The 72,089-nt window shown below is 40.6% G+C and overlaps 3 protein-coding genes across 3 annotated transcripts; all 3 read left to right on the forward strand.

Annotated features, from left to right (window-relative positions):
* Positions 1 to 549: 549 nt before the first annotated feature.
* LOC140769899 (senescence-specific cysteine protease SAG39-like) lies at positions 550 to 19,801 on the forward strand. The gene is made up of 4 exons (XM_073110788.1): positions 550 to 580; positions 18,411 to 18,655; positions 18,693 to 18,786; positions 19,222 to 19,801. The coding sequence occupies exons 1-4, from the start codon at positions 550 to 552 to the stop codon at positions 19,782 to 19,784; spliced, it is 933 nt and encodes a 310-aa protein (XP_072966889.1). The 3' UTR covers positions 19,785 to 19,801.
* Positions 19,802 to 34,909: 15,108 nt separating this feature from the next.
* Positions 34,910 to 36,543, forward strand: LOC140771041 (senescence-specific cysteine protease SAG39-like). Its single transcript, XM_073112399.1, has 2 exons — positions 34,910 to 35,349; positions 35,809 to 36,543. Exons 1-2 carry the CDS (start codon positions 34,929 to 34,931, stop codon positions 36,396 to 36,398), a joined length of 1,011 nt encoding a protein of 336 aa, XP_072968500.1. The 5' UTR covers positions 34,910 to 34,928; the 3' UTR covers positions 36,399 to 36,543.
* A 32,109-nt stretch (positions 36,544 to 68,652) lies between these two features.
* Positions 68,653 to 70,307, forward strand: LOC140771061 (senescence-specific cysteine protease SAG39-like). Its single transcript, XM_073112440.1, has 2 exons — positions 68,653 to 69,096; positions 69,555 to 70,307. Exons 1-2 carry the CDS (start codon positions 68,676 to 68,678, stop codon positions 70,142 to 70,144), a joined length of 1,011 nt encoding a protein of 336 aa, XP_072968541.1. The 5' UTR covers positions 68,653 to 68,675; the 3' UTR covers positions 70,145 to 70,307.
* Positions 70,308 to 72,089: the final 1,782 nt, after the last annotated feature.

Genomic DNA, 72,089 nt, shown 5'->3' on the forward strand with positions numbered 1-72,089 from the left:
ATGGGACCAATTTACATATTAAAATATTAGAATGATATACGCACAAACAAAACAAATTTAATGTGGAAAAACCTTTTTCAACTAGGGTGAAAAAATATACCTCTTCTATGAGGTAAAACTAAATACAATAAAATTAGCGGTTACAAGAACACTTATAAATCAATTGCTATTACTTGCAATCGTCACGATAGTGTGTTGCTTTACTCCTCTTAATACATCGCCTAAGGTAGTAGCTCAACCTCAATGACCCTTGAGACAATCTCAAGTATCTTCTTCAATGTTGGACTAAATGAGCATGAGATGACTCCAGTATCTTCAAGCTTCTAGCATTTTCAAAAGCATCTCTCTCTTCTCTCTAGTGTAGTTCAATGTAATTTATTGTAATGTTTACCTTTGTAACCCCACAAAACAACTCTAAATTCAAAGTCAGAACTGGATTCTAACTCGCAAACAGAAACTTAGGGTTATCGTGGATCTCTAAAGTTAATATGTAACTTAAGATCAAACGGTTAGATGGTCGAATACTTTTGAGATTGAGATAGATTCGGGATGGAGGATGAATCTATCAGGGATGGATCAGGTAAAGGGGAGGCCGAAGAGGCGTGGTGGTGAACGGCCTAGGGTTAAGGCAAGGTGGTGGAAATGACAATGGTGGAAGTCGACGTAGTCGGTAGGAAAGGGATAGAGAAGAAGTAAGGATGTTCCTTAGAGTCAAGGGGGTTCAGCTAGACGAAGAGGAAGGCAGCAATAAAGATCCTAGATGAAAGTTAGGGTTCCAAAGCTTAGAGGTAATCGAATAAGAAGGAAGGAGACGATCTTGCAAATTAATTTCAATAATCCAAGAAAAAAATTCACGTGCGTACCACATATATTTATAAGTGGCTCCTCGACTCAGCTAGACTTAGCAATAAGATCAAAAAGGCATGAGTCCTATTGCTCAACATAAGTAAAAATAATAAAATAAAACACCTGATCTAGGAACCTCGTCGTCGAGCATTCGAACGGGCCTTGAGGGCATTCGAACCCTCCATCCCGAGACTTGCTCCTTTGACTGACTGGAACCTTTATTTTTTTTTCTGCAAACAAACTATTAGTAACAGTTATGCCTATAAAAGTGCTTCTCAAGTTGCCATTTTATATTCCTATAAAAATAGCCTCTAGAAAAAAATAATTTGGACTAGTGAGAGCAAACTTAACAAAACTGTTTGAACTAGATCTAGAGCATTTGAACAGCTTAAATTTCCACATCACATTCCAAAAGCTCATATGAATGGGTTTCTAACATTTGAAGGCTTTAGTCATCCGTTCGAATGTCTTTCCCACGTTGGACATAGTTAACTCTCTAGAAAATCTTGTTCGAACGTCTTTCTCACATTTGATAGCCACTAGCTCTCTGCTGATACATTCATCAAGTTGTGCATATCACATTCGAAAGGGTTTAAGGCTTCTAGTGTGGGTGCAAGAGATTCTCGACTCGTGGTGAATCGATTTGCATCAAAGGAAGGTTAAAAGAGGTATTTTGAGAAGTTTTCTATGTGTCTTCAATGTTAACTATCTAGTTTATGTTGTATGGCTATTCTTCAGCTTTTGTCTAAGCTTTCACACTTATTTTGTTATTATCAAATCTTCCACACTTATGTGCATTTGGTATAGTAGTTTAAGTGTTTGTAGGGTTTTTCTACTATCAAAGCATGTGCCTTGGTCTAATGGGATGTTTGTAACCATGGAATCAATGTACTTAGCAGAGTTTTTGGTTTTGTCATAAAATTGCCAAAGGGGGAGTTGTTAGCACTTGTAATTAGCTAATTTATAACAAAACAAAACCCTATAAGTTAACTATGTTAGGTTTTTATTTGTTGGCAATTATGTACAAAATATTCTAAGTGTATTTTTTCATGTATATGAGCTTTTCACAAGTCTAGAATATCTCTGGTGTGAAGAATTGCAAGATCATTGGAGAAAAGCCGTCGCGTTCACACCGCGTTCACAAACGCGTTCGAACGCGAAAACTGCGTTCACACAGACAGAGAGCCGCGTTCACAAGCACGTTCGAACGCGGGCACTGCGTTCACACAGACAGAGAGCCGCGTTCACAAGCGCGTTCGAACGCGGGCACTGCGTTCACACAGACAGAGAGCCACATTCACAAACGCGTTCAAACGCGGGTACTACGTTCACACAGACCGAGAGTAGCGTTCACAAACGCGTTCGAACGCAACCTGAAGAATTCAAGCTGTCGCGTTCGAACGCATTTGGGCCCGTTCGAACGCACTTGAGATTAAGTCAGGCCGTTCGAACGCACCTGGGCCGCGTTCGAACGCACCTATGAAGTTTGCAATTTATTGGATTTTTGTGAGTACGGATAAGACTCAGATTTGGCTCTATCTTGAAGATCATATATATGGATTGTGAAACCCTAACTCTAGGGTGGTTGAAGAAGATTATTCAAGAAGACTTTTTGGAGGCTACATTGTTTCTTCAACAAAACAAGGTCCTTCGCATCTACAAATCTTTATCTTTCGTCTTAAGGGCTATCTAGACGAAAGATCAATCTCGAGGGCTACTAAGATTGAGCTTCAATCACAAGAAGCAGTGAATCGTGGGTTCTAGCGATCAAGACTGAGAGAACAAAGTTGTTTAGATCGACGGGTTGTTTTGTGAGTCAGTCTTGTAACTGCTACTATCATAGTGATTGGTTTTGATCCGAGTTTGGATCCGTGGTTTTTTTCCCGTTTTGGGTTTTTCCACGTTAAAATCTTGGCGTTCATCTCTACTTTCATTCTTAATATTTCTTCGATCTTTTACTTAAGCGAACGAGCGATATTATTGCCTAGTGTTTAGATACATACGTGTGTCTGGGATTTTTTCATATACTAGCCTAGATGAAAAACAAATTCTAATAATAAATAATTCCAAGTTGACTACTTTTTCCATAAACAAGTTCCAATAGTAGATGAAAAACAAGTTCCAAAAATCCTAAACAAATTTTATTATGACTCAATTTATCTGTCGCGCATTCGAATGCCCCTAATTGCGTTCTAGTGCCTAAAAACATGGCTCTAGATGTGCAAATGCGAATCAGACACATGCGTTCGAACGCACCTAGCAAAAGTTATCTTATTTTCCAAAAACATATATAGAAAATGATACAATTTGAAGCAGTTTAAGTATTTTTTTCATACTACTCCAACTGTGTTTGACCATTTTAATGACACTTTGATGTTAAAATCCTTCTTTGTTACGATCACGAATTGGGCGTCCATAGAACGTATCGAATCTAACTGTTAGATCTTGAATATGGTGGATGAGTGGTTAGATTGAGGATGATTATGGAGAATTAGGGATGAATGGTGGAGATGGAATGGTTATGAATGGTAGATGAAATTTGATGGAAGGGGATAGGGAAGATATGAAAGGATAGTTAAGGAAATCTAGAAAAGAATTCGAAATAGATGATGATTGAGATCTTATTTGGATCTAAATATAGCCGTATTTTTCGAGTTGATTTACCGATGATTCGACCGTTAGATACTTATCAGATTTGGACGGAAGATAGATCTCTGAGTCAGCTTTCTGGAATGGGGTTGTGGGATTTGGGGCGATATGTGAATTATCAAGGTTTTATCAAATACTGTGCTGGATCAGAATAGATCTAGAGGTGGATATTTTGAAATAAATTCTGATCGATCTAAACCGTTCAAAAGATCTGATATTCTGAAAAGTTGTTCCCCTAGAAGTCAAGGATCCAACAAAATTGAAATTAGGTTGATCGGATTAGTAGATCAAGAGTTGTTATGCAAATATTGATCGAAGGTCAAATGGTTGTGAGATGGACGTGAAAGGAGGAACCTAAGGATAGACAGGATAGAGGTTGTCCATGGATGGTGGAAGGCCTATGGGCGTGAGGAAGACCTTAGGACGTGGAGGAGGTGAATGAGATAGTGTAGGCTAGATCGGGGTGTTGCGCAAGGCAAAGAAGATGAGGGAGAAGAGGGTCGGCTCTTAGGGTCAAAAGGGAACAACTAGTTGAATATGGGATAGAGGGACATAACCATGATAAATCAAGTTCTAGACTGATAGAAGGGAGAGAAGTGGGCTCAAGCCAAAAGTTTCATAATAATTCATCTATGATCCTCAAGTGAAGACCAGCCCTCCTATTTATAGAAGAGAGATACAAGTGGGCTTAACACATTACCTATTGTAGCACTAAATTAAAATAAATACAATAAGTAAATAAGCAAATAGAGTGGAAAACTGTATGGAGGGCAGTCCAATACCCTTCGAGTGGACCAACTTGGCTTAAGGCCCATCTTCTAGACCGACCCAACTCACTCGGATCATATCAATCTTCCACTTCAGTATTCTTTATCAAATATCTCATAATTTGTCATAACTTGTGCGTATGTCTTTAAATATAATTTACCAATTACATAAGTACTAATAAAACCTAACAAAATCTCTCCCTTTAGTAATTTGTGATAAAACATAATTTTCTAAAATACAAAATATCTACCCATAACAATCTATACATCCTAATAGAGCATAGCACAAATTTTGTTTGCTATTAAATATCCTACACAATTTCAATATTCATACTAAGTAAAATGCATTTGAGGCTATAAAAACAAATTAAGTAATCCATAACAAACTAAATTGAAATTAGAAGCACCATAATATATCACTTTCCCCATTTGTCATTAATTGACAAAAAAGACAATCATGCTCCTGTAAAAATTATAGTCTATTTCACATTATTTTTCATTCAATAAATTTCAAAAATGCACAAAAATATTCTAATGTCAACGTTAGCAAAGATTAGGTATTATAGAAAGTTTGGGGTTGGATGTTTTAGTGAGTTTGGACCTAGTCTCATAACAATTCAGTCTTCCACTTGTTGGAATGCTGAAGTTCCCATATACCACTGTGTCATCTCCTCCTAGCATTACGTTCGTTGTTCCTGCAATTATCGGTCTGGATGTATTTTGGAACTCAAGTATGACCACACATGCCTTTTCCAGTGATTTCTACTGGATATTGAACATGATCTTTTTTTACAATATGAAGCCTAAAGGGGCTATGTTAAATTACTTATTTGAGCTATTTTAGCAATGTTTTCATCTAGCTTAGGTTGTCTTATTTGTCAATTTCAGACAAAAGGAAGTGTGGTCTTTGTGATGACTTTTGGTGTTTTAGTGTGTGATGAATTTTGGTGTGTAATGACTGTGTTATGCTTGACATTGTGTTTTAAATGTTTATGAATATGTTTATGGATGCTTACGAATGATTATATACAATATGCTGTTTTAAATGTTAACTATGTAGTTCATGTTGTATTGCTATTATTCAATGTTTCTCCAAGTTTTCAAACTTATTCTATTATTATCAAATCCTCCACACTTACATGCATTTGGTATAGTAGTTTTAGTGTTTCAGAGTTTTTCTACTATCAAAGCATATGCCTTAGTCTAATAGTATGTTTATATCCAATGAATATACTTAATGGAGTTTTTGGTGTTCTCATGAAATCGTCAAAGAGGGAGTTTGTTAATACTTATAATTGGCTAATTTGTGACAAACAAAACCCTATATGTTATAACTAGTTAGATTTTATTGAAAAGACAAAAGCATAGATTGGATCTAAAAGAACCTCTCTAGTTCAAACGGGATCATTTCATTCGGAAGTATTCATCCCACGAAATTTCATTTCCATAAGTGTTGGAAACCTATTCAAATGGTTTTCTGGAACACTGTTTATTTTGAACGTAATATGCGTGAAACACCCAAACCTCTAAATACACGTGTAAAACGCGTGGGTAAATCCCTCCATGCAGTGCATTACATGACCTATCAGTACGAGAAGTTCACAAGACACACAACAACACAAATTCACAATAAATAAACTCAACTATAAGAGTCTGGATACAAGTTTTTTAGGCCATAACAAGCCTTCTATATACACATCCAAAATACAATACTAAAGTCCAAAATACATCATCAATCATAATGCCTTCGCAGGGACTTAATACAACTAATAGACATACCGAAAAGAAAGACAGCTACTTCTCGCTACTCGCATCTACGTCCTCTAGCTCTGAAATAATGCACCAAGAGGTGGTGAGCTTACAGCCCAGAGAGTAGGATCCATACCATCTAAAATAATGAAATGGCATGTGTATATACATTGTATGCCTATATTTGCTAGCAATAATAATATGCTTGTTGAGATGGCTTAACATGAGTTACTAAATTAATGCAATCGATAAAGATTATCAGTCACTATCCTGGAACATGCTAGTTCCTAACGTATCAAGATAAGTCCACATAGATATAAAGCTTGATACAATCTCTTATTTGTACACATCTCAATAATCGTGTTTACATGCTATGTATAGCAATAAAAGAGTAGTTTAGTCATCTCATGCCTACCAAAGCATTAATCATACTTATCATCGTTCATCGAGCTATTCACCACACTGGGTAAATACTCTCAAGAAACAATCATCCATCACGTAACCATCCATCATCTCATATATCAAGGGGGGCTATATACACATCTAGTGATAATACCACCTACATATGTATGGCGACACTACAAGTTACCGGTTGTCTGTGGTCATCAGACTAAGGACCCCGGTTGTAAGCCCATATCTCACTCTCTCTAAATCATCACCGCCCTCAGCGGGAGAATTGGGAGCCCTCAGCTTATCAATGGACGCCCTAACCCTACGTCGTTCCCGTTTTATAATCATGTTCTTCTATCATCATAATCTAGTCCTGACTATACAGTATAACTACCTGAATGCCAGACAGGCTCCCGACCTCAGGTGTAGGCCTAATAGTATAGTTATATAAAATACACTCTACTCTTAACCCTGGGCTGAGTGAGTAAGGGTACTGCTTAGTCAGAAATCGACTACTAATGATAGGTGAAAGTGGTGTAGTGTCTATGAGTGTATAAAGTATGTCATAGTCATCATGATCGTTGAATTCTATATTCACAACAGATATATATATATATGCAAGGGTATATCATACAGAATACATATAGAGCACTATAACACTAATGCTTATGCTACATTAACATTCTCATAATATCATGATGAGCAAGTTATCAATAACTGCATATGTAAAGATATAACATGGTATACTAAATGCATGTATTAATACCGATATTTCCTACAGTGTCATGACAGGTATAGTGACTGTAATTACATTATTCTATATTTGTATAACTCTACTCGCCTGGGGGGTCTCCATAATATACTAAATCTCATCAGCTAGCCTGCTCCTCTGGAATCCCAAAATCCTCCTCACACGATGTCAATCTTATTATTTCACGCAAGTAACACGTAAGATTAGCAAACCAATAGAATTAATTATCTTATTAGAGTATTTATGTTTAGTCATATACATGAGTCAAGAGTCTCCTAGGGCGAGTCCTATGTTATCATAAAATTCACATGATAATAAATTGTTATTACGGGGGGTTAGGCTAATTAAATCAGGTGGAAATAGATAAATAGGGTTATAGGGTTCAAATGGCCCCAAATGGGCTAGGCTAGAGATATTGGGTTAGGCTCAAACCTAACCCAATAGGCAAGAGGGCAGCCCACCTAAGCCTAAGTTGGTGGGCTGCGTCCTGCAGCCACCAACACCTATCTCCCCCATCTCCTTCGAGGGAGGGAGACAGAGGGGACGAGAAGCGGAGTCTCGGCGCTGTCAGTAGCATGCCCTCAGGTCGGCGCCTCGCGACCTACGCCGGGAAGGAAGGGAAGAAAAGCAAGTGGAGGAAAAGAGGAGGTGGCGGCTCGGCTCGACGGGCGTAACCCACACCCCAGAGGAGTCACCGCTCGTCCTCCCCGCCTATAGGGGAGCGGGAGAAGCTCGCCCCGCGGCTGGGGTGGCCGACGAGGCGATCTCCATGGCCAGCGGCCATGGAGGTCCCTCCTCCCAACCCAAAGGCCCGAAGCCCGTCCAGAGAGCCCCTTCCCCGGAGCTCTCGGACCGACGGCCAGACGTGGGGTTCTTGACCGCCGAGGATGATTAACTATTGAATTTAAACTGGGCTGGGGCTTACTGCGATCTACGCGCTCGGCTTTGTTGGCTTCGGGGCTTCGACAGCTCCGGCGTCGGCAACCCACGAGAGAGGGAGAGAGGTAGCGAGGTGGAGGAAATGGTGCGATCAAGGAGGGGAAGATGGGGATTAATGGAGGTGGGGGGAGGGTAGCGTGCACAGCAAGGGAAGGGGAAGAATAAGGAGAAGAGAGGACGAGGGGGGGGGGGGGGGTAAATTGGGGTGTTACAATGCGTGACTTGATAAAACTTATCAACTGAGAGCAAGTAGCTATCCCAATGTGGGAAAGACATTCAAACAAGATTTTTTCAGAAAACTCATTATGTCCAATGTGGGATAAGCGTTCAAATGAAATTTTTAATAAAGCTCATTATGTCCAACATGGGATAGACGTTTGAATGAGATTTTCAAAGAGTTCACTATGTCTAACGTAGGAAAGGCATTCAAACAAATGGCTAAAGAGATCAAACGTTGAAAACCCGTACAAATGTGTTTTTGGAACGTAATGTGGAACTTCACCCTATTCGAATGCTCTAGATTTGGTTTGAACTATTTTGTTAAGTTCACACTCATTGATCCAAATTAGGTATTTTTGGAAGCTATATTTCTAGCGATATAAAAGGGCAACTTAAAAATGTGAGGAGAAAGAGATGCTCTTGCAGATGCTAGAAGCTTGAAGATATTAGAGTCATGTCCAAGATTAAAGAAGATATTTGATATTGCCTCAATGGTCACCGAGTTTAAGCTACAACCATTAGAGTCAACAAAGTTAGGGACCAAGCATAAGAGACGGTGTATTGAGGGGAGTCAAGCAAAATACTATCATTACGATTGTGGGTAATAGCAATTAATTTGTAAGTATTCTTGTAATCGCTAAATTCATAATAGTTGGTTTTACTTCATAAAAAAGGCAAATGGTTTTCTCACCATTGGATGAAAAGAGTTTACCATGTCAAATTTGACTTGTATGTGAATGTTTCACTCTAATATTTTAATTCGTAAATGGTTCCATTAGTAGTGTTTTTCGTCTAGTTCATTGACAAGAGGCTCCTTAGGAAGATTGGGCTCGAGTCAGAACCCACGGAAGGGTTCGATGTGACAATTGGAGATGGCACCAGATTGGGAGCAGATTTTATTTGTGGAGGTGTGGAATTGAAGGTGCAAGGCCAAATTTTCACATTGGATCTCTATTCGTTGGCCTTGCAAGGTGTCGATATTGTTTTGGGAACCCAATGGCTTCGAAGCTTGGGGCTCGTGACATTTGATTTTACAAGCCTCACATTGACATTTTGGAGAAATAACCAGAGAGTGCTGCTGGATGGAAGTAAACCGCTGCTTGGACATCCAAACGAAAGGGACGCAAGGGAGCTCGCTTCTTTCTCAGCACCCACCTTTCCTTTCTTCTCAGATCTGCGGAGAGCCAGTGCAGAGGATAGTGAGCTAGTCCGACTCATGGAGGAGTAGAGAGAGAACCCCTCAAGCAATCTCGAGCACGAGGAGCGCGATGGGTTAGTACTAAAGCACGGGCAAATCAAGGTACCCCGGAACGAAGAGCTACGGAGACTATTGATGGCACACTTCCATGATACTCCTATAGCAGGTCATGAAGGGGTATTACGTACCTACAAACGGCTGGCCCAAAACTCTACATGGACAGCGATGAAGACGGACGTGAAGAAGTATGTGCGTGAATGTCAAATCTGCCAACGAGTCAAATCGGAGGCACTCAAGCCCAGCGGGCTGCTGCAACCACTGCCTATACCGGAGCGTATTTGGGAGGATGTATCTATGGACTTCATTGAGGGGCTGTCGGAGGTTCGAGGACAATCGGTGGTGTTTGTTGTGGTGGATAGACTGAGCAAGTATGCTCATTTCATAGCATTGTCTCACCCGTTTTCAACGAAAAGGGTTACTGAAATTTTTGTTCGGGAAGTAGCACGCTTGCATGGGATGCCTAGGACGATCGTGTCAGACCGGGATCGCATCTTCATCAGCGAGTTTTAGTCCGAGTTCTTCAGATTGCAAGGGACTCAAATCAACCTTAGTTCAGCTTATCACCCCGAGACGGATGGCCAAACCGAGGTGGTGAATCGTGGACTAGAGCAATACTTGCGATGCTTTGTGGCGGACCGACCAAAGGATTGTGATACGATTCGGACTTCACCGACGTCGTCTCGAGTTTGGATTGAGTTTTAGGATAAGATTGAGTTTTAGGATAAGATTGAGTTTTAGGATAAGATTGTGTTTTAGGATAACATTGTGTTTTAGGATAAGATTGAGTTGTTGGTTAGCCTATAAAAGTATGTGTAGGGCAACCAAAATTATTATTGATTATTGAGAATTGAGTTTGCCTTGCCTCCTTCATCTTCTTCGCTCCCGTTCCCTCAATCTCCCCGGCGACGCCGCTTCTAATCTCCCTCGACAGGCCAATCACCCTAGTCCCTTAGGAGTGGCCCTCTTCTCCCCCTTCTTCCAATTTATCCATCGCTATCCCTAACCTTTCCATCATCCATAACCCTTCCACCATCACTTTTACACCGGTGCCACCCCATCAACACCGGCCCTCCACAATCCACCATTACCTAGGATTTCGTGCCTTCATCCACGGAATCCAAAACAGAGTATCCTGACGTTCGTCCACTAAACGAACGATATTTCGAGATCCCCATCTCCGATTCGCCTGAAACTAGATCCGTTGGAAAGCTCTTTTCCGGGCCTACAACATATCAAAATTTCACAGCGATCCAACGGCGGGATATTTCGGGATCTGATCTCAAAGTTCCATGCAAGATCGTATAAATCTTGAATCAAAGCCATAGCACCAAAAGAGGGTTCGTATCAATCTGGTATCAGAGCCTATAGCCGAGGAAGGATCGTAACAAGCTGGTATCAGAGCCACCGTTCCTCGGACAAGCGCTTCCAATGACGATCACTCGATCTAATAGGAATACGGAAGAACCTAGCGTTCTATCCATGTTGGGGTCTATTTCCAAACAGATTGCCATCAACAAGCAAATAATGATGGAGATGATGCAGGAAATACGGGCATGGACGAAACCTTTTTCAACAAGCAAGGCAATCACAAGACAGCATTGGGAACCCTCCACAACATACCCAACATCCTCCACGGCCTCCCCGTTCATCACAAAAATAGGGGAAAGTTCGGCTATCCGGCAAGATCGAGATTCTACACCTCGACCCATGGTCAGCCGCAACGAACTGCCACCGGCTACAATGAGATCCTCAACCATTGTAGCAGCCCTCGGAACCTCCACATCTTCCCATGCACCGGAGACCTTGTCGACAAATCGCGAAGTGCTGGCTACGCCACACCTGGTCGCTGGATATCCCCCATCAGGAATCCTCATCGGTGGTGAAGGAGATGATCCGAAACCGCGAATTTCGACACTTGGGCTGCCTTTCACCAGCTCCCTTTGCAACCACCGTGAGTCGGCAACTAAGAAGAAATCGCATATGGCCTCCAGCGATCTTCTACCATTCTCCTCGGTCAATCGACAGTCGACCACGACAGCTTCGTCACCGGTGATGACGTTGCAGCTCCCTGCCAAGCTACAACTCAAAGGAAAAGGCCACGATCTTCCACCCATGGCAGCTGAAGGTGCAGATGTGGCTGGACATCGAGGAGAAGAAGTTGAGGAGCAACAACACGTGGAGGACACGAAGGCCGAAATCTCCCTCGACGCCTATTCGGGGACAGCCGCGCCAAAGACCTTGCGGGTGAACGGTGTAATCAAGAAAACCACAGTGAGAATCTTGATTGACACTGGGTCCACCCACAACTTCATTGACATGAGGCTCCTTAGGAAGATTGGGCTCGAGTCGGAACCCACGGAAGGGTTCGATGTGACGATTGGAGATGGCACCACCTTGCGAGCAGATTCTATTTGTGGAGGTGCAGAATTGAAGGTGCAAGGCCAAACTTTCACATTGGATCTTTATCCATTGGCCTTGCAAGGTGCCGATATTGTTTTAGGGACCCAATGGCTTCGGAGCTTGGGGCCCGTGACCTTTGATTTTACAAGCCTCACATTGACTTTTTGGAGAGATGATCAGAGAGTGTTGTTGGATGGAAGTAAACCGCTGCTTGAACTTCCAAAAGAAAGGGGGCTCGCTTCTTTCTCGGCACCCACTTTTCCTTTCTTTTCAGATCTACGGAGAGCCAGTGCAGAGGATAGTGATCTGGTCCGACTCATGGAGGAGTTGAGAGAGAACCCCTCAAGCAACCCCGAGCACGAGGAGCGCAATGGGTTAGTACTAGAGCACGGGCGAATCAAGGTACCCCGAAACGAAGAGCTACGGAGGCTATTGATGGCACACTTCCATGATACTCCTATAGCAGGTCATGAAGGGGTATTACGTACTTACAAGCGGCTGGCCCAAAACTGTACTTGGACTGGGATGAAGACGGACGTGAAGAAGTATGTGCGTGAATGTCAAATCTGCCAACGAGCCAAATCGGAGGCACTCAAGCCTAGCGGGCTACTGCAACCACTACCGATACCAGAGCATATTTGGGAGGATATCTCCATGGACTTCATCGAGGGGCTGCCGGAAGTTCGAGGACAATCGGTGGTGTTTGTTGTGGTGGATAGACTGAGCAAGTACGCACATTTCATAACATTGTCTCACCCGTTTTCAGCAAAAAGGGTTGCTGAAATTTTTGTTCGGGAAGTGGCACGCTTGCATGGGATGCCTAGGACGATCGTGTCAGACCGGGATCGCATCTTCATAAGTGAGTTTTGGTCCGAGTTCTTCAGATTGCAAGGGACTCAAATCAATCTTAGTTCAGCTTATCACCCCGAGACGGATGGCCAAACCGAGGTGGTGAATCGTGGACTAGAGCAATACTTGCGATGCTTTGTGGCGGATCGACCAAAGGATTGGGTCAAATTTCTTCCCTGGGCTGAGTGGTCATACAATACCGCTCATCACTCAAGCATTGGCATGACCCCATTTGAGGCGGTTTATGGGCGCACTCCCCCTGTCTTGCGTGCCTACGATAGACTCGCGGCGACGGATAGGACTGAGCTTGACTTGGAGCTTGCTGATCGAGATGAAACATTGAGACGGCTCAAGACTCACCTAGCCACAGCACAAAACCGCATGAAGCAAACGCATGACAAAGGCAGACGTGAGCGAGAATTTGAGGTGGATCAATTGGTGTTCGTTCGAGCTCAACCGTATCGACAATCCACATTGAGGCCAATTTTGAACCAAAAGTTGGGATACAAGTACTATGGTCCGTACCGAGTGCTACAACGAATCGGTCCAGTAGCTTACCGATTGGACCTACCTGAAGGAACCAGGATACATCCCGTCTTCCATGTCTCGGCATTGAAGGCCCAGATCGGGCCTAACCATGTAGTGGGTTCGACCTTACCCGAACCAATGGAGGAAGATGGCTCCAATGAGCCGGTTCGAGTCCTAAGTCATAGGAGAAGACGCCAAGGATCCAGATTAGGGACTGAAGTGCTGATTGAGTGGCTGGGCAAACCTACTGACGAGTCTACATGGGAGCTAGAGACAGACATCATGGATCGCTTCCCAAATTTCAAACCTTGAGGACAAGGTTGCGGAAGCGTGGTGGATTGATACGATTCGGACTTCACCGACGTCGTCTCGAGTTTGGATTGAGTTTTAGGATAAGATTGAGTTTTAGGATAAGATTGAGTTTTAGGATAAGATTGAGTTGTTGGTTAGCCTATAAAAGTATGTGTAGGGCAACCAAAATTATTATTGATTATTGAGAATTGAGTTTGCCTTGCCTCCTTCATCTTCTTCGCTCCCGTTCCCTCAATCTCCCCGGCGACGCCGCTTCTAATCTCCCTCGACAGGCCAATCACCCTAGTCCCTTAGGAGTGGCCCTCTTCTCCCCCTTCTTCCAATTTATCCATCGCTATCCCTAACCTTTCCATCATCCATAACCCTTCCACCATCACTTTTACACCGGTGCCACCCCATCAACACCGGCCCTCCACAATCCACCATTACCTAGGATTTCGTGCCTTCATCCACGGAATCCAAAACAGAGTATCCTGACGTTCGTCCACTAAACGAACGATATTTCGAGATCCCCATCTCCGATTCGCCTGAAACTAGATCCGTTGGAAAGCTCTTTTCCGGGCCTACAACATATCAAAATTTCACAGCGATCCAACGGCGGGATATTTCGGGATCTGATCTCAAAGTTCCATGCAAGATCGTATAAATCTTGAATCAAAGCCATAGCACCAAAAGAGGGTTCGTATCAATCTGGTATCAGAGCCTATAGCCGAGGAAGGATCGTAACAGATTGGGTCAAATTCCTTCCATGGGCTGAGTTGTCATACAATACTGCTCATCACTCTAGCATCAGCATGACCCCCTTTGAGGCGGTTTATGGGCGCACTCCCCCTGTCTTGCGTGCGTACAATAGACTCGCGGCGGCGGATAGGACTGAGCTTGACTTAGAGCTTACTGATCGAGATGAAACATTGAGATGGCTCAAGACTCACCTAGGCACAGCCCAAAACCGCATGAAGCAAACTCATGATAAAGGCCGACATGAGCGAGAATTTAAGGTGGATCAATTGGTGTTCGTTCAAGCTCAACCGTATCGGCAATCCACATTGAGGCCAATTTTGAACCAAAAGTTGGGTTACAAGTACCACGGTCTGTATCGAGTGCTACAACGAATCGGTCCAATAGTTTACCGGTTGGACTTACCTGAAGGAACCAGGTTACATCCGGTCTTCCATGTATCAGCATTGAAGGCCCAGATCGGGCCTAACCATGTGGTGGGTTCGGCCTTACCCGAACCAATGGAGGAAGATGGCCCCACTGAACCAGTCCGAGTCTTAGGCCGTAGGAGAAGACGCCATGGGTCCTGATTAGAGACTGAAGTGTTGATTGAGTGGCTGGACAAACCTACTGACGAGTCTACATGGGAGCTAGAGTCAGATATCATGGATCGCTTCCCAAATTTCAAACCTTGAGGACAAGGTTGCGGAAGCATGGTGGATTGATACGATTCAGACTTCACCGACGTCGTCTCGAGCATGGATTCACTTTAGGAGTGTTTTTATTTTATGTTTTAGTGTTTAATTTCTATTAAAATAAGTTTTCTATAAGTCGCATTCGAACGCGGGTGGAGTGAGTTTGAACGCGGTTTGTGAACGGGGTTGTGAACGTGGAAGAGAGTGCACTGTGCATTCGAACGCGGTGCGTTCGAACACACTGTGAACGCCTGCATCGCGTTTGCAAATACCGAGAGGGGCGTTCGATCGTGCGTTCGAACGCCTGCATCGCGTTCGCAAATCTAGAGGAGTGAACTCGGTGCGTTCGAACGCGGTCAGGCGAGTTCGAACGCGGTCGGTGAAAATTATATTTTTAGGGTTAATTTTGAGTTGTTGGTTAGCCTTTAAAAGGATGGGGATGGCAACCAAAGTTAGAATTGATTATTGATTATTGAGAATTGAGTTTTGCCTTGCCTCCTTCGTCTTCTTCGCTCCCGTTCTCTTAATCCCCGGCGACGCCGCTTCTAACCTCCTTCGACTGGCCAATTACCCTAGTCCCTAGTGGTGGCCCTCTCCTCCCCCTTCTTCCAATCTATCCAACACTTGCCCTAACCCTTCCATCAACTATAACCCTTCCACCACCACTTTTTACCGGTGCCACCCCATTAACGCCGGTCCACCTTCAACCACCATTACCTAGGATTACGTGCCTCCATTCACGGATCCAAAACAGACCACCCGACCTTCGTCCACTAATCGGGCGATATCTCGTGATCCCCATATCCGATTCACCTAAAACTATATTTGTTGGAAAGCACTTTTCGGGGTCTACAACATATCAAAGTTTCACATCGATCTGACGGCGACATATTTTGGGATCTTATTTCAAAGTTCCGTGCCAGATCTAGTCCAGATCAAGAAATTGGAAGAGATCGAACCTTAGCCTAAGGGGAGATCGTATCAATTTGGTATCAGAGCTCCATAGCCCGAGGCGTGATCGTATCAGCGTGATCGAATTAAAACTGATCAGCTGCATCAACAAAGGGATACTAGAATCAAGAATGGAGTGACTTGGATAGGATCAAGGTTAGACCCTAAAGCCTAGTGGTCTAGTCAAATTGGGGTGAAGTGGCTCAAATATAAGCCCATGATGAATCCAGTAGCATCCTAGTCCAAAGAGGCCCATTGTCGAAGATTTGAGGGTAGTGTGGATATTGAGGAAGCAGATAGTAGCGGTGATTTTGGGAACTAAGTGTTGGAGGTAGTTCAGGGACTACACAAGGCGATGACCTTTTGTTCACGTTACTAGGCTATAAGAAGATATCACCAACACTCCTAGAGCAGTGTAGAAGGTTGAAAGGCTATAGAACGATCCTTTCAAGATCTGAATTGATTGTAGAAAGCAGTTCGTGCAATTGAGAAAAAATATTCACCAAATATTCTCCCGTAGTCAGAAAATTATAATATTAAGTTGGAGTGATACGCAACTTCCTATCTAAGATTTTTGTATTTACGCCCTTTGCAAATTCGAACTGCAGCTAGGACAAAAATACGATAAAGTGGGGGTGAAGGTGGTGATGACGGGTGGAGTGGATGTTAGGGTTATGGATGATAATGGAGATGAGGGTGGATGGTTGATGTAGATTAAGGGATCAAGACGAACGAAAAGAAGTGGCCAAGATTCTAAGGAGGAGGGAGGACTCGACAAACAAGAGAGATTAGAAATTAGATGAGACCTTGCCAACGATAGAGGTGGCTAGTTGGTGAAGGAGGAGGGAGATTAGAGTAGAGGGACTAGAGAGAGGATAGAAGAGGAAAGAAATTAACATTCATTAAGCATAATAATTTTGGCTACCATCCACACCTTTATAGAGGCTAGCCAACAAGCCAAAATAATAATTATTAATCCTAATTCTAGTGTAATTCCTCTGATCGCATTTGAACGCGCCCGACCACATTCGAACACACAAAAGGACTAATACAAGCGTTCAAATACACCCGACTATGTTCGAATGCACATTTCACGTTCTATTTTTTGCGAATTGATGTAGGCGTTCACAAAGGCGTTCAAATGCGACCCCTTCCACGTTCGAACACGACCTATAGAAAATTTATTTTAGTAAAAATAAATAACTTTTATGCAATAAGAAATGACTCTAAAAAGGTGTATCAAAGGCACCCTGATCCAAGCGAGGGAGTATTTTTCACTACTTGCTTTACCAACTTTTGTTCGCAAAATGTTGGTGACTTGTTGTGGTAAAAATGCTGCACTGCTATCTTGAGGAACCATCGGACAGCGATGATCGGAGATAGTGAGGGGTATGAAGTGATTTATGTTCTCATGCTTGGGTGTTTTCCCAATTTGAATTACCAACTAAGCTATTGTAGAGGTTGGTAGTTCAACTTGGGATTAACACTCAACCATCAGAGCTTAAAGAGATGGCAAACTTGGTGACCACCACTAATCGAGGCAGCACCGGACAAACAAACCACAAAGACGGGCAACCGTAGAAGGAGAGCAGGTTGCCATTCGCTATTTGGGCCTACTGTTCACCATTGTCTAGTTTGTCATCTTAAAGAGAGTCAAGGTCCTAAAGGTGAAACCACTGACTTCACACTTTGGGGACAAGGTGATGGAAGAGAGTCAAGGTCCTAAATTTTATGTCTCATTTGTTATTTAGTTGTTTGCTACTTAGAAATTATGTTAGGGAAGTCAGGCTAGTCAAGTCAAGTTAGGATTACTTAATTGTATGAACTAGATTTGAACTTGTTCAAGTCGGCTAGCTGAGTTAGTCTAGGTAGCTAGCCAACAAATCTGATAAGATCAGGAATAATGATGTTACAACAATCTAAAGATCAGTCCAATTCTTCTTAGGGTGGAACTTTCGAAGAGATTTATGGGAGATCTAGCTGTCCAATAAATCTAAAACTTGAGCAAGTTATTCCTCTTGAAGTAAGGAATCCACTGTAGCCATCATCTTCCACAAAACCTAACCATTATTTTCCTATTCTATTAGTTAGTATATTTAATATTTCAAAGGCTGAGTAACTTATTCCATTGCAAGCATCTGTAGGTATAAATTGCTGCCCAGCTACATAGAAGACCGGGCTATATATTGGCTGACAGAATGCATATCGCAAATTAAATATTGATCGTCTATCCTCCAAGCACTATATAAACGCACCTTATCCTAACGAGTCCAATATCGCCAAAAAATTAAGAATTAATCGTTCTACTCTTAATACAGTTGGAGCATCGATCGTGGCTTTTTGGCTCTATTTCTTTTCTCTTTTCCTTGTTATTTGCACGTTATTTGCAGGTCCAGTAGTCTCCGATGGCAGCTATGACGAAACGATGAAGGCGAGTTATGAGCAATGGATGGCTCAATATAAGCGAGTCTACACCAATGCGGAGGAGAAGCAACGTCGTTTCCAGGTGTTTAAGAGGAATGTTGAATACACAGAGTCCTCAAATAATAAACCTGGACAGAGCTACAATCTTACTGTAAACCAGTTTGCGGAATTAACCAATGAGGAATTAATGGTCACTCATGGCGGACTAAAGGTCACAAATGCTTCCAGGCAATCGATGCCGTTTAAAGTACGCAAACTTTTCTGCTTCACCTAGGGTAGATTGGAGGCTCAGAGGTGCAGTGACTGAAGTTAAGAACCAAGGATCATGTGGTAAGGCAATTTGCCGAACAATTCCTTTTCTTTTATTTTTTTCCCCCAGTACTTCAGAGCTAACAAACTGATTTATATATAGAATTGGTTTCCCCTCCAGTATGTACTGCTGGTTTCTTATGAGCTGATCCTTACTCATTACAAATTCTCTGTTCCATTCTTGTTTCAGAAATGTTCCTCAATTCATCCTTTTCTTCCTTTTCATTTGAGAAATATCATTCATTTTTATTCTTTTCCTCCTCTTACTCAGTGCATTTCCTCCTCTTAGTTAAAAACTATACAGTAGTCTCAGATATATCTGTTATAATATATATAACGTTTTAACTTTGTTGACCTTCTTGTAAATTAAATCATGCATGCCATAGAAGAAAGTTTATTGGTTAATTAGTATTTGATTCTATATCTCGTGCTAATGCTAAATGTTGTTTCTCTATAAAATACATATAGCAGCAATTGAAGGAATATTTAAAATCAGGAGAGGAAATCTAATCTCTTTGTCAGAGCAAGAACTAGTGGATTGCGACTTCTTTGATTCTGGTTGTAATGGTGGCTTAATGGACAATGCATTCAACTTCGTCGTACTAAACAGAGGTATCGATTCTGAATCAAACTATCCATATCAAGGATATCAAAGCAATTGCAACGTGAGGAACCTATTGTTGAATCACGTAGCGACCATTAGACGCTATCAAAAGGTGCCTCGCAATAGTGAACCGGCACTCATGAGAGCTGTTGCAAGACAACCAGTGTCAGTTGGAATAGATGCTGGTGGTTCTGATTTCCAATTCTATCATTCTGGTGTCTTCAAAGGTAGTTGTGGGACTAGTCTAAATCATGGAGTTACAGTTGTTGGTTATGGGATAGATAGCGAACGAACAAAGTATTGGATAGTGAAGAACTCATGGGGCAAAGGATGGGGCGACAACGGTTATATTTTGATGCAGAAGGACATAGCTGCACCTGAAGGGTTGTGTGGAATTGCAATGCTGGCCTCATATCCCACGTTGTGAGAAGAAAATGTGTACCAAATACTGGATCCCCATATGTGGTGTGCGAGTTCAACTGTTGTGATTTTAGGAAATATTATTTATTACACATTCATATAGGTAATACTTATATTTATTTATTTATTTATGTTTCTATTAGATTAATAGAGAGATTTGTAAATTATAATCATTATATTTATAGATGTATACTAATATACATATGATATACATTTTAAGCAATTCCAATAATTTATTATATATTATTTTATAATTAATGAAATACTAGGCTTATTTATTTATTTATTATTTTATAAGTAAAGACTACATAGTCCCTAATTATAATTAGATTTTTATAATTATAATTATATTTTTATCTATATTTTATAAAGTGAACTACATTATAATTATAATTAGATTTTTATCTATATTTATATGTTTATTTTTAATTATAATTATATATATATTTATATATTTAGCCTTTTACTTTATTTTATTTTATAATGTCATACTTGGACTATTTTTTATCTAAAGAGTAGCAACCCTTTTATTCTTAGTTCATATTTGACCTTTCATAATAATAGTATATTTTTTAATATTAAAAGTTTATTTATAATGTAAATCTAACTAGTTATAAAGATGAGTAGAAATTCCAAAACTTAATAAATCATCATATTTTGCATGAACACAACATCTAATTTCATGTTACCTAAATATTTTCAGCTCCTGAATCCCTTATTTGAGACCCATGTACCCTACTAGCAATGAGTTAATATTTGGTTAACGGATGGGAGGAATACGTGGGTTCTATCTTCTGATCAGATCTTATCTCCTAGATACCTTTCTCAAATTAGGATATATTATATAATTATGTATATGTATGTTTGACCTCCAATATATATGATTTTTTCTAGAGATGATTTCAGCTAAGCATATTTTATCAGGCATTTGATTAGACTAATCTAGGATATGAGTATACTAGTGATATCTAGAGATGATTGGAGATGACTATATTGTTATGAGTTTATGTCGAGATGATATTTAGCATTAGTATGCAAGTGCTAGACTTGTACGAGATGCATGTGTTAAATACATGATTGGAGACTATTTTATATCATTCTTCTCTTGGCCTCTTTACCATCTAAATTCTTGAGTTAAATAATCTGTTGTAGTACTAGATATATACATATGATCTATTATATATTAGGAAATCATGAAAATATATGTATATATGATGTGATGGCTGGAACGTCTCGTTCGGACTGGTATTGAATATACTCTTAGCATATGATAGAGTATGATAATGGTTAATGGTTGTACTCTTAGTGTATGATAGGGTACAATTATCATTAATATACTTTTAGCGTATAGTAAGGTATGATTATTTACTGAGATATCCTTAGCGTATGGTAGGGTATAATTATTTTCAGAGATACCTTTAGCATATGACAGGGTATGATTTTCTTTAGAGATACCCGTAGCGTATGACAATGTATGCTTTGAGCTTATGGCATGATTTACAGAGTTTAGGGATGGGTATCGTGGTTCAGCATGGTGGATGATGTTCAAAGTTGAGAGGGATGACTAGTAATTGGCATGCATCATGCATCATTACTAATGTGACTAGTATCATTGGATCCTAATTGTTATAGTTCGTATGTTGTTATATTGAGTGATATTATATTATAATTTCATCCTAAGATATATTTTTGGTTGAGGATGTAATATGCCCATTTATGAGATAACATTGATTACATACATATATATATTATTGATGATATATATATGCATGCTTATATATGACATTATGCTTTTTTTTTAATTCATATTATCCAGTACATGATTTACTCTCTATTCAGCTTTAGTGATTCGGGGTAAGGTCTATTCATTGAGCTTTTAGCTCATGACTCTTTTTATTTTTTTTCTAATTACCTCAGATATGTGGTACACGATAGCAATTTGAGATATCTCGAGAAGATATTATAGAGAAATTATAAGGTGAGCTATAGATGTGAGATGATATAGAGTAATTTATCTAGATATTGAATTGTATTATTATTGGATATTTGTACTCCATTATATCAGATGATGATTTGTATAATACAAGTTGAATTATAGTGTACTAATATATTAGTTATTTTAGTTGTATTTTGATGGTTTATTATAATTTGTGTTGGCCCTACTAAATTATATAACTATCTAGTATGGTTATTATGGATTTAAATATGAACATGTTAACAGGTTTTACTTGATGATGTCATAATTTATTTTGTGATAGAGTATGTGAGCACAAGGATGTATCTGTGTGTGACAGGACCCTCCCATCCTATCACGTGCGCCGTGTGTGACGTGTGCGCGCGTCGACGTAAACATGCCCGTGTCGGGCAGGGGCATTTTAGATAGTTTTGAAAGAAGAGGATATTATAGATCATTTCAATCTTCCATGTCCATTTGACGCATTCCATTCCCAAACGAGCATCATTGTAAACCAAATATTCATAATGTTGTGAAAGAGATTATGGGGCGTAATGTTGTGTGGGACAAAAGATACAATCAATCAACTCGTTTCTAATCTAGGGTAGAACTTTTGATGCTACCTGCCACTCGGTCAGCCTAATCCACCTCGTGTGGTTCGACTGCACTAACTAATGACTCATAAGCAAATAACATAAAAAAATACTAGAATATAAATACTTCGTGCAAGTCTTCTTCCTTTGCACGTTTGAACGCCCTCGCGAAGTCATTCGAACCGCTAACATAGGCTCTCAGAATTTGCGTATGCTATGCAGGCATTCAAACGACCTTCTTGGCATTCAAATGCCCCAGCTAGAAATTCTTAGGTTTTGGTAAACAAGCAAAAAAACTACTACAAAACCAAAGCAAGGAAAACAATAAGTGGCTAAGGAACAATATCATATTAGCCCTCCATGCTTCCTCCACGTTGCCCTCAAAGTGTGAAGCTAGAAAATTGTTCCATCATATCGGTCTCTAGTTCCCATGTTTCCTCGTTGAATGGTTTGCCAAGTAATTCCACTAAGACTACAAACTCCAATCTAGTCCCATGTCAACATCATCATCTAGCAAGCACCCACATCGACTCAATAACCTTTATCTCTTCCAAGGGCTTGGGCATGTCTGTCCCTACCATCTAATTAGCTCAAATACGCTCTCTCAATAATGAAACGTGAAATACTGAATAAACCCTTGCTCCCTTGAGCAGCTCCAAGCAATAAGCAACTGAACCAATCCTCTTGAAGACTCGAAATGGCCCAAAATAGCAGTGTGACAACTTTTAGTTTCATACTGCCGCAACATCACCTAACAGTATGGTTGCACCCACACAAACACCCAACTACAGACCACGAACTCCTGCACTCCCTATGGTTGTGATTAAAAACTTGCTTCATGTGATTTTGAGCAAGTTTCAAATGCGCACGCAACCTCCTCAAAGTAGCATCACAATCTATTAGTGCTAACTCCACCTTGGTCCGATCTAACGAAGCTACTTGTTCATAAGTGCTAACTCCCTCATAAAGCATTGAAGGTATTGCTTGATGCCACAATTAACTACCTTGGTTTGGTCATCAGTTTGTAAATGGTAGGCCAAACTGAGGTTTAATCACATTTCCCATAGCTTAAAAAATTGATGCGAACAGAATCAGGTTGGATCACATCATGAAGACATTGTGCTCGATGAATCAAGTTATCTTTTAATTAATTTATGCTAATGTAAACCTTTAAGGTAAGTCTAGTTAAGTCATGTAAGATACTAAGACAACTTCAATTAAGTAATGTAAGACACTAATGCAAGTTCAATCAAGTCATATAAATCTCTAAGGCAAGTCTTAGTTCGAGTCATTTAAGCCTTTAAGGCTAAGTCCAAGTAGGACTGTTTATACCTAACCTCTATATATAGAGGGGTTGGGCTTAATTCATCTAATAATCCTAGTATTCAAACATTGAGAATTAATTGAGTTTACTTATTTTCTTATTATCTCATTTATCATTTTATCGTAGTCGTTATATTATCTTTATCTTTATAGGAATAGATTGTAATCATAGAGCCCTTCCATCTTTCTCTAGTAGCCTCCCAACTATACAGTAGTCCACCACCATCCTCGATCGTTCGCCATGTCGGATATTTATCGTTCTACCCTGCTCTGACCTTTCTCCACTATTTTAATTATATGTTTTCATCCTAACATCCGATTGACATGAAACTATAACAATTAGAACCCAAACTCATGAGGCTACCACCATCTAAATTTTCATAATTTACTTACATCCAGGTTGGTCCAAATCTAGTTCGTAACATTGGTATTAGAGCCGATGATCCTTGGACAATGGTGAAAATGTGATCCAAAGTTAACCCATGGGAGATCATGGCCATGAAGAACTCATCTCCATCCCTATGGAGATTTCCTTAGCACCATCAGCAACTGTTGACGACAAGCCTTCAGCTTGGGTGAAGACAATATTTAAAGAATTTTCAAATAAGTTGAAGGAGATGCAACCCTCCTTCAGGATCTCAATTCAGGCTGTGGCAGAGGCCCTACTATGTGCGCAGAATCGCATAGAATCGCTAACATTGTTGGCCATGGCAGATCAAGCCCTCTCACAATAAGAAAAAATCCAACCCAAGAGGGAGAGGAGGTGCTGGCCCAAACCATGACCACAGCTCCTTCTCTAGCCGCGGTGGAGGCTTCTCCACCACCACAAACCATCCCCACAGTCACTATAGCACTAGAGCAGCCGTCAGTAGTGATTATGGGGTCGTATTCCCCATTCGTAGTGGGAACTAAGGCTAAAAACCCTAGCTTCTCACCAACGATCATCTAAGCGCTCCTAACCCAAGCCCCCATATGTGGCACCTTCCACGAGACACCCGTGCCCGAGCTATGACCTAAACCGCATGCATTAAGACCCTAGCTCGAACTACCCGTCGCTAGGATTTGGCCCGACCACCCGCAATTAGGGCAGACTATGGCTTAAACAAGTGGGCCCTAGATTAAAATCCATCGTGGGGCCCTCCTCCACATGGAAAACAAGACGCAGATAGAGATCGGGGATATGTAGTTTGAGAGTGACAAAAAGAATGAAAACCACTATAGAAATCTTGAGGACAAGGTGGTCAGAAGCATGGTAGATTGATGCGAACTAGACCAGATTGGATCACATCATGAGGATATTGGGCTCGATGAATCGAGTCTATTTATCTTTTAATTAATTCATACTTAGATAAACCCTTAAGGCAAGTCATGTAAGCCACTAAAACAACATCAATTAAGTTATGTAAGCCATTAAGGCAAGTTCAACTAAATCATGTAAGCCTCTAAGATAAGTCCTAATTCAAGTAGTATAAGTCTTTAAGGCTAAGTCCGAGTATGACTCATTATACCAAACCTTTATATATAGAGGTGCTGGGCTTTATTCTTCCAAGTATCCAAGTATCCAAGTATCCAAGTATTAAAAATTAATTGAGTTTAGTTATTTCCTTATTATCATATTTATCATTTTATCGTAGCTATTAGATTGTCTTTATCTTCATAGAAGTTGATTATAACCGTAGAACTCTTCTAAGCACCCAAACCCTAACCACCACCTTCCTCCAGCAGCCACCCTACTATACGGCAAACCACCACTACCCTTGGCCGTCCATCACTCTCCGACGATTGTCGCAACGTCGGGTATTTTATCATTCTACCCTATTCTAACCTTGCTTCATCCAGACATCTGATTTACATGAAACCAAAGCCATTAGAACCCTTACTCAATAGGCTATTACCATCTAACTTTTCATAGTTATATTACGTCTGAATCAGTCCATATCTGGTTCATAACAAACTCTGCCCAAAAATCACTAATAAACACAGTCACACTCGAAGACAATTGGGGGCGTGGCATGCCATAGAGTTTAGCGACATCTCGAACAAAAATTTTAGCCACCAATTTGGCTAAAAATGGGCAAGACAATATTGATAATGCCTGTACTTACATAACCTATCAACCACCACAAAAATAGTAGAATAACCACGTACCAAAGAAGGCCTTCTATGAAATCCATAGAAATATCTTCCCATACACGATTAGGCACATGTAGAGGCTATAATAATCCCAAACTACCGGCTTCAAGGTTGCAGACTTCGTTCATTGATAGGTTTCACATGCTTGGACAAAAGCCCGCACATCATGCCTCAGCCCCGGCCAGTGCAGCTCTGTGATAAGTCCTCAAAACTCCCTGATGGCCCATCTCTAGAATTTGGTGGAAGTGCTCCCACAACTTCTATTAGTCATAGTCGATTCTCCAACTTTGGATGGTGCTTTGAATTATCCAACACTTCCTATAATAACCTCATAACTGATACACTTAGTTATGATCTTTTCTTATTGCATTAGGTGTTTATTTTCATTAAAATAAAATTCCTATAGGTCGCGTTCGAATGCCCTTGTGAACGCTTTGTGAATGCCCGCGTTCAAACGACTTGTGAAGGCCTTTGAGAAGGCCGTGAGGATGGAACAAAAGCATAGGGCTCTAAAGATGACAGCAAAAACCAATTGGGGCAATCGTGATGGGCGGTTTGCACCTAGAACTCAGTTGGAAAATCTACGGTTTCAAAAACAACGGCTGCGAGTACTAGACCACGACCACCTTTGAGACCTTCTTCCGACTTTAGAGGAGGCACTAGAACCCTAGTTTGAACTCTCACACCTGCCCAGGTGGAGGAGTGAAGAGCGAAGGGCCTTTGCTTTCGATATGATAAGCGTTTCACCCTCGATCATCGGTGTTCTAAACCGATCGGGAGTGTGATGCTTATCAATAGTCCTGAGGTGGATGATGAGGTTGTTGATGAGGGAGAGTATCCAGAGGAGACCCATGAGGAGACTATTGAGGAGGGCGTTGAGGAAGATATCCAAGCTGAAATATCAATGCATGCATATTTGGATACATCCGCGTCGAGGACATTACGGGTAGATGGACTCGTTAGAAAGTATTATGTGCACATCCTCATCAATTCGGGGAGTACAAACAACTTTCTAGATGAGAGGCTAGTGAGGAGATTAGATTTGGATGCCGAACCGACTACGGGGTTTGATATTGTTATTGGATATGGTACAAAGCTTAGGGCAAAAAGCTTGTGTCGTCGAGTCGATATACGGGTGCAAGGACAAGACATCATTGTGGACTTTTATCCGTTGGTGCTGTGAGGAGCGAACATTGTTCTTGGTGCTCAGTGGTTACAAAGTTTGGGACCCGTCATATTTGATTTCTGGAGCATGTGGATGAAATATAAACAGAAAAACAAAGATGTGAGGCTTGATGGTGTTCGGTCTTTGCCGATTCCTACGATGCAGCCTATGGTGGGGTTGCTTGGTGCATATAATTTGGCCTATCTTCTTTGGTTAGGACCAGTAGGAGATGAGCCTCAAACGAGTTCAGGTACTATAATTGAATTATCTAATTTATTAAATAACTTTTCTGGATTATTTGAGAAGCCGCAGGAGTTGCCATCGAGGAGAGCGACGGACCATTGTATAGAGATTGTACCCGAGGCTGCACCAGCGAACGTGAGGCCATATCGGTATCCACATGCGTAAAAAAAAGTTATCTCAAAGATGGTAGACGAGATGTTAGAACAAGGCCTCATACAACCAAGTCAGAGTTCATACTCATCCCCCGTGCTATTGGTGCGAAAAAAGGATGGGACATGACGTTTTTGTGTCGATTATTGAGCACTAAACGCTATTACCGTTAAGGACCGGTATCCTATTCCGGTTATCGAGGAGTTGCTGGATGAGCTTGTAGGGGCGACTATATTTAGTAAGTTTGACTTGAGGGCCGGGTATCATAAAATTAGAGTTCATCCGGCGGATGTGCACAAAACTGCATTTCGGACTCCGGACGGGCATTACAAGTTCCGAGTGATGCCTTTTGGTCTCACCAATGCTCCAACTATATTCCAAGGCCTCATAAATGATATGTTTCAGTCTCTCTTGCGAAGGTGTGTCTTGGTATTTTTTAACGATATTTTGGTGTATAGCAGGACTGAATTGGAGCATTGGCGGTATTTGGAGGACGTGCTGAATTTGTTGGAGCAAAACCAATTGAAGATCAAGAAGTCCAAATGCCTATCGAGACTACCAAAGGTGGAGTATTTAGGCCACATTATTTAAGCGGATGGTATAGCGACAGATCCTCAAAAGGTTGCATGTATGACTGCTTGGCTTTTTCCTACTACTACGTTCGGATTGAGAGGATTTTTGGGGCTGACTGATTATTATCGTCGATTCATTGTCGGATATGGCAAGATCGCTGCTCCTCTCACTTTTTTGTTGAAAAAAGACTCTTTTAGATGGATGGATGAAGCCACTTTAGTCTTTGAAAAATTGAAAACAGCAATGACGACGGCACCCGTTCTAGCGCTATCGGACTTCACCAAAGAATTTATTGTGGAATGTGATGCATCGGGTGTTGGCATAGGAGCTGTACTAATGCAAGAAGGACATCCCATTGCCTATTTTAGTAAGGTTTTATCACAAAAATCTCAGCAATTATCGACTTATGAGAAAGAGATGTTGGCAATTCTACAAGCGGTGACAAAGTGGAGGCTTTATTTGATCGGTAGACGATTCATTATCCGAACCGATCAAAGGAGCCTTTTATACTTTATGGGACAACGCATACACACTCTGGAATAGCAGAGATGGATCATAAAATTGCTAGGATATGACTATGAAATCCAATACAAGATGGGAACGGAAAATAGAGCGGTCGATGCACTATCGCGACAACACGATACCGCCAAGCTTGCAGCCTATTCATCTCCTACCTTTCTCTTCCTTGACGAGCTAAGGTATACATGTACATCTGACCCATATATTTTAAGATTATTGCAGGAGGTGATGGATGATCCGGAGCGCCATCCAAAGTTGGAAAATCAAGACGGTTTGCTACTGAACCGCGGATGCATTCAGGTGTTGGAGCATATTCGTCTGGTTGCATATCGTTTGGAGCTACCGGAGAGGTCGAGAGTGCACCCTGTCTTTCAAGTTTCATTGTTGAGAGAGCGTATTAGAGATCATGAGATTATTGGATCGGTTCTACTAGAGCCATTGGAGGAGATAGAGATCGTAGAGCCAGTTCGAGTACTTGCTAGACGCCGATGACAACATGGTACTAGATTGGAGATGGAGATTCTAGTTGAGTGGCTTGGCAAGCCATCTGATGAGGCGACATGGGAGTTGGAGACTGATATCTTGGAGCGTTTCTCTGACTTTTCACCTTGAGGGCAAGGTGGGAGAAGCGTGGTGGGCTGATACACTTAGTTAGGATCTTTTCTTATTGTATTAGGTGTTTATTTTTATTAAAATAAAATTCCTGTAGGTTGCGTTCGAACGCCCTAGTGAACGTCTTGTGAACGCCCATGTTCGAACGCCTTGTGAACACCTTGTAAAACCTTGTGAACACTCGCGTTCGAACGCCTCGTGAACGCCCGCATTTGAATGCTTGTGTCATGTTCACAAATCCAGAGAAAAGGCTTTTTGAGTGCGTTCGAACGCGATCAGGTTTGTTCGAACGCGATTGACGGGAATCCTCTAGAATTAGGGTTTCATATTATTTTAGGATTTGTTGGCTAGCCTCTATAAATATGTGGATAGTAACCAACTTCATTATGCTATTGGATTCTTGATTTCTGACCTCCTATCTTCTCTCTAGACTCCTTCCTTCTCCCTCTTCACCATCTTTCCATATCTACCGTTGGCAAGGTTTCTCCTCGCTTCTAATCTCCCTCGTCTGTCGAGTCACCTCTTTTTTTTGAGATCTTGACCACTTCATTCCCTTTGTCTACTTCCTTTAATCACTTTCACAATTCACCCTCATCTCCATACCCATCCATAACCCTAACGTCCACTCCACCCGTCACCACCACCATCACCCACGTTATTCCATATTTTCGTCCCTCCTACACTTTGAATCTGTGAAGGGAGTAAACATGAAAGTTGTAGATCAGGAAGTTATAGATCCAACCCAATTGGTTTCGTAATTTGCTGACTACCAAAGAATATCTAAAAAATATTTTTCCACAATTGCGCGGACTGCTTCCTACAAAAAATTCAGGTCTTAAGGAATTGTTCCGTAGCCGATCTTTTGGTTCCAAAACCCATCAATTGGTATCAGAGCCTATCAATTGATATCAAAGCCTATCAATAACATCTGGGTCAGATGCACCTGTATGCCTTAGCTCCTGAAGAAATGAAAGAGAAGAGTATGTCATAAGCTTATTGGGTTGGCACAATAGTGAATCCGCCGCTCTATTTCTTGTCCCCTTCTTGTACTGAATTTCATAGTCATACCCTAGCAATTTACTAACTCATCTTTGCTGTGGCAGGGTGTGGATCTGCTGTCCTATGAAGTATAGAAGGTTTCTTTGATTGGTTCTTATGATGAACCGCCTATCGCTCAAATAAGGCCTCCATTTTGTCATCGTATGTAGGATGGCAAGCATCTCACTTTTGTGTTGAGATTTTCTCGACAAGGCCTTGCTTAGAAAGGCTATGGATCTGTCTCCTGCATGAGCACAACTCCTTTGCCAATCCTCGATGCATGGCACTCGACTACGAACTCTTTGGTGAAGTCCGAAAGAGCTAAAATCGGTGCCAATGTATGGTTGTTTTTAACTCCTCGAATGCCATCGTCACCTTCTTCGTCCATCTAAATTAGTCCTTCTTGAGTAGGGAGGTGAGTAGAGTAGTTATTCTACCATAGCTAGCGGTGACACACTGATAATTCTCGGTTAACTCGAAGAACCCGCACAGCCTAGTGGTAGTGATAGGTTGTGGCCAACTTGTCCTATAGGCTATCTTGTTTGGATCTATAGCAACTCCTTTCGCTAATTTGACATGTCCCAGTTATTCTACTTGAGGCACTCCATATAGGCACTTCGACATCTTGACCTTCAAATAGTTTAGCTCCAACAATTTTAGCATGTCCTCCAAATGTCGTTAGTGCTAAATTTTAGTCCCACTGTGCACCCAAATACCGTCAAAGAAAACCCACATACCGCCGCATCAGGGGCTTAAATACATCATTTATAAGGCTTTGGAAAGTCACTAGAGTGTTGATGAGGCTGAACTGCATCACTCAGAACTCGTGCCCATCGGGAGCCTAAAATACAGTTTTATGCACGTCTATCGAGTAAACTTGAATCTAGTGGTACTCAACCCTCAAATAGAGTTTGCTAAATATGGTTGCCTTTGCAAGCTCATCCAGCTTGGATGACTTCCTCCGTGCTCTCCTCCACTATATCCAGCTTGGACCTCTTCTACATATTCTTCTTCTCCAGCAATGTCCATGTCCTACTTGAGACTATAGATGGGCATTACACTCCCGATTGGTTTTGAGCACCAATAACCGGGGTTGAAACTTTCATTGTATCGTAAACACAACCCTTTCACTCTTCACTCCTCCATCTGGGTAGGTGTGAGAGTTTAAATAGAAGGTCGTGTGAATCCTCTATGTTACAGACCAGATCTGGACTTATTTGGATGTAAAAAAATTATGGGAATTTTTGTGGTAGTAGCCTCACGAGTTATGAATCTAATAGTTTTGGTTTTATATAAATCTAAGGTCCAGATCAAAAGATATAAATAAAATTAAGGAGTAAAGCCATAACAAGGCACAATGGTAAATATCCAACATTGCAGCAGTCATCGAAGGGTAGTGGACGACTAAGGGTGGTGGGGGACGGCTACATAGTAAGGTGGCTCGTGATTGAAGAAGGTGGCTAAAGTTTAGAAGGTTGGATGGTTCTAGGGCTAGAATTTACTCTTACAAAGATAAGGATGATCTAATGGCTCAATGATGGGATAAACTCAATGATCAATTCTCCCTATGATAATCAACACATGTCTACTTCTATTTATAGGATAAACATTTAGATAATGCGGAATTTCACTTTATCTTTTATATTTTAGGATTCACATTAGATTAAATTAAATATTTAGATATATTTTTAAGATATTAGAATCTTTATTCTAATTGGACACTTATTATATTTTTTTAACTATAAAAAGAGAGCTTAGAAGAAAACCCTACAATGCCGAGATGAGGATAGAAAAAAATCGTTCTTGAGAGAGAAGAGAGAAGAGAGAAGATAGAAGAGAGGAGAGAAGAGAGGTTAGAATGCGAAAATTAGATTATTTTTTGATTGAGCAATCAAGGCAAGTTCCCACTTATATCTTCTTAAATTTGTATTGTTCAAAAATAGAATTGATGAATTGAAAATATCTCTTTCTTATTTATTCTTATACTGTTTAATTTTATAATATAGGAAGTTATGATATGATGATCTCAATTATGTAGCATGGATAGGAAAATTAAGAAATTCGTTGTTTTAAGGATTCTTATTGAAGAATTAGAGCTGTTAAGATTATTTGTATTTTATTAATAATTAAGATTTGTTATTTTCAGAATAAAAAAAGATTTTGTTGTTTGTATTTTCAAATTTTTGAAAGTAATTAGTATTAATTTTTATTCCAGAAAATAAGATATAAATTGTAATTATTTCAATTTAAATAAATTTCAGATTTCTAGAAATAATTAATATTTATTTTTATTCCAGAAAATAATATATAAATTGGAATTATTTCAATTTAAAGAAATTTTAGATTTGCAAAAATATTTAATATTATATTTCAGAAAATAACATAGTAAATCATTATGCTAATATATTTTATTTTTTGTAAATAAAATATAAGAGATCTTTATTAAAAAGAAAGATATTTGAGAAAATGATCACAAATAAAATATTATTTTGAGATGTAAAATTTTATAAGATCAAATGTTAGAGTATTATTTATTTATGTTTTTTAACTTATTAAGAATGATATTATATCTATATATATATATATATATCTATAATAGTATTTGGATTTATAGATTATTATACATATATTAAAGAATCGAGAATCTTGATGATTGAGGAATATGAAATATGAGTATTATTGAATACTGATAAAAATGAGATCTTGAACAAATTTGATTTCAAGAAAGATAAGTCTAGGGAAAAGATTTTTGGAATGTAATGTTGCGAATGCTACCAAGTGACTTAGCTAGAGAAAAGATTTTTGAATTTTTGTCCTAGTGGACCTAATTTTACTCATCAGTTAATGGAAAAGTCGATAAGACATTGTAGAGTATATATTATGATCCTAGACGGATCGACAATATAGAAAAGTCTTGGGCATTATCCTAATGGTGACTAAGTAGTCCAGTTTCGGCATTGTCAATTTTCTAAGGAAGTTTGTTGTGGAATGTGACACCTTTGGAGTGGGAATATTTGCTGTTCTAATGTAAAGGGGACAGACCTATAGTATTTTTTAGTAAAGCTTTGTCTGGTAGATCACAACTACTCTTAATTTATGAGCGAGCGATGTTGGCAACTTCACGCCATGACAAAATGGAGGTTGTACTTGGTGGGACGCCACTTCATCATTTGCACCAACCAGAGGATTTGCCATATTTTATGAGTCAGCGGATACACACACTAGCACAACAGCGGTGAGTGGCAAAGCTTTTCAGGTACGACTACATGGTGTAATATAATAAGGGGAATGAAAAATCGGGCGATGGATGCTCTTTCATGCCAACCAATTGGAGGTAAATTGGTGGCTTTTGCCATTCTTTATTTTCCCTTCCTCGAGGATTTGAGGAGTGCATGCATCATTGACCCCTGTGTCACTGGATTATTGCAGGAGATTAGAGCTTATCCGGAGAGCCATCCCAATTTGGAGGACCTAGATTGGCTATTGCTTGACCGAAGGTGCATCCAAGTGCTCGCAGATGCATCGTTGCGGTCCAAGCTAAACTTACTCAATGGTTAATGGAAAAGATTCTTGGAATATAATGTTGGGAATGCTACCAAGTGATTCTAGCGAAATTAGAGAAAAGATTTTTGAAGTTTTGTCATGGTGACTTTAATCTTACTCAATGGTTAGTGAAAAAGTCGATATGGCATTATATAGTACCTACTGTGACCCTTGATGAATCGGCTATCTAGGAAAGTTCCAGGTGCCATCCCAATGGTTACTAGGTAGTGCGACGTGAGTGTGATCACGGATCAGAGTAACTATTAAAAAGATAATATGACATTTTATCAGTTTTGGTGGATTTCCATAATAGTATCACATTTCATTTTGCTTATATTATTTATAAAAATATTGTGTTTTTCTCTTATATAATGTGTAGTAATATTAAACAGGTCACGTGAAGACTACATTAATTTAGGTATTTAGTGGCAGGTGCTTCATCATTAATAAAAAAAGGTAAAAACACAAAAATGTCCTTTCGAATACAGCGCATAAAGCGTATAATAATATTTCTCTTTCTTTATACCCTTAAAAGATAAGGGTATAAAAATTAAATGATAGCTGATGAATGGAAGATGTGACCACAAACTAATGAAACAGAAATTTGAGAGATCTCTAAATAGTTTAGAGGGTTTATGTGCTCAAAAAAGAAAAGCACGGGTCGCGCTATTCAATAGTTTAGAGGGTCAAAATTCGAATTTTTTTTTTTTCGTGAAGCAAAAGAAGTTACGACGTAAACGTTTTCGTTATGCTCTTGTTGTACACAACTTCGCGTACAGCATGGAAGATATTATATATGTCTTGCTTTTGCAAGCATATATAATGACAGTGATATTATGTATGTATTTGTTGTTTAATATCCGAAAATAACCGCGTTTTGCTTAATTTGCTAATTCTTTTAAGATCTATGTGACAACGTTTTCTAATCATATATGACCTGGTGGCTGGTGCTACTTCATATAGCTAGCTTGGTGACGTCGGTGAGGACCGAGTGGATGTAAATCTAACTGAAAGAGGGAGTTTCTTGGGAATGGATTAGAAGGAATTAAACGGGATTGAAATTTTAGCATATTTAATATTTCAAAGCCTGAGTAATTTATTTCATTGGAAGCATCTTTACGTATAAATTGCTGCCCAGCTACATAGAAGACCGGGCTATATATTGGCTGACAGAATGCATATCGCAAATTAAATATTGATCAAGTCTATCCTCCAAGCACTACATAAACGCACCTTATCTAACGAGTTCAATATCGCCAAAAAAGAAATAATCCTTCTACTCTTAATAGAGTTGGAGCATCGATCATGGCTTCTTGGCTCTATTTCTTTTCTCTTTTCCTTGTTATTTGCACGTTATTTGCAGGTCCAGTAGTCTCCGATGGCAGCTATGACGAAGCCATGAAAGCGAGGCATGAGCAATGGATGGCTCAATATAAGCGAGTCTACACCAATGCGGAGGAGAAGCAACGTCGTTTCCAGGTGTTTAAGAGGAATGTTGAATACATAGAGTCCTCAAATAATAAACCTGGACAGAGCTACAATCTTACTGTAAACCAGTTTGCGGACTTAACCAATGAGGAATTCATGGTCACTCATGGTGGACTAAAGGTCACAAATGCTTCCAGGCAATCGACGTCCTTTATGTACGCAAACTTTTCTGCACCACCTAGGGTAGATTGGAGGCTCAGAGGTGCAGTGACTGAAGTTAAGAACCAAGGATCATGTGGTAAGGCAATCTGCCGAACAATTTCTTTTCTTTTATTTTTTATTCCCCCAGTACTTCAGAGCTAACAAACTGATTTATATATAGCATTGGTTTACCCTCGAATATGTACTGCTGGTTTCTTATGAGCTGATCCTTACTCATTACAAATTCTCTGTTCCTTTCTTGTTTCAGAAATGTTCCCCAATTCATCTTTTTCTTCCTTTTTATTTGAGAAATATCATTCATTGTTATTCTTTTCCTTCAACGTGCACTGGTTACTCAGTGCATTTCCTCCTCTTAGTTAAAAACTATACAGTAGTCTCAGATCTATCTGTTATTATATATATAACGTTTTAACTTTGTTGACCTTCTTGTAAATTAAATCATGCATGCCATACAAGAAAGTTTATTGGTTAATTAGTATTTGATTCTATATCTCGTGCTAATGCTAAATGTTGCTTTTCTATAAAATACATATAGGATCTTGTTGGGCATTTTCTGCAGTAGCAGCAATTGAAGGAATATTTAAAATCAGGAGAGGAAATCTAATCTCTTTGTCAGAGCAAGAACTAGTGGATTGCGACTTCTTTGATTCTGGATGTGATGGTGGCTTAATGGACAATGCATTCAAGTTCGTCATACTAAACAGAGGTATCGATTCTGAATCAAACTATCCATATCAAGGATATCAAAGCAATTGCAACGTGAGGAACCTATTGCTGAATCACGTAGCGACCATTAGACGCTATCAAAAGGTGCCTCGCAATAGTGAACCGGCACTCATGAGAGCTGTTGCAAGACAACCAGTGTCAGTTGGAATAGATGCTGGTGGTTATGATTTCCAATTCTACCATTCTGGTGTCTTCAGAGGTAGTTGTGGGACTAGTCTAAATCATGGAGTTACAGTTGTTGGTTATGGGATAGATAGCAAGCGAACAAAGTATTGGATAGTGAAGAACTCATGGGGCAAAGGATGGGGCAACAACGGTTACATTTTGATGCAAAAGGACATAGCTGCACCTGAAGGGTTGTGTGGAATTGCAATGTTGGCCTCATATCCCACGTTGTGAGAAGAAAATGTGTACCAAATACTTGATCCCCATATGTGGTGTGCGAGTTTAACTGTTGTGATCTTGATGATTGGAAGGTGAAAATTAAATTATGCGAGTGTGAGAGATTTGGAAAATATTATATATGTCAATAATGGTTTTTGAAAGGAATAGCTCTGCAAGCACTATAATATCAAATTAATAAAGCAATTATGATTTGTTTGTTTCATCGGTTGAAATTGATATAACATTTACAGATATACTAGCCTAGATGAAAAAAAAATTTAATAATTAACAATTCAAACTTGGCTGCTTTTCCACAAATTTGGAGACTAGCCGATTATTCAAAAACCCTAAACAAATTCTGTTACAACTATACTTATTCGTCTTGCATTCGAACGTCCAAAAATGGGGCTCTGGATGTGCAACGTGATTCAGGCACTTGTGTTTGAACACACTTAATAGAAGTTATCTTATTTTCTAAAAACATAAATATAAAATAATAAATTTGAAACAATTTAATCTTGTTTAATATGTATCTAAATCAAGAACCACAACAAGTTCCTTCCTTTTCTCAAAAGCTGGGAAAAGAAGAAACTCTAAAGTTGCCCTTGTTGTGATTGAAATGTGTTCTCACAATAGCTACGATTCTAAAGCTAGGCAAAGAAGAAAATTTTCAACTAGTAAATGAACTCTGTAAAGAATTTCAAGAATTTGGGAAATCCGTAGTAGTTCTATATCTGGCTGAGCTCATGGGCTGGGCTTTCGGGTCAAACTCCTGGGCTAGGCCAGGTGGGGAAAGTCCTGGCCCATGCCACCCATTGCTAGTTCGAGCTCGAGCTAAGGTGGGCTCTACTTGGGTCTAAGCTAAGTTTAACCCAGTTAAACATATGAACTGGATCAGTTCAGATCATATCAAGGGAATATTGAGTTTGATGGATCGAGTCTAGTTATCTTATACTTATGTGGTTTAGTCAAAGTCTTAGTAGGTTAGGATTTTATTTAATTTGCTAAATCTAACTCTGTGCAGTTTCAGAAAAATATTTAGAAGATATTCGTCTAGTATTAGAATGTTATGAAACCACCTGAATAAGATCAATAACCTCCTGATCTATAACTTTGGAATTCAAGAATTCACCAAATTTAGACTCTATTTATGGCAAAATGAAGGACTAGTCCAAGATAGATAAGGAAGATTGATTTAGTTATGTTGTTTAGGACTATTTAGATTTACTCTCTACAAATAGTGTCTTACAGCTTATATCTTATGTATGCATGAATGAAAAATTAATTAGCTTTTGTCCTTGCATCCTAGTATCTCCCCTCTCAACTTGGCCGCTGACCTCAATCTCCCTCCCTCTTTACCAACCAACACTACCTCTCTTCTTGGAACGATATCATTTTGCTTCTAATCTCCCTTATCCGACAATCCCCCTAGTCCCATAGGGTAGGCCTACTTCTCCCCCTTCTTCTCCTTTGAACTATCAATCTACCTAAGCACCACCACTATCATCCATCATCAACGTCATCTTCATTATCATCTACAAACTGATCCACACCTATCGCTAACACCACTATTGGCTTACTATCCAAATTAGACCCATATTTAGTCTTTATCTGATAATCATTTTGGAATAATGACGACTTTCATACACAAGTTAGATAATTATTTTCATGCAGTGCATCATATTGAAAATATAGATAACTCATGATATATAGGTGCATAGTATCAAACTAGACACTATCAAGACGATTTTCACGATAATCATGTGGTAGTCATTTTTATTAATCTTTTAATTAGAAAAAATATTATGAGAGTGAAACTAAGTCAAAAGATTAAATATCAATCTAATGAATAAGATATCCAAAAATACCCTATGAGATAATGCTTACACAAAGATTGAATCATAATAATTACAATGGATTGCATAGAAGGTTATAGAAAAAATATTAATAGTAAATAAGATTCTTAGAGATAATATACCAAATGTTAATATAAGTGACTATGGCTTGAACAATAACTCTATAATAGAACTTCATGTCACAACAGTCACTGTAATTCATTAAGTACATCAAAATTTTAATTTTCTCTTTTTTGTTGTTTTTAAACAAAGCAAACAAGAAAATGAGAAACCTAAAATAATTAAATTTTATTTTTCCTAACGTGCACAATTATCAGCCAATCCAAAAAATATCTAAAACAAAAATTAGATGTACACAAGGCATATGCTAAGGAAAGCACACAAATTATCAATTAATCTAAAAAATATCTAAAACAAAAATCAAATGTATGCAAAGCATATAGGTAAGGAATATAAATAAGCAATCCAGCTCTCCCTAGCTAGCATATCTTATAAAAGGGATTACTCAATAGCACCACACCAGAAGGGTGCCAAAATGTCTTTTTTCTGAACCCAATTTGTCTAGTTTTCAACCCATACTAAAAAATATGTTTATGTCTTTGTACAAATTTACAATGTGGCCTAATGTATTTTTTAATTCTACAATGATTATAAATATGAATATAAGTTCTACCATTAGACTCATTCCTATATGCCTTAGCATTCACATTATACTTCTCATTTTGTTTTATTAACATTTCCCTTATAATCAATATGAGAAGTATTAATATAATCTGATAGGATGATTTAACAAAAGAAAAAGAAAAAGTATATACATTATGTTGCACTTTCGGAGAAGAGATATTCGATCCTTTAGCATCATATTCTTGCCCTTCCTTCTCTTTTCCTTTTCTTTGTGATTCAAGGAGTTGATTCAAATTTTTTGACCTTACATTAAGTTTATCAATTGAGCTCTTAGCATTTTCTAATTCAATCTCAAGAAATTTGACCTTTTTCAAATTAGCTCTCTCAAAGAAACTTGCTTATTCAAATTAACCTCCAAAAATTTAATTTTGTAATGTAATGAAGAATTTTAGAAATTAAAGAGTTTAAGTTTAAGAGAGTTTTTACATAATTTTTCTTCGAGCTTTAGGTTTTCTTCTTTGAGATGCTCCATACCTTTCATTGCGTCTACATGATGTTTCATCATCTTGGCCTTTTCTTCTTACGGCACCTTGAGCTTTCGTACAAGCTTCAAATTAGCTTTTATGATCTCGTAAGATTCCTTGTATAGTGCATCATAGGCAGCTTGGAAGTCCATCCCATTGTCATCATAGACATTTGACATTTCATAAGAACTATTAGAAGATAACAAGAAAGCAGTAAAAGAAAAATAATTTTTTTGGGATTCAGTGTCATCATCAATATCATCCCATGTGGCCTGCAAAGCCTTGCCGATTCAGGCATTCATATACAAAGTGGTCGTGCCATTGGCATTTATAACATTGAACCACTACCCTTTGATTTTTTTTCTCCTAAGCTTTTCGCTTCAGCCACATTTAAATTTTTAAAAAAATTTATAATTATTTTTACAAAAAGCTTCATCAACTCAGGATCAATATCATTATCCTTATCAAACTCTAAAAAAATAGACATTTTATCTTTTCAATATAAATCTTTGGATCTATCTAACATGGGAGGTTTATCAATACCTTCTCTCAAAATATCCATCTCTTAAAGAATCTCTCTTCAAATTCAGAGAGCTTGCTCTGATACTTGCAAAGATAAACTTACATGAATACTAGGTATGCTATGGTACCTATTGAAAAACATAATTAACACCCTAGGAGATGAGATTTATCACATGCTATTAATAATAATGTGCAAAAATTAAAGCATGAAAAGGATAATCCTGAACACTAAACTTTTTTACATAGAAAAACTATAAACTAGCTAAAAAAATAAGTATTTAAACTCGGATTGAAACCAATCACTAAAACATGTAGCTATTAATAAGAAGCTTACAAATCATCCGCTAATACGACTCAACCAATACCAACCTTGCTCGCTGAACCCCGTGATACACTGCTTTTCGTGATAAATTTTTAAACTTCAGTAACCTTCGAGGTTGGTCCTTTCGTCTCAGTGACTCTCGAGACATAGCCCTTTCATATTTGATATAGATGCATTGAGAGTAGAATGATTCAGCACGTGCTGTCTAAAGTAGAGAAGCGATCTTTAATGGCCTCTAAAAGATGATCTCATAATTAATTATAAATGGCTTTCTAAAAAATGATTTCCAAATTAATTCTTGAAATCCCCACCTAGTGTTATATTAAACCATTTCTATAACTCTTAGAGATAAGATAAGTATCTTTTAGTGATAAGATCAGTATATCTTAGAGATAAGACAAATACCTCTTAGAGATAAGATAAATATTTCTTAAAAATAAGATAAATATCTCATAGAGATAAGGTAAATATCTCTCGGAGACAAAGCAGAAAAGATCCCCAAATAGATTTCATGAAGTAGCAGATTTTATAAAGATTCCGCGACTGCATCCGAAAGGCATCCAAGTGCATTCAAACAACCAAAAGATGTTCTTTATATATGTGAACACACTATGAATGATTGCAGAGTGTGTTCAAATGCTCTGTTCAAATGGTAGACTAGAAAGGTTAATGCAGAGTCATCGTTCCTATGCCATTGTATATTTTTTTATACTACTCCAACCTTCATGACACTATTTGAGCACTTCAATGACATTTTGATTTCAAGATCAATCTTCCACTTTAATATTCTTCATCGAATATCTCATAATTTTTCATAATTTGTGCATATGCCTATACATAAAATCTAAATACATTATATGAATATAAATTATATTTTGAAATATAATGCCAATTACTTAAGTATAAATAAAACCTAACATCTTTCACAGTTTTGAATTTTGTCTTCTTGTTGAAGAAGCGGAAAAAGATTATTCATGTAAATTGTTGTAGGAGGCTTGAATGATATGGACCAACTTTAGGGGTTGGGAAAGGTAATAGTGCGATTTGGAGTGGGCAGGTGTGGATGGTAGGAAAGATGTTATGGTGAGTGGATTGATATGAGATTAGAGGGGAAGAAGATGGAGAAGGAGGCTGGTCCTAAGGGATTAGGGAGATCAACAGACGAAGAAGGGAAGGAGGTATTAGCCTATGGTGAGGGTGATGGCTAGAGGGAGAGAACTTGAGGGAGATAAATTCACATATTCCTTTCATGCTTAGTGTTACAAGCCAAAAGACCATATTTATAGGAAATAAAATAAATGTCCTGTTGGAACTAAAACAAACTTACTAATCCAACTTCTATAGAGTTGGGAGGAAGCCTCCCATACCAACTATTTGCTAAACCAGACAACGAGGGCGAGAACTGGCGGAGTAAGAGACGCTCGTCGTGAGCCCTGTCTGATGAATATGTTCGTAGTTCTGCTAGAGATATATGGATTCCTAATCTGTAGAAGGTCAAATACAAATGCATAGATCATGGCATTACCGATCTAATGCATCTAGTTTCACATTATTTGGAAATCATTTGAATATTATATGATTATTTTCTTAAAACTTTGCACGTTGTAAATTCATCACAGTTCCGTTTACTTTATCCTCAAGGTTAGAACCATATCAAAGACTTACGCAGTCAAACCAACACATCCGCATGTGGCTATAGGTGGCCGAGGTTGAGACCTCAAGTTTGAAGTAGTCCAATGCATTTTTACTCAAGATCTGTAGCTCTTGAATCTTCTCCTCCATTATTTATGCAATAGGGAAGAACTTGGGAAATGTCAACTATTAGGCAACTTTGACCTCGGCTTGAATATCATGATGAAACTAGCTAATGAAGGTACTCTTCAAGACCGAGTTTGACCAGCCCTAGACTCGATTGGAAATACACTTGAACTCCTCTTGGTAGGCTTGAACTGTGGTCTTCATAATTAGTTTAGTGAGGACTGCTTGGAAATCTTTATAATTTGACGGCCCAAATTGCATGCACAAAGCTTTTGCGAACTTGTCCCACGACTAAAAATGGATGGCTAGTTTTGTGATATGTCCTGTGAACCCCACGATTGGTGCAAGATCAAAACCATAGATGGAACTGGATTTTGACTCATGTGGAGAAGTTAGGGTTACTACAAATAGTCAAGGTTAAGGTGTAACTTTAGATCCAATGGTTAGATGGACATGTGGTCTTGGAGTTGTGATAGACTTGAGATTTAGGACAAATCTATCCAACTAGTTTCTATCAGCTAGTTGGGTACCTGGGTCCGAATGATGATGATACCCTTAATAGTTGGTAGGGTATGATTATCTAATTGAGATGCCCTTAACGGTTGGTAGGGTATGCTCTGAGTGTTACGATCCTTCCTCGGCTATAGGCTCTGATACCAGATTGATACGAACCCTCTTTTGGTGCTATGGCTCTGATTCAAGATTAATATGATCTTGCACGGAACTTTGAGATCAGATCCCGAAATATCCCGCCGTTGGATCGCTGTGAAATTTTGATATGTTGTAGGCCCGGAAAAGAGCTTTCCAACGGATCTAGTTTCAGGCGAATCGGAGATGGGGATCTCGAAATATCGTTCGTTTAGTGGACGAACGTCAGGATACTCTGTTTTGGATTCCGTGGATGAAGGCACGAAATCCTAGGTAATGGTGGATTGTGGAGGGCCGGTGTTGATGGGGTGGCACCGGTGTAAAAGTGATGGTGGAAGGGTTATGGATGATGGAAAGGTTAGGGATAGCGATGGATAAATTGGAAGAAGGGGGAGAAGAGGGCCACTCCTAAGGGACTAGGGTGATTGGCCTGTCGAGGGAGATTAGAAGCGGCGTTGCCGGGGAGATTGAGGGAACGAGAGCGAAGAAGATGAAGGAGGCAAGGCAAACTCAATTCTCAATATTCAATCCTAATTTTGGTTGCCCTACACATACTTTTATAGGCTAACCAACAACTCAATCTTATCCTAAAACACAATCTTATCCTAAAACTCAATCTTATCCTAAAACACAATCTTATCCTAAAACTCAATCTTATCCTAAAACTCAATCTTATCCTAAAACTCAATCTTATCCTAAGGTAAATCCAAACTTGAGACGATGTCGGTGAAGTCCGAATCGTATCAATCCACCACGCTTCCGCAACCTTGTCCTCAAGGTTTGAAATTTGGGAAGCGATCCATGATGTCTGCCTCTAGATCCCATGTAGACTCGTCAGTAGGTTTGCCCAGCCACTCAATCAGCACTTCAGTCTCTAATCTGGATCCTTGGCGTCTTCTCCTACGACTTAGGACTCGAACCGGCTCATTGGAGCCATCTTCCTCCATTGGTTCGGGTAAGGTCGAACCCACTACATGGTTAGGCCCGATCTGGGCCTTCAATGCCGAGACATGGAAGACGGGATGTATCCTGGTTCCTTCAGGTAGGTCCAATCGGTAAGCTACTGGACCGATTCGTTGTAGCACTCGGTACGGACCATAGTACTTGTATCCCAACTTTTGGTTCAAAATGGGTCTCAATGTGGATTGTCGATACGGTTGAGCTCGAACGAACACCAATTGATCCACCTCAAATTCTCGCTCACGTCGGCCTTTGTCATGCGTTTGCTTCATGCGGTTTTGTGCTGTGGCTAGGTGAGTCTTGAGCCGTCTTAATGTTTCATCTCGATCAGCAAGCTCCAAGTCAAGCTCAGTCCTATCCGTCGCCGCGAGTCTATCGTAGGCACGCAAGACAGGGGGAGTGCGCCCATAAACCGCCTCAAATGGGGTCATGCCAATGCTTGAGTGATGAGCGGTATTGTATGACCACTCAGCCCAGGGAAGAAATTTGACCCAATCCTTTGGTCGATCCGCCACAAAGCATCGCAAGTATTGCTCTAGTCCACGATTCACCACCTCGGTTTGGCCATCCGTCTCGGGGTGATAAGCTGAACTAAGATTGATTTGAGTCCCTTGCAATCTGAAGAACTCGGACCAAAACTCACTTATGAAGATGCGATCCCGGTCTGACACGATCGTCCTAGGCATCCCATGCAAGCGTGCCACTTCCCGAACAAAAATTTCAGCAACCCTTTTTGCTGAAAACGGGTGAGACAATGTTATGAAATGTGCATACTTGCTCAGTCTATCCACCACAACAAACACCACCGATTGTCCTCGAACTTCCGGCAGCCCCTCGATGAAGTCCATGGAGATATCCTCCCAAATACGCTCTGGTATCGGTAGTGGTTGCAGTAGCCCGCTAGGCTTGAGTGCCTCCGATTTGGCTCGTTGGCAGATTTGACATTCACGCACATACTTCTTCACGTCCGTCTTCATCCCAGTCCAAGTACAGTTTTGGGCCAGCCGCTTGTAAGTACGTAATACCCCTTCATGACCTGCTATAGGAGTATCATGGAAGTGTGACATCAATAGCCTCCGTAGCTCTTCGTTTCGGGGTACCTTGATTCGCCCGTGCTCTAGTACTAACCCATTGCGCTCCTCGTGCTCGGGGTTGCTTGAGGGGTTCTCTCTCAACTCCTCCATGAGTCGGACCAGATCACTATCCTCTGCACTGGCTCTTCGTAGATCTGAAAAGAAAGGAAAAGTGGGTGCCGAGAAAGAAGCGAGCTCCCTTTCTTTTGAAAGTTCAAGCAGCGGTTTACTTCCATCCAACAACACTCTCTGATCATCTCTCCAAAAGGTCAATGTGAGGCTTATAAAATCAAAGGTCACGGGCCCCAAGCTCCGAAGCCATTGGGTCCCCAAAACAATATCGGCACCTTGCAAGGCCAACGGATAAAGATCCAATGTGAAAGTTTGGCCTTGCACCTTCAATTCTGCACCTCCACAAATAAAATCTGCTCGCAAAGTGGTGCCATCTCCAATAGTCACATCGAACCCCTCCGTGGGTTCCGACTCGAGCCCAATCTTCCTAGGGAGCCTCTTGTCAATGAAGTTGTGGGTGGACCCAGTGTCAATCAAGATTCTTACTGTGGTCTTCTTGACTACTCCGTTCACCCGCAATGTCTTTGGTGCCGCCGTCCCCGAATAGGCGTGGAGGGAGATTTTGGCCATCGTGTCCTCCGCGTGATGTTGCTCCTCAACTTCTTCTCCTCGATGTCCAGCCACATCTGCACTTTCAGCTGCCATGGGTGGAAGATCGTGGCCTTCTCCTTTGAGTGGTAGCTTGGCAGGGAGCTGCAACGTCATCGCTGGTGATGAAGCTGTCGTGGTCGACTGTCGATTGACCGAGGAGAATGGTAGAAGATCGCTGGAGGCCATATGCGATTTCTTCTTAGTTGCCGACTCACTATGGTTGCAAAGGGAGCTAGTGAAAGGCGGCCCAAGTGTCGAAATTCGCGATTTCGGATCATCTCCTTCACCACTGATGAGGATTCCTGATGAGGGATATCCAGCGACCAGGTGTGGGGTAGCCAGCACTTCGCGGTTTGTCGACGAGGTCTCCGGTGCATGGGAAGATGTGGAGGTTCCGAGGGCTGCTACAATGGTTGAGGATCTCATTGTAGCCGGTGGCAGTTCGTTGCGGCTGACCATGGGTCGAGGTGTAGAATCTCGATCTTGCCGGATAGCCGAACTCTCCCCTATTTTTGTGATGAGCGGGAAGGCCGTGGAGGATGTTGGGTATGTTGTGGAGGGTTCCCAATGCTGTCTTGTGATTGCCTTGCTTGTTGAAAAAGGTTTCGTCCATGCCCGTATTTCCTGCATCATCTCCATCATTATTTGCTTGTTGATGGCAATCTGTTTGGAAATAGACCCCAACATGGATAGAACGCTAGGTTCTTCCGTATTCCTATTAGATCGAGTGATCGTCATTGGAAGCGCTTGTCCGAGGAACGGTGGCTCTGATACCAGCTTGTTACGATCCTTCCTCGGCTATAGGCTCTGATACCAGATTGATACGAACCCTCTTTTGGTGCTATGGCTCTGATTCAAGATTAATACGATCTTGCACGGAACTTTGAGATCAGATCCCGAAATATCCCGCCGTTGGATCGCTGTGAAATTTTGATATGTTGTAGGCCCGGAAAAGAGCTTTCCAACGGATCTAGTTTCAGGCGAATCGGAGATGGGGATCTCGAAATATCGTTCGTTTAGTGGACAAACGTCAGGATACTCTGTTTTGGATTCCGTGGATGAAGGCACGAAATCCTAGGTAATGGTGGATTGTGGAGGGCCGGTGTTGATGGGGTGGCACCGGTGTAAAAGTGATGGTGGAAGGGTTATGGATGATGGAAAGGTTAGGGATAGCGATGGATAAATTGGAAGAAGGGGGAGAAGAGGGCCACTCCTAAGGGACTAGGGTGATTGGCCTGTCGAGGGAGATTAGAAGCGGCGTTGCCGGGGAGATTGAGGGAACGAGAGCGAAGAAGATGAAGGAGGCAAGGCAAACTCAATTCTCAATATTCAATCCTAATTTTGGTTGCCCTACACATACTTTTATAGGCTAACCAACAACTCAATCTTATCCTAAAACACAATCTTATCCTAAAACTCAATCTTATCCTAAAACACAATCTTATCCTAAAACTCAATCTTATCCTAAAACTCAATCTTATCCTAAAACTCAATCTTATCCTAAGGTAAATCCAAACTTGAGACGATGTCGGTGAAGTCCGAATCGTATCAATCCACCACGCTTCCGCAACCTTGTCCTCAAGGTTTGAAATTTGGGAAGCGATCCATGATGTCTGCCTCTAGATCCCATGTAGACTCGTCAGTAGGTTTGCCCAGCCACTCAATCAGCACTTCAGTCTCTAATCTGGATCCTTGGCGTCTTCTCCTACGACTTAGGACTCGAACCGGCTCATTGGAGCCATCTTCCTCCATTGGTTCGGGTAAGGTCGAACCCACTACATGGTTAGGCCCGATCTGGGCCTTCAATGCCGAGACATGGAAGACGGGATGTATCCTGGTTCCTTCAGGTAGGTCCAATCGGTAAGCTACTGGACCGATTCGTTGTAGCACTCGGTACGGACCATAGTACTTGTATCCCAACTTTTGGTTCAAAATGGGTCTCAATGTGGATTGTCGATACGGTTGAGCTCGAACGAACACCAATTGATCCACCTCAAATTCTCGCTCACGTCGGCCTTTGTCATGCGTTTGCTTCATGCGGTTTTGTGCTGTGGCTAGGTGAGTCTTGAGCCGTCTTAATGTTTCATCTCGATCAGCAAGCTCCAAGTCAAGCTCAGTCCTATCCGTCGCCGCGAGTCTATCGTAGGCACGCAAGACAGGGGGAGTGCGCCCATAAACCGCCTCAAATGGGGTCATGCCAATGCTTGAGTGATGAGCGGTATTGTATGACCACTCAGCCCAGGGAAGAAATTTGACCCAATCCTTTGGTCGATCCGCCACAAAGCATCGCAAGTATTGCTCTAGTCCACGATTCACCACCTCGGTTTGGCCATCCGTCTCGGGGTGATAAGCTGAACTAAGATTGATTTGAGTCCCTTGCAATCTGAAGAACTCGGACCAAAACTCACTTATGAAGATGCGATCCCGGTCTGACACGATCGTCCTAGGCATCCCATGCAAGCGTGCCACTTCCCGAACAAAAATTTCAGCAACCCTTTTTGCTGAAAACGGGTGAGACAATGTTATGAAATGTGCATACTTGCTCAGTCTATCCACCACAACAAACACCACCGATTGTCCTCGAACTTCCGGCAGCCCCTCGATGAAGTCCATGGAGATATCCTCCCAAATACGCTCTGGTATCGGTAGTGGTTGCAGTAGCCCGCTAGGCTTGAGTGCCTCCGATTTGGCTCGTTGGCAGATTTGACATTCACGCACATACTTCTTCACGTCCGTCTTCATCCCAGTCCAAGTACAGTTTTGGGCCAGCCGCTTGTAAGTACGTAATACCCCTTCATGACCTGCTATAGGAGTATCATGGAAGTGTGACATCAATAGCCTCCGTAGCTCTTCGTTTCGGGGTACCTTGATTCGCCCGTGCTCTAGTACTAACCCATTGCGCTCCTCGTGCTCGGGGTTGCTTGAGGGGTTCTCTCTCAACTCCTCCATGAGTCGGACCAGATCACTATCCTCTGCACTGGCTCTTCGTAGATCTGAAAAGAAAGGAAAAGTGGGTGCCGAGAAAGAAGCGAGCTCCCTTTCTTTTGAAAGTTCAAGCAGCGGTTTACTTCCATCCAACAACACTCTCTGATCATCTCTCCAAAAGGTCAATGTGAGGCTTATAAAATCAAAGGTCACGGGCCCCAAGCTCCGAAGCCATTGGGTCCCCAAAACAATATCGGCACCTTGCAAGGCCAACGGATAAAGATCCAATGTGAAAGTTTGGCCTTGCACCTTCAATTCTGCACCTCCACAAATAAAATCTGCTCGCAAAGTGGTGCCATCTCCAATAGTCACATCGAACCCCTCCGTGGGTTCCGACTCGAGCCCAATCTTCCTAGGGAGCCTCTTGTCAATGAAGTTGTGGGTGGACCCAGTGTCAATCAAGATTCTTACTGTGGTCTTCTTGACTACTCCGTTCACCCGCAATGTCTTTGGTGCCGCCGTCCCCGAATAGGCGTGGAGGGAGATTTTGGCCATCGTGTCCTCCGCGTGATGTTGCTCCTCAACTTCTTCTCCTCGATGTCCAGCCACATCTGCACTTTCAGCTGCCATGGGTGGAAGATCGTGGCCTTCTCCTTTGAGTGGTAGCTTGGCAGGGAGCTGCAACGTCATCGCTGGTGATGAAGCTGTCGTGGTCGACTGTCGATTGACCGAGGAGAATGGTAGAAGATCGCTGGAGGCCATATGCGATTTCTTCTTAGTTGCCGACTCACTATGGTTGCAAAGGGAGCTAGTGAAAGGCGGCCCAAGTGTCGAAATTCGCGATTTCGGATCATCTCCTTCACCACTGATGAGGATTCCTGATGAGGGATATCCAGCGACCAGGTGTGGGGTAGCCAGCACTTCGCGGTTTGTCGACGAGGTCTCCGGTGCATGGGAAGATGTGGAGGTTCCGAGGGCTGCTACAATGGTTGAGGATCTCATTGTAGCCGGTGGCAGTTCGTTGCGGCTGACCATGGGTCGAGGTGTAGAATCTCGATCTTGCCGGATAGCCGAACTCTCCCCTATTTTTGTGATGAGCGGGAAGGCCGTGGAGGATGTTGGGTATGTTGTGGAGGGTTCCCAATGCTGTCTTGTGATTGCCTTGCTTGTTGAAAAAGGTTTCGTCCATGCCCGTATTTCCTGCATCATCTCCATCATTATTTGCTTGTTGATGGCAATCTGTTTGGAAATAGACCCCAACATGGATAGAACGCTAGGTTCTTCCGTATTCCTATTAGATCGAGTGATCGTCATTGGAAGCGCTTGTCCGAGGAACGGTGGCTCTGATACCAGCTTGTTACGATCCTTCCTCGGCTATAGGCTCTGATACCAGATTGATACGAACCCTCTTTTGGTGCTATGGCTCTGATTCAAGATTAATACGATCTTGCACGGAACTTTGAGATCAGATCCCGAAATATCCCGCCGTTGGATCGCTGTGAAATTTTGATATGTTGTAGGCCCGGAAAAGAGCTTTCCAACGGATCTAGTTTCAGGCGAATCGGAGATGGGGATCTCGAAATATCGTTCGTTTAGTGGACGAACGTCAGGATACTCTGTTTTGGATTCCGTGGATGAAGGCACGAAATCCTAGGTAATGGTGGATTGTGGAGGGCCGGTGTTGATGGGGTGGCACCGGTGTAAAAGTGATGGTGGAAGGGTTATGGATGATGGAAAGGTTAGGGATAGCGATGGATAAATTGGAAGAAGGGGGAGAAGAGGGCCACTCCTAAGGGACTAGGGTGATTGGCCTGTCGAGGGAGATTAGAAGCGGCGTTGCCGGGGAGATTGAGGGAACGAGAGCGAAGAAGATGAAGGAGGCAAGGCAAACTCAATTCTCAATATTCAATCCTAATTTTGGTTGCCCTACACATACTTTTATAGGCTAACCAACAACTCAATCTTATCCTAAAACACAATCTTATCCTAAAACTCAATCTTATCCTAAAACACAATCTTATCCTAAAACTCAATCTTATCCTAAAACTCAATCTTATCCTAAAACTCAATCTTATCCTAAGGTAAATCCAAACTTGAGACGATGTCGGTGAAGTCCGAATCGTATCAATCCACCACGCTTCCGCAACCTTGTCCTCAAGGTTTGAAATTTGGGAAGCGATCCATGATGTCTGCCTCTAGATCCCATGTAGACTCGTCAGTAGGTTTGCCCAGCCACTCAATCAGCACTTCAGTCTCTAATCTGGATCCTTGGCGTCTTCTCCTACGACTTAGGACTCGAACCGGCTCATTGGAGCCATCTTCCTCCATTGGTTCGGGTAAGGTCGAACCCACTACATGGTTAGGCCCGATCTGGGCCTTCAATGCCGAGACATGGAAGACGGGATGTATCCTGGTTCCTTCAGGTAGGTCCAATCGGTAAGCTACTGGACCGATTCGTTGTAGCACTCGGTACGGACCATAGTACTTGTATCCCAACTTTTGGTTCAAAATGGGTCTCAATGTGGATTGTCGATACGGTTGAGCTCGAACGAACACCAATTGATCCACCTCAAATTCTCGCTCACGTCGGCCTTTGTCATGCGTTTGCTTCATGCGGTTTTGTGCTGTGGCTAGGTGAGTCTTGAGCCGTCTTAATGTTTCATCTCGATCAGCAAGCTCCAAGTCAAGCTCAGTCCTATCCGTCGCCGCGAGTCTATCGTAGGCACGCAAGACAGGGGGAGTGCGCCCATAAACCGCCTCAAATGGGGTCATGCCAATGCTTGAGTGATGAGCGGTATTGTATGACCACTCAGCCCAGGGAAGAAATTTGACCCAATCCTTTGGTCGATCCGCCACAAAGCATCGCAAGTATTGCTCTAGTCCACGATTCACCACCTCGGTTTGGCCATCCGTCTCGGGGTGATAAGCTGAACTAAGATTGATTTGAGTCCCTTGCAATCTGAAGAACTCGGACCAAAACTCACTTATGAAGATGCGATCCCGGTCTGACACGATCGTCCTAGGCATCCCATGCAAGCGTGCCACTTCCCGAACAAAAATTTCAGCAACCCTTTTTGCTGAAAACGGGTGAGACAATGTTATGAAATGTGCATACTTGCTCAGTCTATCCACCACAACAAACACCACCGATTGTCCTCGAACTTCCGGCAGCCCCTCGATGAAGTCCATGGAGATATCCTCCCAAATACGCTCTGGTATCGGTAGTGGTTGCAGTAGCCCGCTAGGCTTGAGTGCCTCCGATTTGGCTCGTTGGCAGATTTGACATTCACGCACATACTTCTTCACGTCCGTCTTCATCCCAGTCCAAGTACAGTTTTGGGCCAGCCGCTTGTAAGTACGTAATACCCCTTCATGACCTGCTATAGGAGTATCATGGAAGTGTGACATCAATAGCCTCCGTAGCTCTTCGTTTCGGGGTACCTTGATTCGCCCGTGCTCTAGTACTAACCCATTGCGCTCCTCGTGCTCGGGGTTGCTTGAGGGGTTCTCTCTCAACTCCTCCATGAGTCGGACCAGATCACTATCCTCTGCACTGGCTCTTCGTAGATCTGAAAAGAAAGGAAAAGTGGGTGCCGAGAAAGAAGCGAGCTCCCTTTCTTTTGAAAGTTCAAGCAGCGGTTTACTTCCATCCAACAACACTCTCTGATCATCTCTCCAAAAGGTCAATGTGAGGCTTATAAAATCAAAGGTCACGGGCCCCAAGCTCCGAAGCCATTGGGTCCCCAAAACAATATCGGCACCTTGCAAGGCCAACGGATAAAGATCCAATGTGAAAGTTTGGCCTTGCACCTTCAATTCTGCACCTCCACAAATAAAATCTGCTCGCAAAGTGGTGCCATCTCCAATAGTCACATCGAACCCCTCCGTGGGTTCCGACTCGAGCCCAATCTTCCTAGGGAGCCTCTTGTCAATGAAGTTGTGGGTGGACCCAGTGTCAATCAAGATTCTTACTGTGGTCTTCTTGACTACTCCGTTCACCCGCAATGTCTTTGGTGCCGCCGTCCCCGAATAGGCGTGGAGGGAGATTTTGGCCATCGTGTCCTCCGCGTGATGTTGCTCCTCAACTTCTTCTCCTCGATGTCCAGCCACATCTGCACTTTCAGCTGCCATGGGTGGAAGATCGTGGCCTTCTCCTTTGAGTGGTAGCTTGGCAGGGAGCTGCAACGTCATCGCTGGTGATGAAGCTGTCGTGGTCGACTGTCGATTGACCGAGGAGAATGGTAGAAGATCGCTGGAGGCCATATGCGATTTCTTCTTAGTTGCCGACTCACTATGGTTGCAAAGGGAGCTAGTGAAAGGCGGCCCAAGTGTCGAAATTCGCGATTTCGGATCATCTCCTTCACCACTGATGAGGATTCCTGATGAGGGATATCCAGCGACCAGGTGTGGGGTAGCCAGCACTTCGCGGTTTGTCGACGAGGTCTCCGGTGCATGGGAAGATGTGGAGGTTCCGAGGGCTGCTACAATGGTTGAGGATCTCATTGTAGCCGGTGGCAGTTCGTTGCGGCTGACCATGGGTCGAGGTGTAGAATCTCGATCTTGCCGGATAGCCGAACTCTCCCCTATTTTTGTGATGAGCGGGAAGGCCGTGGAGGATGTTGGGTATGTTGTGGAGGGTTCCCAATGCTGTCTTGTGATTGCCTTGCTTGTTGAAAAAGGTTTCGTCCATGCCCGTATTTCCTGCATCATCTCCATCATTATTTGCTTGTTGATGGCAATCTGTTTGGAAATAGACCCCAACATGGATAGAACGCTAGGTTCTTCCGTATTCCTATTAGATCGAGTGATCGTCATTGGAAGCGCTTGTCCGAGGAACGGTGGCTCTGATACCAGCTTGTTACGATCCTTCCTCGGCTATAGGCTCTGATACCAGATTGATACGAACCCTCTTTTGGTGCTATGGCTCTGATTCAAGATTAATACGATCTTGCACGGAACTTTGAGATCAGATCCCGAAATATCCCGCCGTTGGATCGCTGTGAAATTTTGATATGTTGTAGGCCCGGAAAAGAGCTTTCCAACGGATCTAGTTTCAGGCGAATCGGAGATGGGGATCTCGAAATATCGTTCGTTTAGTGGACGAACGTCAGGATACTCTGTTTTGGATTCCGTGGATGAAGGCACGAAATCCTAGGTAATGGTGGATTGTGGAGGGCCGGTGTTGATGGGGTGGCACCGGTGTAAAAGTGATGGTGGAAGGGTTATGGATGATGGAAAGGTTAGGGATAGCGATGGATAAATTGGAAGAAGGGGGAGAAGAGGGCCACTCCTAAGGGACTAGGGTGATTGGCCTGTCGAGGGAGATTAGAAGCGGCGTTGCCGGGGAGATTGAGGGAACGAGAGCGAAGAAGATGAAGGAGGCAAGGCAAACTCAATTCTCAATATTCAATCCTAATTTTGGTTGCCCTACACATACTTTTATAGGCTAACCAACAACTCAATCTTATCCTAAAACACAATCTTATCCTAAAACTCAATCTTATCCTAAAACACAATCTTATCCTAAAACTCAATCTTATCCTAAAACTCAATCTTATCCTAAAACTCAATCTTATCCTAAAACTCAATCTTATCCTAAGGTAAATCCAAACTTGAGACGATGTCGGTGAAGTCCGAATCGTATCACTGAGCCTTCGAGTTGAATTTGAGACTGGGTATCGGGTGTTGACTGTACACAATGGTCTACTATGATGATGTTATACCAAGATATTAGTGATGATTGTGATACTGAGAATTGCATATGATTGTACTATCATTCAAAATTCATATATGATTATCGAGTAGTTATCATGCTTCGGATAGGATTGCATTTGACATCATAGTATGGCCATAGTCGGCATGCATCATATGTATTATATTTGAGAAGATATGACGATAGTACATATAATTTGGAGGTTTATTTATATAAATTGTCGAGAATTATATATTTGATCAATTATGACATGATTTTATGTATATATTATTGAGGATACATTCATATACTCAGTTATAATACGATGCTTTATTTTTTATTCACATTATCCAGTATATGATTTACTCTTTGTTTGGCATCACTGATACGAGGTAAGATCTATTCACTAAGCCTTTAGCTCATAACTCTCTCCTTTCCCAAACCTAGGTGAACAAGTAGAGTAGGATACTCCCTTAGAGGTTTTGCCATCGAGTAAAGAATAGAGTGTTATTAGTACTATATGCTAAATACGTTATGTTATACGATGTATTAGTTGACATTTTAGAGTGTGTCTTTCTTTTTGTCGTTTTTATTAGTAGGTAACTTTGTACATATTGTATTATGTTTATACTACTGTTGTGTATATGTAATAGTGAGATGCTCTTGATGATATGTTGTGGCCTATGCGGGGCTCTATTAGAGTTTTTAACATGTTGTTGATAGTCAGACTTGAGCTATTCTTAGTTTAGATATTGTGGACAAAAATTATGGTTTTGATACAAATTTATTTGATTGTCAGCAACTAATCAAGTTGCCAGGTGCCTTACATGTGCCGTGTGGGCTCGTGCTATGCACATGTTTAGGGTTCGGGTGTTACATGTCTACTCGCAAAGTCTTCGGTGCGATAGTGTCCAAATATGCATGCATGAATATCTCAGCTTGGATGACTACCTCCGTGCTCTCCTCCACGATATCCTCCTAGACCTCTTCTACATATACTTCTTCTCCAGCAATGTCCATGTCCTTCTCGAGACTGTAGATGAGCATTACACTCTCGATTGGTTTTGAGCACTAATGATCGGGGTTGAAACGTTCATCATATCAAAAACACAACCCTTTTACTCTTCGCTCCTCCACTTGAGCAGGTGTGAGAGTTCAAATGAATCCTCTATGTTACGAACTAGATTTGGACCTATCAGGATGTGAAAAAAATTATGGGAATTTTTGTGGTGGTGCCTCACGAGTTATGGATCTAATGGTTTTGGTTTCATATAAACTGAGGTTTGGATCAAAAGATATAAATAAAATTATGGAGTAAGGTCATAATGGGGCATAATGGTAAATATTCAATATTACAGCAGTTATCGAAGGGTCGTAGACGACTAAGGGTGGTGGCGGACAGCCGCATAGTAGGGTGACTCATGGTTGAGGAAGGTGGCTAGGGTTTAGAAGCTCGGATGGTTCTACGGCTAGAATTTACTCTTATAAAGATAAGGATGATTTAACGATTACGGTAAAATATAAAGATAATAAAATAATTAAACTCAATGATCAAATCTCCTTATGATAATCAAAACATGTCTACTTCTATTTATAGGATAAAAAATTAAGATAATGAGGAATTTTATTTTATCTTTTATATTTTAGGATTCACATTAAATTAAGTTAAATTTTTAGGTAAATCTTTAAGAAATTCGAATCCTTATTCTAATAGGACTCTTATTATAATTTTTTAACTATAGAAAGGGAGGCTAGAAGAAAACCTTAGATGCGATTTTAAGAGAGTAGATAGAGGCAGCACTGTAGCAGTGCTATAGTGCAGAGATGAAAATTAAAAAAGATCATTTTTTAGAGAGAAGAGAGAAGAGAGAAGAGAGAAGAGAAAAAGAGATGAAAATGTATAGAGTAAGATAGAAAAGAAAAGAGAAAAGAGAAAAGAGAATAAATAATAGAGAATAGAAAATAGATGGAAAAAAAAGCTTATCATACCAAAGAGAAGAAAAGGAAAGAGAAAGCAATAACGGAGCGTATTGAATTTGTGCAAATTGTGATTAGGATGCAAAATTAGATTATTTTTGGATTGAGCGATCAATACAAGTTCTTACTAATATTTTCTTAAATTTTTATTATTAAAAAATAGAACTAATGAATTAAAAATATCTTTTTTTTATTTATTCTTATCCTATTTAATTTTATGAGATAGGAAATTATGATATGATGATGTCAATTATGCAGCATATAAAGGAAAATTAATAAATTCATTGTTTTAAGGATTTTTAATGAAGAATTAGAATGTTAAGATTATTTGTATTTTATAGAAAACTTAGATTTATTATTTTTAGAATAAAAAAAGATTTTCTTGTTTGTATTTTCAGATTTCTGAAAATAATTAATAATTGTTTTTATTCCAGAAAATAAGATATAATTTTAAGTATTTCAATTTAAATGAATTTCATATTCTGGAAATAATTAATATTTATTTTATTCTAGAAAAGAATATTGAATTTTCTTCCCTTCCTCCTATACCCTAACTCTTCTCACTCCCTATTCAAGCCCTAGCCGTGTGTCATCTCGATGCCAGTTATCTTTAATCCCTGTCGACTCTCGAGTCCTCCCTCCTCCTTAGGATCTTAACCAACTTCTCCCTCCTCATCCTTATCCCTTCAACACCACGTGCCACCAAATCCATCACCATATCACCACCTTTATCACCACCATCATCATCACCCATCATCTCTACCTTCACTGCAATATTGCTTATTTTTGCCCCAGGTTCAGTTAGAATCTGCAAAGGGCATGAATTTCCACTGGTTTCGTAATTCTAACTATGGGAGAATATTTTGTGAATATTCTCCTCCGACTGTACAGATTGCTTCCCTGCATCCGAGCTTTGACAGAGAATGGATGCACGATCCATATCAGGTATTTTTTGATGTCATACTTGTCTATAGTCGGACGCGGCAGGACCACTCGCTACATTTGTGCGAAGTGCTAATTTTATTAGAGAAAAATAGGCTGAAGGTGAAGGACCCTAAATGCCTGTAGGGAGAGCCTCAAGTGGAGTATCTTGGACATATAATTTTGGCCAATGGAGTGGGCAGTGGACTCAAGAAAAATCTCTTGTATGGTGGCTTGGCTGACAATGAAGAATCCCCACAAGTTGCGCGGCTTTCTTGGATTGATCGACTACTATTACAAGTTCATGGCCAATTATGGGAGGATCACTGCACCACTTACAGCATTGTTGAGGAATGATGGATTCAATTGGACGGACAATGATTTCAACACCCATTCTTGCCCCACCTAATTTCAGCAAACAATTCATTGTAGAGTGCGACGCGTTGAGAACAGGTACTAGGGCTATGTTGATGCAGGAGGGAAGGTCTATTGCCTTCCCAAGAATGGCTTTGAAATGGATATCTCAGCAATTGTGAACTTATGAAAGGAAAATGATGGCAATCTTGTATGTGATTATAAAATGGCGACCTTACTTGATCAGTCGACACTTTGAGATTAGAAGTGACCAACGAAGCTTGCCATATTTCCTTGAACAATGGGTACACACTCCAGCACAGTAGAAGTGGGTGACCAAGTTGCTCAGATACGATTATGAGATCACCTACAAGAAGGGAAGCAAAAATTGGGCAACCGACGCATTATTGCGCCATCCGGCCACTAGGAGTTTGCAGCTTTTTTTGTTCCTATCTTTCCCTTCTTGGAGGATCTGAGGAGGGCTAGTGCTAATGATCTAGAGGTATGTAGGCTGGTGCAAGAGGTGGCAGTAGATCCGTCACAACATCGAGAGCTCGATGCCCGCGACGATTTGTTGGTGGAGTGTGGGTGGATACGAGTACCGGTTGACTTAACACTTCAGGCTCGCTTGCTAGAGCACTTCCATTGTACTCCAATAGCAAGTCATGAGAGTATTTTGAGGACATACAAGAGGATGTCTCGTAGCTTTACTTGGGCAGAGATGAAGGTAGAAGTGAAGAAGTTTGTGAAGGAATGTGAAATCTGCTGACGAGTGAAGGCAATTCGTACCGGCAAGCGACGTTGCAACCACTACAAAATCAAAAGTTGGCACAAAAATTCTTTAGACCATTTTGCATTAAGGAGAGAGTCGGACCAGTGGCTTATTGACTCGAGTTGCTAGTCGGGATGCAATTACATCCGATCTTCCATGTGTTGATTCTCAAGGCTAGAATTGGACCAGATCTAGTTGTGTGAACCCAGCTACCCAAGCCCTTGGAGGAGATATAGGAGGTTGTCAAACCCGTGAGGGTCTTGGCCAAATGGAGACGTCGCATAGAGCCAAACTCGAGATGGAGGTGTTGATTGAGTGGTTAGGGTGATCGACTAACAAGGTGATGGGTTCTTGTACCAAAGATAGGCTACGCAACAATTCCTTCAAGATCTGAATGTATTACAGGAATCAGTCCGTGCAACGGTAGGAAATATTCGTTAGATATTCTCTGGTATTCAGAAAATTATGAAACTAATTGGATTATATTCGCCACTTCCTGATCTACAACTTTCATATTTACACCCTTCGCATATTCGAACTATAGAAGGGATGAAAACACGGAATAACGTGGGTGATGGTGGTGGTGACAGGTGGAGTGGATGTTAGGGTTATGGATGGGTATGGAGGTGAAGGTGAATGGTGGATGTGATTTAAGGGATATAGACGAAGGGAATGAAGTGGTCGAGATCCCAAAGAAGAGGAATGACTTGACAATCGAGGGAGATTAGAAATTAGGAGAAACCTAGCCATTGGTAGAGGTGGAAGGATGGTGAAGAGAGAGAAGGGAAAGAGTCTAGAGAGAAGATAGGAGGCAAGAAATGAATAATCTAATAGCATTATCATCATCATCATACTCCAATTACGGTTTTCTCCACATATATATAGAGGCTCACCTTAGGGACTCATCAACTAAATTAAACAACTCTAACAAATCCTAACAAAACAACAACTAAATTAAAACACTAACAAACCAACTAAATCAATCTTCCTTATCTTCTCCCATTAACTCTCAGATTAAGCTTTCGTTTTATCGCAGATAGATTTCAAATCTGGAGAAGTCATGAATATTAAAGTTGTAGATCGGGAGGTTGGCGACCTTATCCAACTGGATTGATATTATTTAGATATGTGTAGAACATTCTACTAATTTTTTATCAAAACTATGCAGAGTTGGATTTAGCTAATTAAATTAAATCCTAATCTACTAAGACTCTAACTAAACAAAATAACCAAATAAGATAATTAGACTCAATCCATTGAACCTAATCTCCCTTTGATGTGATCTGATTAGATCCGGTTCGTATCAATCCACCACGCTTTCGATCACATTGTCGTCAAGGTGTGTCCATGGTGGTTCTCAAACCTTTCATATTTGCCGAATCATTCCCATCAACATCCGAGCCGAGTCCAAGAGCGCAAGACTAGTGGAGGAGGCCATGGTTCGGCCAAGTGTAAAACAATGTAGCGCGTTGATTTGTGCTCGACCAATTACTCCAAGGCTAAGATTTAACTCACCCACAATCCAATGTACGCTCGAGTCTAGTCTAGGCCTTACGCAAGGGCTGATATGTTTAGGCTTTGGCACATTGCTTATGGGCTGAGGAGGTTGTCCTTTAGATCGGTAAGAAACTTTATGGGTAGCCACAACCATAGGATCGGGCTATCAAGGTATCGGTTCCTCGATATTTTTCAAAGCTTCAATGCCCTCAATCAATGGCTCGGGTGGCAATTGGTGATGGCTGACGATCGGTTTGGTATTCTTAGCTATCGGTGTGGGCATAGATAAGAGAGGATCATTGACACTCACATGACGCACCTGAACCTATGGGGTATCGGTTCGATGAGGTCCCACCGCTGGTCCTTCTTGAAGCTTCGATCGTCGTCGAGGAGATGACGAACCCAATCGGTTCATTATCATCATCATCATACTCCAATTAGGGTTTCCTCTACATATATATAGAGGCTCACCCTAAGGACTTATCAACTAAATTAAACAACTCTAACAAATCCTAACAAATCCACAACTAAGTTAAAACCCTAACAAACTAACTAAACTAGTCTTCCTTATCTCTCCGATTAACTCTTAGATTAAGAATTTGATTTTTCATAGATAGATTTCGAATCTGGAGAAGTCATGAATATCAAAGTTATAGATCTGGAGGTTGGCAACCTTATCTAACTTGTTTGATATTATTTGGATATGTGTAGAATATTCTATGAATATTTTACCAAAATTGTGCAGAGTTAGATTTAACTAATTAAATAAAATCCTAACCTACTAAGACTCTAACTAAACCAAATAACCAAATAAGATAATTAGACTCAATCCATTGAGCCTAATCTCCCTTTGATGTGATTCGATCTGATCCTGTTCATATCACAAGGCTCATTGGGAGGTAGAGTCGAAGATCTTGGAACATTTCCCTCACTTCACTTCTTGAGGACAAGGTGGGGAAAGCGTGGTGGACTGTTAGGATTCAACTTGTTGTTTCATTTCTTATGTAATTTCTAGTTTTCCTTGGAAAAGAAAGTTTCTAGTAGGTCCGTCTTAACACCAATAAAGGGCATTCGAACACGGTCATTCGAACACAACCGTTCGAAAGGCTAAGTGCGTTTGCAAAGACAAAGAATGCACAAACTGTGTTCGACAACTATGTTCACATGCCTGAGTGCGTTCACAAAGACAGAGATCTCTCAAAGTGCGTTTGAATGCCTTTCGGGCGGGTTCAAACGTACTCGACGACGATGCTTATATTAGGACATGATTTTTAGGTTATTTTTGCTAGGTTAGCCACTAATATATAATATGGATGGCAGCGTCATTAGGGTTTATGAATGAAATTATCATATTATGTTTTCTTCTCCCCTCTAGATTGAACACTTCTCTCTCCTCCTTCAAGCCTTAGCCGTGCACCATCATCGTCCGTTACCCCTAGCTTCCTTTATCCGTCGGACCCTTCCTCCTTCTTGGAACACCGACTCACTTTTCCCTCCTCTTCCTTCACCCTACAACCCTCGGGCAATCCCTATCATTACCCCATATTCATTACATCTCCTCCATTGCCATCACTTCCTATCACCAACCCTTCCACCGAGATTCCATCGAACTTTACCCCTAGTAGAGATCCGAATCTGCGAAGGACAAAAACACCAAAAACTCATATAGGTACAAATCAAACCCAACTAGTTTCATAATTTTCTAACTACGATAAACTATTTGGAGAATATTCCCCATGAACTACGCAGTATGTCTTCTGGCAACCATGGTTTATTCGGGCTGAGTTTGGTTCATATCAAATTTTCGTTTGAATGGGTTACTGTCATTAAAAATAGATTGGTGTGCCATTGAAAATTTCATTCTTACGGACTCTGGTCGTACAAAAGGGATTTCATTTTTCCTCCCTTCCCACAAGTTTCACTTGAGTTATTTGAATAGACTGGATCTCGTTCCAACAACTTAAGGGTGAGGATTTCAGCCTACTAAGAGCTGCTGCTGCAATGGTGCCTCCTCGAGCACCCCTGAAGCCCTCCCAAAATATGAAGTACGCACCTAGAGATCCAGGTCGAGCACTCACACCTGCTCAAGTGGAGGAACGAAGCGCCAAAGATCTATATTCTCATTGTGATGAGAAGTTTGTACCCGAACATCGCTATGCTAAACTAATGAGATCCATGATGCTAATAGACAGATTGGAGGAGGCTGAGAATGAGGTTGAAGCTGAAAATGAGGGTGTGGCTAAACAGCAAGAATTAGCAGAGGAGCAGCCCATGGAGGACATTATTGTCAAAATCTCCCTCCATGTCTATTCTGGGACAACCGCACCAAAGACCTTAAGGGTGAACGGTGTAGTCAAGAAAACCACAGTGAGAATCTTGATTGACACCGAGTCCACCCACAACTTCATTGATAAAAGGCTTCTTAGAAAGATTAGACTTGAGTCGGAACCCACGAATGGGTTCGATGTGATGATCAGAGATGGCACCACATTGCGGCAGATTTAATTTGTGGAGGTGTGGAGTTGAAGGTGCAAGGCCAAACTTTTATATTGGATTTTTATCTACTCCTTGTGCGGTGCCGACATTGTCATGGGGACTCAATGGCTTTAAAGCTTAGGGTCCGTAACATTTGATTTTACAAACCTCACACTTACATTTTGGAGGAATGGTCAAAGAGTGCTGCTGGATGGAAATCAACCGCAGCAAAGGCCAGCGTTGCAACCACTGTTGGGACTTCCATGTGCAGAGGATCGAGCTCTACTCTTGCAAATGGCTATTGCTGAACCAGAACATCCATCATCAAGTGACATACCCGCTGACCTAAAGGAGCTATTGCAAGAATTCAGTGACCTCTTCGAGGAGCCCCGAGGACTACCGCCAACCCATCGGCATGACCACCGAATTCAGATCATTTCACAAGCTAAACCAGCAAATGTTCGGCCATATCGGTACTCATATATCCAGAAGGAGAAGATCAAGAAATTGGTGGTCGAGATGTAGAGCAAGGGATCATCCAGTCGAGTAGGTGTGCCTACTCATCGCCGGTGTTGCTAGTTCAAAAAAAAGACGGGAGTTGGCAGTTTTGCGTAGACTATTGAGCCTTGAATGCAATCACTGTCAAAGACCGATACCTAATACCGGTGATCGAGGAGCTGCTGGACGAACTTATAGGGTCGGCTTATCTCAACAAACTTGACTTAAGAGCGGGGTACCATCGAATACACGTCGACCCGAAAGATGTGCATAAAATGGTGTTTCAAACTCACGGTAGCTACTACGAGTTCTGAGTCATGCCTTTTGGGCTCACCAATGCACCGGCTACCTTCCAAGGGCTGATGAGTAACCTTTTTTGCCCGCTCTTGTGTCGGTATGTGCTTATCTTCTTTGACGATATTCTAGTGTATAGCAAGAATTGGAGCGAACACTTGTGGCATGTGCGTGAGGTGTTGAATATCTTGCGACAAAACTAGTTAAAAGTCATGATGAGAAAGTGCCTTTGGGGTGAGCCACAATTGGAGTATTTGGGTCATATAATCTCAGTGAGAGGACTGGAAACTGATCCAAGTAAGATCAAAAACATGGTGGACTAGCCGATTCCCACTAATCAGCAGGAATTAAGGGGATTCCTTGGGTTGACAAGGTACTATCGGCAATTCATTGCCAACTACAGCAAGATCGTTGCCCTGCTGACCTCCTTACTTAGAGAAGGAGGGTTTCAATGGATGAGCATGGTGACGAAGGCTTTCGAAGCATTGAAGACAGCCATCTCTACACACCGGTTTTGGCTTTATAGGATTTCAACAAGCCCTTCGTGGTGGAATGCGACACTTCGGGTGAGGGAATTGGAGTTGTTTTGATACAGGGGACAGGCCCATGGCATATATGAGCAAGACATTGTCAAACCAGTCACAACAGTTATCCACCTACGAGCGTGAAATGCTAGCAATTCTACACACCATCACCAAATGGCGACCCTACTTGATTAGCCAACGGTTTACTATCCGCGTGGACTAGCATAGCTTACCCTACTTCATGGAGCAACGTATGCACACCCCGGCACAACAACGGTGGGTCATGAAACTCCTTGGGTATGACTACGAGCTAGTCTACAAAAAGGGGATTCAGAACCGAGCTGCCGATGCCCTTTCGTGCCAATCAGACATAAGTGAGCTCGCTTCCTTTTCAGCACCAACCTTTCCTCTATTTTTAAATCTGTGGGGAGTTAGTGCAGAGGATCAAGTCATGGAGGAATGATACACTTAGTTAGGATCTTTTCTTATTATATTAGTTATTTATTTTCATTCAAATAAAATTTCTATAGGTCGTGTTCGAACGCAGGTGGGGTCGTGTTCGAACGCCCTTGCCAACGCTTGCATTAGGTTCACAAATACAGAGAACGCAAAACGCGCATTCGAATGGAGTCGGGCGAGTTCGAACGCCCGCGTTTGAATGCCTGCATCGCGTTCGCACATACAGAAAACATCTTTTGTGCGTTCGAATACGATCGATGGGAATCCTCTAGAATTATGGTTACTTATTATTTTAGGACTTATTGGCTAGCCTCTATAAATATGTGGATGGCAGCCAAATTCATTATTGAATTGGATTATTGATTTCTTACCTCCTATCTTCTCTCTAGACTCTCTCTCTTCTCCCTCTTCATCATCCTTTCACATCTACCATTGGCAAAGTTTCTCCTAACTTCTAATCTCCCTCAACTGTCGAGCCACCCCTCTTTTTTGGAAGCTCGACCACTTCATTCCCTTCGTCTATATCCCGTAATAAAATTCGTCATCTACCTTCATCTCCGTACCCATCCATAATCCTAACATCCACTCCACCCGTCACCACCACCATCACCCACGTTATTCCATGTTTTTATCCCTGTTTCAGTTCGAATCTACGAAGGGCATAAATACGAAAGTTGTAGATCAGAAAATTATAAATTTAATCCACTTAATTTCGTAATTTACTGACTATAGGAGAATATTTAACGAATATTTTTCCACGGTTGTGCGGACTGCTTCCTACAATAAATTCAGATCCTAAGGAATTATTCCGTAACCGACCTTTTCATACAAGAACCCATCAAGGAGCTCGAGTCAAAATTCAATGATCGCTTCTCCAATTGCACACCTTGAGGATAAGGTTGTGCAAGCGTGGTGGATTGATACAATTCGGACTTCATCAATGTCATCTCGAGCATGAATACAATTTAGAGGTGTCTTTTATTCTTATTTTAGTGTTTATGTCATTGAAAAATAAGTTTTCTGTAGGTCACATTCGAATGCATGCGCTTGCGAACACCTTTATCAGGTTCACAAAAATAGAAAACGCAAAATATATATTCGAATACGATCGGGGGCATTCAAACGCAAGTGTTCAAATGCTTGCATTAGGTTTGCATCAACAGAGAACGCTTTTATTGCTTTCGAACGCGTTCGAAACCCCGTTCGAACGTGGTTAGTGAAAATTCACTGTTTCTAGGGTTAATAATAATCATTTTTGAATTGTTTGGTTAGCCTTTAAAGGTGTGGATGGCAATCAAGGAGTCATTATTGAATGAATTGAGTTTTGCCCTAATCTTCTTCTTCTTCTTCTCTCTCGTTCTCTCATTTCCCAGTTCCGCCGCTTTTAGCCTCCCTCGACTGGCCACTCACCCTAGTCACTTAAGGGTAGCCCACTCCTCCCCCTTTTTCAAGTCTCTATTACCTTGCCCTAACCCTTTTCATCATCCATAATCCTTCCACCACCACTTACTCACCGGTGCCACCCCATTACCGCCGGTCTACCACCACGCATCTTCACATAGGATCTCGTGCCTTCATCCACGGATCCATAGATGGACTCCCTAATGTTCGACTACTTCTCGGACGATATCTCAAGATCCCATCGTCCGATTTTCCTTAAACTGAATTTGTTGGTAAGCTCTTTTCCAGGGCTACAATATATCAAAATTTTACATTGATCTAATAGTTACAACTTCCATAATCTTTTTTCAAAGTTTCATTTTTAGATCCTATCCAGATCTGAAAACGGGATAGATCAAACCTTATCCCAAAGAGAGATCGTATCAGTTGAGCGCAAGTGGCTACCCAATGTGGGAAAGACATTCAAACAAGATTTTTTTTAAAAAAACCCACTATGTCTAACGTGGGATAAGCGTTCAAATGAAATTTTTTATAAAGCTCATTGTGTCCAATGTGGGGTAGACGTTTGAACAAGATTTTCCAAAGAGTTCACTATGTCTAACGTAGGAAAGGCATTCGAACAGATGGCTAAAGAGATGAAACGTTGGAAACCCGTACGAATGAATTTTTGGAATGTAATGTGGAACTTCACCCTGTTCGAACGCTTTAGATTTGGTTTAAACTATTTTGTTAAGTTCAGTCTCATTGGTCCAAAATAGGTATTTTTGGAGGCTATATTTCTAGTTATATTAAAGGGCAACTTGAAAATGTGAGGAGCACATCGGAAGGTTACATTGAGCTACACTTAAGAGAAGAGATGCTTTTGGAGATGCTAGAAGCTTGAAGGTATTGGAGTCATGCCATGCTCAATTTGTCCAAGATTGAAGAAGATACTTGAGATTGCGTCAATGGTCACCGAGGCTAAGCTACGACCTTTAGGGACCAAGCACAAGAGACAGTGTATTGAGGGAAGTCAAGCAAAACACTATCATAAAAATTGTGGGTAATAGCAATCGATTTGTAAGTATTCTTGTAATTGCTAAACTCATAATAGTTGGTTTTACCTCATAAAAGAGGTATGTGGTTTTTTCACCGTTAGATGGAAAGGATTTTCCATGTCAAATTTGAGTTGTTTGTGAGTGTTTCATTCCAATCTTTTAATTTGTAAATGGTTCTCTTAGTAGTGTTCTTTGTCTAGTAATTGTTTCATTTTTTCAATATAAGTAATGGAAGTAAGGAATTAAATAATAGAGTTCGGTCTTTCAAACGGACTTGTCTTAACAAAATTTAAAATTGATATGGTTAAAATGGTACATTATGGGTGGATGTACATAGAAAAAATTGCCAATATGAGTTTTCAAACTCCTCATCAAATCACAAACATGTAAACAGTGAATAGGTGGACAAACAATTATTAGAGTGAGAATAGGTTGTTAAATTGTAAGTTTTATGGCAGAGTTCCCAAAAAATAATATGAAATTTCTTATAAAATGGAAAGAAATAGCACCATAAGATCCCAGTAATCTATAGAAGACTATAAATTACGTTGTTGCGGTGGGGGAAGAGCAATACCAAACGGGGACAACAACGATGATGGAAACAGGAATCAAGGATGAGAAAAGGCGACAACAGAAGGAGGAGGTGGCGGAAGGAGGAAGCGACAACAACAGGGAGGGTTGCCGATGATAGAAGGAAGAGAAGGAAGAGACAACAGTTATAGAAGAAGCCAATAGGAGAGCACATAGGGCAATGAGAAATACTTGAAAATAAAAATAAGGATATTTTTATCTTTTTACATTTTAAATGATTCAAATTTTAATGTTAGTTACTCTAAGTGGAATCCATGCAAAACATAAAGATTTTAAAAGATTTCTTTCCAAATTTTTATATTTCGAGAGATATACATGTAAATATAAACTTTAGATAGACATACAAGCAAATAAAGAACTTTTTAAGGGTATATATGCAAGAAATCTAATTTCAAAACACCAAATATGTTATAAACTAAATATTTTTAAAATTTTAGGACTAAAATACCATTATGATATAGAAAAGAATAATTAAATATTAAAGATAGTTATCTAACTTTGCAAAAATAGTTGACCAGATCGCTTTGCCAAAAATCAGCCAAGTTGCATGGGTCACTAGCTCAACCATCGGGTTAATTAGTTTCTACCAGATCGATTGCTTATCCGGCCTAATAACAAAACCGAACTGGTTTGGTGGTCAATTCATTGGTTCACTAGTCCGGCCACCTAGTTCGGTCCGGTTATAATAATTATGGCTTTTAGGATGTTGAAGTGAAAATTTGTATGGCTTTATACTCACCACCTTTTTGTGGAAATATTTTTAGGTTAGCAGATGATCCCGATTTCACATAGGAGTTGGCGTGGATTACTTTTAGTTCTTTTATTTATCTTATTATTATAAAATAAGTTAAATAAATTGTAATCCCTATGCGGCCATTTATATCTGAGGTATATGGAAATTTATTTTGGGGCTTGTTGTGCATGAGATATTTTGGGCTTTGTTCTGCTTATATTACTTATGAAAATGTTGTGTTTTTCTTTTGTATATTGTGTAGTAATATTGACTAATAGGTTATGTGGAAACTACATGAGCTTTATTAACATGAGGGTGTATATAGTAGCGGGAGTTTCATCATTAATAAAAAAGGTTAAAACACAAAAATACCCTTTTGAGTACAGTGTATAAAGGGTTTAATAATATTTCTCTTTCTTTATACCGTTAAAAAATAAGGGCAGAAAATTACATGATAGCTGATGAATGGAAAATGTGACGACAAACTACTGAAAGAGAAATTTGAAATAGTTTCGAGGGTTTATGTGCTCAAAAAAGAAAAGCACAAGTCGCGCTCTTCAATAGTTTAGAGGGTCAAAGTTCGAATTTTTTTTTTTTCGTGAAGCAAAAGAAGTTACGACGTAAACGTTTTCGTTATGCTCTTGTTGTACACAACTTCGCGTACAGCATGGAAGATATTATATATGTCTAGCTTTTGCAAGTATATATAACGACAGTGATATTATGTATGTATGTGTTGTTTAATATCTGAAAATAACCGCGTTTTGCTTAATTTGCTAATTCTTTTAAGATCTATGTGGCAACGTTTTCTAATCATATATGACCTGGTGGCTGGTGCTACTTCATATAGCTAGCTTGGTGACGTAGGTGTGGACCGAGTGGATGTAAATCTAACTGAAAGAGGGAGTTTCTTGGGAATGGATTAGAAGGAATTAAACGGGATTGAAATTTTAGCATATTTAATATTTCAAAGCCTGAGTAATTTATTTCATTGGAAGCATCTTTACGTATAAATTGCTGCCCAGCTACATAGAATACCGGGCTATATATTGGCTGACAGAATGCATATCGCGAATTAAATATTGATCAAGTCTATCCTCCAAGCACTATATAAACGCACCTTATCTAACGAGTTCAATATCGCCAAAAAAGAAATAATCCTTCTACTCTTAATACAGTTGGAGCATCGATCATGGCTTCTTGGCTGTATTTCTTTTCTCTTTTCCTTGTTATTTGCACGTTATTTGCAGGTCCAGTAGTCTCCGATGGCAGCTATGACGAAGCCATGAAAGCGACGCATGAGCAATGGATGGCTCAATATAAGCGAGTCTACACCAATGCGGAGGAGAAGCAACGTCGTTTCCAGGTGTTTAAGAGGAATGTTGAATACATAGAGTCCTCAAATAATAAACCTGGACAGAGCTACAATCTTACTGTAAACCAGTTTGCGGACTTAACCAATGAGGAATTCATGCTCACTCATGGCGGACTAAAGGTCACAAATGCTTCCAGGCAATCGACGTCCTTTATGTACGAAAACTTTTCTGCACCACCTAGGGTAGATTGGAGGCTCAGAGGTGCAGTGACTGAAGTTAAGAACCAAGGATCATGTGGTAAGGCAATCTGCCGAACAATTTCTTTTCTTTTATTTTTATTCCCCCAGTACTTCAGAGCTAAGAAACTGATTTATATATAAATTTGGTTTACCCTCCAATATGTACTGCTGGTTTCTTATGAGCTGATCCTTACTCATTACAAATTCTCTGTTCCTTTCTTGTTTCAGAAATGTTCCTCAATTCATCTTTCTCTTCCTTTATATTTGAGAAATATCATTCATTGTTATTCTTTTCCTTCAACGTGCACTGGTTACTCAGTGCATTTCCTCCTCTTAGTTAAAAACTATACAGTAGTCTCAGATATATCTGTTATTATATATATAACGTTTTAACTTTGTTGACCTTCTTGTAAATTAAATCATGCATGCCATACAAGAAAGTTTATTGGTTAATTAGTATTTGATTCTATATCTCGTGCTAATATTAAATGTTGCTTTTCTATAAAATACATATAGGATCTTGTTGGGCATTTTCTGCAGTAGCAGCAATTGAAGGAATATTTAAAATCAGGAGAGGAAATCTAATCTCTTTGTCAGAGCAAGAACTAGTGGATTGCGACTTCTTTGATTCTGGATGTGATGGTGGCTTAATGGACAATGCATTCAAGTTCGTCATACTAAACAGAGGTATCGATTCTGAATCAAACTATCCATATCAAGGATATCAAAGCAATTGCAACGTGAGGAACCTATTGCTGAATCACGTAGCGACCATTAGACGCTATCAAAAGGTGCCTCGCAATAGTGAACCGGCACTCATGAGAGCTGTTGCAAGACAACCAGTGTCAGTTGGAATAGATGCTGGTGGTTATGATTTCCAATTCTATCATTCTGGTGTCTTCAGAGGTAGTTGTGGGACTAGTCTAAATCATGGAGTTACAGTTGTTGGTTATGGGATAGATAGCAAACGAACAAAGTATTGGATAGTGAAGAACTCATGGGGCAAAGGATGGGGCGACAACGGTTACATTTTGATGCAAAAGGACATAGCTGCACCTGAAGGGTTGTGTGGAATTGCAATGCTGGCCTCATATCCCACGTTGTGAGAAGAAAATGTGTACCAAATAGTTGATCCCCATATGTGGTGTGCGAGTTCAATTGTTGTGATCTTGATGACTGAAAGTGTGAAAAATAAATTATGTGAGGGTGAGAAATTTGGAAAATATTATATATGTCAATAATGGTTTTGGAATAGCTTTGCAAACACTATAATATCGAATGAATAAAGCAATTATGATTTGTTTGTTTCATTGGTTGAAATTGATATAACATTTACGGATATACTAGGCTAGATCAAGAGTTGCCTCATATGATGCCCATAAAATGTTTATTGCATCCTTCTATATTTATGGAAATTATTTTTAATGGCAGTTATATATAATAATTTCTCTAATACATACAACTGAGCTAGATTGCACAATATATTTCAAAGTGTCTTGTGTTTAGGAATTTATCATGACATAAAATTATACTAACAATGTAAAACAATAGAAATCACCCTTAAATGACTTAAGTAAATCAATTACATGAAATTCGATTAAGCCAAAAGCATATATCAATAAAATTCGACCAAAAGATCCATCCAGAATATTTAATGATACATCAGTAAAATCTAATAGTAAGGGTCTAAACGTAAAGTCATGAAAACATGCCCCTAATTCGTAGCTAGAGATTAATGATTTTCAAAACGCTCCCCCTAGCCCCAGACCTAATGAGATCACTCAAGGACATCATATTTAAAGGCTGTAGTGAGATCAGTTTTCACAAAGTAGCATATTTTATGAAAATTCTGCCATCGCGTTCGAATGAGCAAAATATGTGTACTTTAATAAAAATTAAGTGAAAATATCAACCTAAACAAAAAATCTACATGCCTCTATCGTTCCCAAATCTCAGAGAGCCTTGTCATTACACGTGTGCTCTGCTATTGCCTTCTTCCATAGTCATTGTCTCCACCTTCCGTCTCGCCACCCCTCCCTATCATTGTCGCTTCCTCCTTCTGCCGCCTCCTCCTTTTGTTGTTGCCTTTCTATGTCATCCTTGCTTCCTTTTTTCATCATCGTCGTCGTTGCCATTTGGTACCGCTCTTCCCTTGCCGCAACAACGTAGTTTATAGTCTTCTATAGATTAGTGGGATCTTATGGCATTATTTCCTTCCATTTAGTAAGAAATTTCATATTATTTTTATGGAACACTGCCATAAAATTTACAATGTTACAACCTATTCTCACTCTAATAATTTTTTTGTGCACCTATTCACTGTCTACATGTTTATGTTTTGATAAGGAATTTGAAACTCATATTGGCAATTCTTTCTATGTACATCCACCCATAATGTACCATTTTAACCATATCCATTATTTCTAGTATTAATAATTATCATTTTTGGCTTATTTGGTTAGGTTCTTATGGTGTCGATGGCAACCAAAAATATTATAATGAATGAATCCTGATTTCTATCTCTTTCTATCAGCTCTACCCTAATCTCCCTCCCTCTTCCTTCAAGCTCTAGCCGTATGCCATCTCGACGTTAGTGTTCTTCTAACCTCCCTTGTCTATCAAGTCCTCCCTCCTCCTTAGGATCTCGGTCACTTCTCCCCCTTTATCCTTATCCCCTAAACTCCATAAACCATCCACTCTCATCTCCACTTTCATCTCTAACGTTATCATTACCTCTACTTGTCACCACCACCATCACCCCCACTCTTGCGTATTTTCATCACAGTTATAATCTGAATCTGTGAAGGGAATAAATATCAATGACATAGATTAAGAAGTTGCGGATCGACCACCCCTAGTTTCATAATTTTTTGACTATGGATTCATCTGGTGAATATTTTCCCTTGATTGTGCGGACTACTTTCCTGCAATTGATCCAGATATTGAAGAGGACATTCTGTTCTTATCCCTTGCCTATGTCGGATCGTGTTTGGGAGGACATCTCTATGTATTTCATAAAGGGATTGTCACTAATACGTGGGTAATATTTGG

This window comes from Typha angustifolia, chromosome 11, assembly GCF_048772165.1.
Source record: "Typha angustifolia cultivar Huaian chromosome 11, ASM4877216v1, whole genome shotgun sequence".
NCBI lineage: Eukaryota > Viridiplantae > Streptophyta > Magnoliopsida > Poales > Typhaceae > Typha > Typha angustifolia.

Bases quoted from the DNA above. Each gene is read 5' to 3' on its own strand.
- LOC140771041 (XM_073112399.1), top strand. From the start codon at position 34,929: ATGGCTTCTTGGCTCTATTTCTTTTCTCTTTTCCTTGTTATTTGCACG. The intron at 35,350-35,808 runs GTAAGGCAATCT...AAATACATATAG, and splicing joins TAAGAACCAAGGATCATGTG to GATCTTGTTGGGCATTTTCT.
- LOC140771061 (XM_073112440.1), top strand. From the start codon at position 68,676: ATGGCTTCTTGGCTGTATTTCTTTTCTCTTTTCCTTGTTATTTGCACG. The intron at 69,097-69,554 runs GTAAGGCAATCT...AAATACATATAG, and splicing joins TAAGAACCAAGGATCATGTG to GATCTTGTTGGGCATTTTCT.
- LOC140769899 (XM_073110788.1), top strand. From the start codon at position 550: ATGGAGGATGAATCTATCAGGGATGGATCAG. The intron at 18,656-18,692 runs GTCACAAATGCT...TGCCGTTTAAAG, and splicing joins TCACTCATGGCGGACTAAAG to TACGCAAACTTTTCTGCTTC. The intron at 18,787-19,221 runs GCCGAACAATTC...AAATACATATAG, and splicing joins ATCATGTGGTAAGGCAATTT to CAGCAATTGAAGGAATATTT.